General features: G+C 36.6%; 6 protein-coding genes across 10 annotated transcripts; 1 reads left to right on the plus strand and 5 right to left on the minus strand.

Annotated features, from left to right (window-relative positions):
* Nucleotides 1–12960: 12960 nt before the first annotated feature.
* LOC122036041 (protein G1-like7) lies at nucleotides 12961–15899 on the minus strand. The gene has a single exon (XM_042595220.1). The coding sequence runs from the start codon at nucleotides 15725–15727 to the stop codon at nucleotides 15137–15139; it is 591 nt and encodes a 196-aa protein (XP_042451154.1). The 5' UTR covers nucleotides 15728–15899; the 3' UTR covers nucleotides 12961–15136.
* Nucleotides 15900–21327: 5428 nt separating this feature from the next.
* On the plus strand, nucleotides 21328–28122 carry LOC122036039 (protein TONNEAU 1a-like). Its single transcript, XM_042595219.1, has 8 exons — nucleotides 21328–21470; nucleotides 24716–24848; nucleotides 25130–25218; nucleotides 25325–25435; nucleotides 27107–27240; nucleotides 27328–27353; nucleotides 27427–27580; nucleotides 27862–28122. The coding sequence occupies exons 1-8, from the start codon at nucleotides 21384–21386 to the stop codon at nucleotides 27911–27913; spliced, it is 786 nt and encodes a 261-aa protein (XP_042451153.1). The 5' UTR covers nucleotides 21328–21383; the 3' UTR covers nucleotides 27914–28122.
* Nucleotides 28123–28225: 103 nt separating this feature from the next.
* On the minus strand, nucleotides 28226–36187 carry LOC122036037 (aspartokinase 2, chloroplastic-like). Of its 5 annotated transcripts, none has more exons than XM_042595218.1 (17): nucleotides 36041–36187; nucleotides 35412–35846; nucleotides 35212–35294; nucleotides 35083–35123; nucleotides 33898–34052; nucleotides 33119–33268; nucleotides 32925–33020; nucleotides 32641–32757; nucleotides 32188–32307; nucleotides 32002–32094; nucleotides 31795–31911; nucleotides 31200–31316; nucleotides 31019–31081; nucleotides 30175–30919; nucleotides 29597–29936; nucleotides 28571–28652; nucleotides 28226–28505 (listed from the first exon to the last, which is right to left on the minus strand). In XM_042595218.1, exons 2-14 carry the CDS (start codon nucleotides 35811–35813, stop codon nucleotides 30767–30769), a joined length of 1707 nt encoding a protein of 568 aa, XP_042451152.1. In that variant the 5' UTR covers nucleotides 35814–35846; nucleotides 36041–36187; the 3' UTR covers nucleotides 28226–28505; nucleotides 28571–28652; nucleotides 29597–29936; nucleotides 30175–30766. The 5 variants fall into 5 exon arrangements, with proteins under 5 accessions (XP_042451152.1, XP_042451150.1, XP_042451149.1 ...); XM_042595216.1 differs by having other exon boundaries at nucleotides 28226–28502; nucleotides 28599–28652; nucleotides 31783–31911; XM_042595215.1 differs by having other exon boundaries at nucleotides 28226–28502; nucleotides 31783–31911.
* Nucleotides 36188–38374: 2187 nt separating this feature from the next.
* LOC122036046 (OVARIAN TUMOR DOMAIN-containing deubiquitinating enzyme 4-like) lies at nucleotides 38375–39711 on the minus strand. Its single transcript, XM_042595224.1, has 5 exons — nucleotides 39559–39711; nucleotides 39106–39227; nucleotides 38992–39032; nucleotides 38818–38916; nucleotides 38375–38726 (listed from the first exon to the last, which is right to left on the minus strand). Exons 1-5 carry the CDS (start codon nucleotides 39602–39604, stop codon nucleotides 38549–38551), a joined length of 486 nt encoding a protein of 161 aa, XP_042451158.1. The 5' UTR covers nucleotides 39605–39711; the 3' UTR covers nucleotides 38375–38548.
* Nucleotides 39712–40591: 880 nt separating this feature from the next.
* On the minus strand, nucleotides 40592–43254 carry LOC122036045 (succinate dehydrogenase [ubiquinone] iron-sulfur subunit 1, mitochondrial-like). Its single transcript, XM_042595223.1, has 2 exons — nucleotides 42487–43254; nucleotides 40592–40994 (listed from the first exon to the last, which is right to left on the minus strand). The coding sequence occupies exons 1-2, from the start codon at nucleotides 43182–43184 to the stop codon at nucleotides 40826–40828; spliced, it is 867 nt and encodes a 288-aa protein (XP_042451157.1). The 5' UTR covers nucleotides 43185–43254; the 3' UTR covers nucleotides 40592–40825.
* An 8233-nt stretch (nucleotides 43255–51487) lies between these two features.
* On the minus strand, nucleotides 51488–52572 carry LOC122036047. Its single transcript, XM_042595225.1, has 2 exons — nucleotides 51924–52572; nucleotides 51488–51848 (listed from the first exon to the last, which is right to left on the minus strand). The coding sequence occupies exons 1-2, from the start codon at nucleotides 52365–52367 to the stop codon at nucleotides 51786–51788; spliced, it is 507 nt and encodes a 168-aa protein (XP_042451159.1). The 5' UTR covers nucleotides 52368–52572; the 3' UTR covers nucleotides 51488–51785.
* Nucleotides 52573–71573: the final 19001 nt, after the last annotated feature.

The raw sequence follows: 71573 nt of genomic DNA on the forward strand, positions 1-71573 counted from the left end.
GGGCACCAAGCAAGGGTGGCCAGCCCTAAGAGGAAAGAAAAGAAACAAAAAAAACTTTGTAAAAATTTTATAAGCAAAGAAGGAAAGCTCTTATAAAATTTTACAAGCTCTCTTTTAATTTCCTAATGTGGATGTTTTAAAAAAAGGAAAGTTTTCTTTATTTTAAAATAAGTTTTAAAATTTAAAACTTCTCATTTAAAATTTTCTTTTTTAACATGGAGACAAAAAAGGAAAGTTTCAAATTTAAAACTCTCTTTTTAAAAACCATGAGGATGGTTAAAAAAGGAAGGTTTTAAAACTTTTAAACCATGTGACCTAATTCAAATAAGGAAAGTTTTATAATTTAAAATCTCTCTTTTAAAACTTGTAGATATCTACAAAGAGAATATTCTAAAAAATTCAAAACACCCCTCATAATTTGAATTTTGTGGTCGGCCCCCTTTACAAAACTTATGGCCGGCCCCTTTAGAGAAGATAGTGGCCGACCCTTGACTTGGTCACCAAGCCTTGGGCCGACCCCCTCTTGGACACCAAGATGGGCTTTTCATGGGTGGATATGAGGTATTAATGAGGCTACGACAGGGGCCTAGAGGAGAAATTGATTTTGGCCTTCCGACGAACTCGAGTATCCCGTGTTCGCCCCGAACACACAACTCAAGTTCATCAATAATAACTCATTCCACTATAGAGTTATTATTGCACTACCGCACCAATCCCAAATTACATTATGGGCTCCTTCATATCATGAGTGTGTTAGTCTCCCTGTGTTTAAGATATCGAATGTCCACTAATTAATTGAGTTACTGACAACTCATTTTAATTAATGTCTTAGTCCAAGAGTAGTACCACTCAACCTTATTGTCATGTCGGACTAAGTCCACCTGCAGGGTTTAACATGACAATCTTTATGAGCTCCTCTTGGAGACATTATCAACCTAGATTACTAGGACACAGATTCCTTCTATAATCAACAACACATACTATAAATAATATCATTTCCCAACTTATCGGGCTTATTGATTTATCGAGCTAAATCGCACCCTTTGATAAATCAAAGAAATAAATATTAAGTATACGTGCTTGTTATTATATTAGGATTAAGAGCACACACTTCCATAATAACAGAGGTATTGTTCTTTTATTTAGTCAGTATAAAAAGAAACTGCCTCAAATGGTCCTGCTCAATACACTCAGAGTGTACTAGTGTAATTTTATAGTCAAGATAAACTAATATCAAATTACACTACGACTATTCCAATGGTTTATTCTTAACCATCTTAGTCGTGAACTACTGTTTATAATTTATAAGGAATTGATAACATGATCTTCTGTGTGTAACACCATACACCATGTTATCTATAATATAAATTAATCGAACAACTACTCTTACATAAATGTTTACATTTTTGACCAATGTGATTCTTTATTTCAAAATAAATGTTTACAAAAGCTAGGCTTTTAGTATACACTCTAACAACTTTCAATACAATAAATTGATTTATCTAAGTTAAGAATATAAAGACTATTATTCAATGAACCATTATCATAGAATACATTGTTCAAATAAAAGGAACATAACTTGTCATTGAATTGAAATACAAATCCCTTGGCATCCAAACTGGACGCCGAAATGATATTCTTTGACAAACTAGGAACAAAATAACAATTTCCTAAATTCAAAACAAGTCTACTAGGAAAATTTATTGAATAAGTTCCTACAGCTAACGCAGCAACTCTTGCTCCATTAGCTACTCGTAGGTTAACATTCACCATTGGACAATCATCTGCAGTCACTTAAACCCTGCATGTTCGCACAAATGTGAGAACTACTTCCAGAAAGTAGGACCTATGATGAAGAAACTGAAAGATTACATTCTATCATAAAGATACTTGAAGCATTCGCTCCACTGGCATTCTTCTTCATGAAAATGTTAGAGTACATACTAAAAGCATAGCTTTTGTAAACATTTATTTTTGAAATAAAAGAATCACATTGGTCAAATGTCTACATTTATTTGTTAAGTGTAGTTGTTCAATTAATTTATATTGTAGATACATGGTGTGTGGTGTCACACACAGAAGATCGTGTTATCAGTTCTTTATAAATTATAAACAGTTGCTCACGACTAAGATGGAAAGGAACAAACCGTTGGAATAGTCGTAGTGTAATTAGGTATTAGTTTATCTTGACTAATAAATTACACTAATATACTCTAAGTGTATTGAGTAGGACCATTTAAGGTAAGTTCTTTTTATACTGACTTAATAAAAGAATTAGATCTTAGTTATTATGGAAGTGTGTGCTCTTGATCCTAATATAATAACAAGCACATATATTCAGTATTTATTTCTTTGACTTATCAAAGGGTGAGATTTAGCTCGATAAAATCAATAGGCCAGATAAGTTGGGAAATAATATTACTTATAGTATGTGTTGTTGATTATAGAAAGAAACTGTGTCATAGTAATCTAGGTTGAGAATGTCCCCAAGAGGAGCTCATAAAGATTGTCATGTTAAACCCTGCAGGTGGACTTAGTCTGACATGACAATAAGGTTGAGTGGTACTACTCTTGTACTAAGACATTAATTAAAATGAGTTGTCAGTAACTCAATTAATTAGTGGACATTCGATATCTTAAACACAGGGAGACTAACACACTCATGATAAGAAGGAGCCCATAATGTAATTTGGGATTGGTGCAATAATAACTCTCTAGTGGAATGAGTTATTATTGATGAACTTGAGTTGTGTGTTCGGGGCGAACACGGGATACTTAAGCTCGTCGGAAGGCCAAAACTAATTTCTCCTCTAGGTCCCTGTCATAACCTCATTAATGCCTCAAGTCCACTCATGAAAAGCCCTTCTTGGTGTCCAAGAGGGGGCCGACCCATGGCTTAATGACCAAGCCATAGGGGTCGGCCAATTCCTTCTCAAAGGGGTTAGCCCTTTGCATGGTGTTCAAGCAAAGAGGGGTCGACCACAATAATTCATAATAGGAGGGGTGTTTTGAATTTTTTTTAAATCTTCTCTTTGTAAATATCTACAAGTTTTAAAAGAGAGATTTTAAAATTTAAAACTTTCCTTATTTAAATTAGGCCACATTGTTTAAAAGAAAGTTTAAAAGTTTTAAAACTTTCCCTTTTTAACCATCCTCATGGTTTTTAGAAAAAAGGAAGAGAAGTTTTAAATTTGAAACTTTCTATTTTATAACCATGTTAAAAAAAGAAATTTTAGAAGAGAAGTTTTAAATTTTAAATTTTGGTTTTAATTTTTTTAAAACTTTCCTTTTTTAACATCCACATAAGGAAAGAGAGCTTGTAAAATTTTATAAGAGGATTTCTTCTTTTATAAAATTTTATAAATAATTATTTCTCTTGATGTCATGGCTGGCCACCCTTGCTTGGTGTCCAACCAAGGGGCCGGCCATTAAAAGTATCCAATCATCCATGATTCAGTCAATTGAATCAATGATTGATGATTGAATCAATCAAGAGAAAGGAAAAGGAAAAATAAAAGGGGAAAAGGAAAAACAAGAGAAAGATTTTAATTTTTGTAAAAAGTCTTTCCTTATTTGTCTTGAGCAAGTAATATAAAAGAAGGGGAGAGGAGACCTCATGTATTATCAATTCTTAATCTCTTGTTGAGCTCTCTATTGTGGTCGGCCCTCTCTCCCTTCCCTTTCCCCTCTTTTGTTCCTTGGTGGTGGTGGTGGCCGGATTTTAAAGGAGGAAGAAGGCTTTGGGTGGTGTTCATCTTGGAGGATCGTCGCCCACACGACTGTTAGAGTGTATACTAAAAGCCTAGCTTTTGGTATAAACATTAATCTAGAAATAAGAATCGCATTGGTCAAATGTCTACATTTATGATAAATGTAGTTGCTCAATTAATTTATATTGTAGACAACATGGTGTGTGGTGTCACATACAGAAGATCATGTTATCGGTTCCTTATAAATTATAAACAGTAGCTCACGACCAAGATGGAAAGGAACAAACCATTGGAAGGTCGTAGTGTAATTAGGTATTAGTTTATCTTAACTATATGATTACACTAGTACACTTAGAGTGTATTGAGTAGGACCATTTGAGGTCGTTCCTTTTATACTGACTTTATAAAAGAATAAAGACCTTAGTTATTATGGAAGTGTGTGCTCTTAATCCTAATATAATAACAAGCACATATATTTGATATTTATTTCTTTAATTTATCAATGGGTGAGATTTAGTTCGATAAATCAATAAACCCGATAAGTTGGGAAATGATATCACTTATAGTGTGTGTTGTTGATTATAGAAGGAAACTGTGTCCTAGAGATACTAGGTTGATAATATCCTCAAGAGGAGCTCATAAGGATTGTCATGTTAAACCCTGCAGGTGGACTTAGTCCGACATGATAATAAGGTTGAGTGGTACTACTCTTGGACTTAGATATTAATTAAATGAGTTGTCAGTAACTCACTTAATTAGTGGACATTCGATATCTTAAACACAGGGAGACTAACACGCTCATAATAAGAAGGAGCCCAAAATGTAATTTGGGATTGATGCGGTAGTTCAATAATAGTTCTTTAGTGGAATGAATTATTATTGATGAAATTAAGTTGTGTGTTCGGGGCGAACACGGGATGCTTAATTTCATTGGGAGACCAAAACCAATTCCTCCTCTCGGTCCCTATCGTAGCCTCTAGTATATAGAGATTTATACCCACCGCATACCCACCTTCTTACCCATCCAATGGGGCCGGCCAAGCTAGCTTGGAACCCAAGCTAGGGCCGGCCAAGATCAAGTGGATGAGTCATGTAGGTGGTCGGCCAAAGCTTGGGTCCCAAGCTTAGGTGGCCGGCCACTAGAATATTAAAAAGGATTTTTATTAAAATTATTTCTTATGTGGATATCATGATTTTAAAAGAGAGTTTAAAAATTAAAAATTTCCTTTTATAGCTTTCTACAAAAGATTAAGAGAAGAGATTAATCTCTTTCCTTATTTGTAATTTAAAAGGATGGTTTTAATTTTTTGGTAAAACTTTCCTTATTTGTAAATCATCTACATGTTTAAAAGAGAGTTTAAAATTTGAAATCTTTCCTTATTTGTTGATTAAAGGAGGATTTTAAATTTTAAGAAAACTTTCCTTTTTAACCATGTTCATGATTTAAAAGAAAGTTTAAAAATTAATAATTCTCTTTTATTAGTTTCTACAAAAGATTGAGAAAAGATTTGATATCTTTCCTTATTTATAGATTAAAAGAGATTTTAATTTTTAGAGATAACTTTCTTTTTATCCACATGTTTAAAAGAAAGATTTTAATTTATTAAATTTCCTTTTTAAACCAATCATGAAGGGATTAAATTATTGGAGAAATTTTATAAATTTCTAGAGATAAATTAGGAAGTTTTAATTAATTAAAACTCTCCTTGTTTGTAGCTTTGGTGTGGCCGGCCAAATAGAATTGAGAAAGAAAATTGTTTTTAATTAAATAATTTTTCCTTTTCATTGGAAAAAGAATTAAGGAAATTTTTATTAAATTTTCCTTATTCGCCAAGACCAAGGATTATAAAAGAGGGGGTAGAGAAGGCTTCATGGTGAACAACCTCTATTATTTCTCTCCCTCTTTTCCTTGGTGTTGTGGCCGGCCAACCTCTCTTCCTCTCTTCCTCTTGGTGGTGGCCGAACCTTCTCTATTTGCTTGGAGCTCTTGTGGTGGCCGGATACTACTTGGAGAAGAAGAAGAAGAAGGAGAGAAAGCTTGTATCCCTTGGAGCTTGGTTGGTGGAAAAAGATCTTCATCTTTTGGAAGCTTTGTGCTTGGCCGAAACTTGAAGAAGGAGAAGAAGGTGCTGGTGGATTCTCATCTCGGAAGATCGTTGCCCACACAACGTCCGAGGTTAGAAGAGGAATACGGTAGAAGATCAAGAGGTCTTTCTAAAAGGTATAACTAGTATTTTTTTCTTTCCGCATCATACTAGTTATTTTTGGAAATAATACCAAATACAAGAGGCTTACGATTCTAGTATTTCGAATATGTTTTTCGAAGTTGTGTTCTTTTGTTTTATTTTTCCTTGTGATTTGATTGTTCTTTTCGGTTAACCTAAAGTTATTTTAGGAAATTAAATATTAGATTTCTATAAAAGGTTTTGTCTAGTCGGTGGTGGTTGCTCCCATATCCAAGAAGGTCATGTGCCTCGCCACGTCAGTACTGGGAACCAATTATGGAAATTAATATTTAATGAAATTAATAACTTAAGGTGATTTGGGTCGAACGTGTTAAGTTCCGCAGGAGATCCAAGTCAAAACCTAAAAGAACAAATAGATTAAGTTTTGGATCAAACGTGTTAAGTTCCGCAGGCGATCCAAAATTTAATTTAAAAGAACACATGGTAGCTAGGAAAAGGTTCAGACCTTTGTACAAAATTTTTGTACAGTGGAACCTCTAGGCTTTCCGAGTAGCAACCAACAACGACGTCCAAGGCGAGGCGAGGAATACGGCAGAAGATCTCGAGGTTATTAGCATATAAAGAAAAGGTATAACTAGTAATTGTTTTCTGCATCATGCTAGTTATTTTTCTTTGTATGAATTCCAAACACAAGAGACATTAGATTCTAGTTTTTCAAATTTGTAATTCGAGTTATGTTTTTTTATTTTTTTAATTTGTGATTCGATTGTTCTTTTTGGTTAAACCTAATGTTATTTTAGGAAATAAAAAATTGAATTTCTATTAAAGGCTTTGTCGAGGCAGTGATGGATGATCTCATACACAAGAAGGCCTAGTGCCTCACCATGTTTGACCTGGAAGCCGATTTTAGAAATAAATATTTAATTAACTTTATAACATATGTTGATTTGGATCAATAGTGTTAAGTTTTGCTTGCGATCCAAATCTAAACCATTAAGCACAGATAAGTTAAATTTGGAAACAATAATGTTAAGTTCCGTTTGTGATTCCTAATTTAACTTCTAAAAAACAAAATATGTTGTTTAGGAAAGGTTCGACTTGTACAAAATTTTTGTACAGTGGAACCGATACGATCTTCCTAGGATCAACCAACAGAAAATATAGAAATTTTTCTTCTAGTGATCTTTCATGCCACAATAGAAGCACATCTGCACATGTCCTCCTTCTCATCAGATTGGGGTACCTGCATCCTTTTTTTAAGCTTCTTCTGAGCTTGATATTTAGGATTCTTCACTGCATTATCCTTGGGATTAAACTTCCTGGTGCTAGGGCGCTTGTTGGTCTTTCTGACCATCATTGCATGCAGTGAAGGATTTACCTTAATATCCTCCTCAGCAGTTTTCAGCTTTATCATCAGATCAGTCAAACTCTTATCCATATTGTTCATGTTGAAGTTCAACACAAACTGGGAAAATGATGGAGGTAGTGACGACACTGTCGACCCAAAATGCCTCATGCCAATGGAGATATTTTTTCTTATAAATACATCAAATACATGATCTTTTCCATGTGTTTTCAATATGAGACTATGTTGCAACCTTGCAACCCCAACATTGTCGACAATGGAAGCAGAGTATGTGACTTGTGCAGTGGTTGTACAAGAAATTGTCTGGTTAAGAAGGTTCCTGAAGTATCTGAAAATTACTAAGGACAATGGGAGTCTTGTTACAGTGTATTGTGACAACCAAGTTGTAATAGTTTTTTCCTAAGATCCCAAATATCACAGCAAAAGCATGCATATAGAAATTAAGTATAATTTTGTAAGAGATATTATTGTCAAGAAAAAGGTAGTTCTTGAGAACATCCCTACGCGTAATATGCTTGCACATCCTTTTACTAAGACATTGACTAAAGAGTTATTTCAAGGACATGCGAAATCTTTAGGACTTCAAAGAATGCGATATATTATAAAGACATTTAGATATTTAAAAATATCATGATCTATTCAGTGTATATGTTTTTGTTACATTTGAATAAAGTCTTGATAAGCATATTGACAAATTGAGATTGGCACACTCACACAATCATTTCTATTTGTTAAGCATAAATAGAGGTAAGGTCATTATTTAAGGGACAACTTATATAGGTATGGATAGAGACATAACCATAAGTTAAGGTTGCATTGATAATTGTGTCAATATGAGATCATTTATGTAATGATCGGAGTAAATGAATCCACCATTTACTAAATCTACTTAAGACCAGATTAGAATTATATGTTAAATTCAGGATTAAACATTAGGTATATTTAGATCAAAATCTATACAATGTTAAATTTTGAAAAAAAAATATGGTCTTTTTTTAGTAAAAAGAATAACATCATAGCATGTGATTTATATCACATGTGTTATGTCAACGAGAAGGGTAGTAGGAGAATGGATCTCTGCTTCTCTACTATGTGAGACCCTTGAGATTATAAGTTAATCTCAATCTTACCCTAAGTGACTATTTTAACTATCTACTTGAAGTTCTAATCAGTGTCTACTACTTTATCATGTATCCTATTTACCATGGTTGATTCAGTCTATGGATCATAACTAAGAAAATGACTGATTAGAATGAATAGATTCTAGCTAAAATAGAAGATTAAGATTAATTTACATCTTTAGCATTTATTCAATAGTATCAGTTATATTTTTTGTTCAGTATATAAAATATAATTGTGAATAATTGTATAGATTGAAAATGTTGAACATGCTCTCGACATGATACTCACTATGAGGGATTAGAGATATTCATACTGATGTAAATGATTTAATCAGGCCTAAAGGTAAGTTATTGATGTATCTAGCTAATTCATTCTATAGAGTAGTTATATAAGTTGTAACAATCTTCCTAGTAATAATTGCTTAGTGCGCTTACTGTCGCACGAACCATTTTCCCTAAAAGTATGGATTGGATGTTCTTGTTTGGTCTTTGTGACTAATTAATTTTTTTCTCTGGTCTTCGTGACTTGATCATCTTATAGTCTATGGATCATCTTATAGTCTATGTGACTAACATGATTTTTGTGACTATATAACTTTTATGGATTGATTTGGACAAGTGGAAGATGTTTGACAATTTGAAACGTTGCAGAATTTGCAACATTAGACATGGAGGAGATGATTGGTTCATCACCCTCCATTTATTGCAATGAAAGGCCATTAAAGCATCGATTACAAACCAATGCAATCTTTCTATTTATCTATGCGTCAAAGAGCAATCAAAGAGGGGGCAAAGATAGAGGTGAGCATAGCAATCAAAAAAGGATCCAGTGAGATTGGGATTTGGCTCATGAAATTAGATGAATTATTCGGTTCATCTGTGATTACTCTTCCGATGGTAAGCATGAAGTTAAAGATTTGTTGTCGATATCCATTCGAAGTGTTTATATTCGATGTTGACATACTAAATAGATGCTACATGTCATGCATAATGTATAAGATTTTGTTGTAAAATTTACCAATTTTCATGATAGAAAAACGACGAAATTTGTTTGTCACTTATTTTCATCAAAAATAATTTTCATTATTGATTTGTGATAAATTTTATGACAAAGTTTTATTTGTTGCAAATTTTATAATAAATTTTTATTTTTTAGGTAAAATTTTGTGAAGAAATATTTTTCATGGCAAAGAAAAATTGTGATAAATTTTTTTAATAAAATTTGTCATATATCTGTGTTTTTTTAGTGGAGTTTATATATATAAAGAAATAAATTTATTATTTACTTATTCCTCCTAAGGGGGCGTTTGGTTCTTTCCTAGGAATAGGAATTGGAATGGGAATCATTGTATTGTGGAATAGGAATGGGTATGAGCATGGATATCACTCTTAAAAGCAATGTTTGGTTAGTTGTATATCTTCTATCGGAATAAATCAAAGTTTCCTTTTTTACCCTTAAAGGAAAATAAGAGAAAAAATTAGATGTGAGAGAAAGATGAATGTGAGAGAAAAATATGATGAAAGAGAATGATGAGAGAGAAAGTATTATGAGAGAGAAAGTGTGATAAGAAAGAATGAAGAGAGAGAAAGTGTGATGAGAGAAAATGAAAAAAAAGAGTGTGATTGGAGAGAGCATGATGAGAGAAAATATGATGTGAGAGAAAGTATGATAGGAGAGGATGAAGAGAGAGAAAATATAGTGAGGAAAAAATGAGGAGAGAGTGTGTCATGAGAGAGATTGAGGAGAGAGAAAGTATGGTGAGAGAAAAAGAGAACAGTGAATATGATGGGAGAGATTGAGGAGAGAGAAAGTATGATGAGAGATAAAGTGTGTTGAGGAAAAAAGGAATGTGATAAGAGAGATTGAGGAGAGAGAAAGTATTATGAGAGAGAAAGTGTGTTTAGGAAAAAAGGAGTAAGTGTGATAAGAGAGATTGAGGAGAGAGAAAGTATGATGAGAGAGATAGTGTGTTGAGGAAAAAAGGAGGAAGTGTGATAAGAGAGATTGAGGAGAGCGAAAATATGATGAGAGAGAAAGTGTGATGAGGAAAAAAAGAAGGAAGAGAATGCGATGGAAGAGATTGAGGAGAGAGAAAGTGTAATGAGAAAATAAGAGAAAAGAGAGTGTGATAGGAGAGATTAAGGAGAGAGAAAGTGTGTGATAAAATGATGAGAGAGAAACTATGATGAGAGAGAAAATATAATGAGAGAAAATAAGGAGAGATAAGTGATATGAAAGAATAAATAAATAAATATATTTTGATATTAATGGAGAAAATTTTAGTTTTAAGTCAAGGGTATTTTTGGAATAAGGGAATATTTTGATTGATGAAAATAGGGTAATGGCTCATTGAAGGGGGGGTACATGGGAATGAGTTATTACCCAATTTCAAGGATTCATTCCCTTATTTGTATTCCTATTCCTATAATACAAACATTAACAATGGAAATCAATGATTCTCATTCACATTCCCCACTCCTATTACCCTAAACCAAACGCCCCCTAATAAAATCAATAATTTTTTTAAGAGCTTATTAGAAGTTCATGGCAAATACTCATCTAATTGTATAGTTAAGCTATAATAAAAAAATACACTTAATTTACTTTACTATATGGCTAAGATTAATGGTGAGTAGAATTTTATTCAGTTGAAATACTCAATCAAATCAAATTCGGTCCACTCCGAAGTTGTTTTTTTTAATATCGATCATTTTTATTAAATCAAATTAATTTTGGTTATTAATTTTAAATTTTGATTAAATCTGTTAAACCATTTTTATTAAAAAATAAAAAATTAATATTTATTAATTTTTTATTAAATTGATTGTTTTTATTAAAAAACTTTAATATATGTTTTTACTTATTTTTTTTAAAATTAATTAATTTGATTATAGATAGAGTTAATTGATTTTTTTCCATTCGATTTGTTTGTTTGATTTTAATCAAACAAATCTCGACTTATAGAAAATAATAATTAGTTCAATTTTAATAAATTTAATGCCATCAAGATTTTAAAGATTCCTCTCCTTTGTTAGGAGTTTTTTCAAACCAAATTTATATATATATATATATATATATATATATATATATATAATATAAAGTTAAAACTAGAATGTGGATGAAAAAAAATCAGGTTAATTGCAGGTTTCTTTATATTAAATTTTATTTTTTTTTAAATGAAAATTCAAAATAGAAAATTCTTAAGCCACAAAAATTGAAAGATTCCGTTTAAGATTTACTCCCCGCTCTGTAAATATAACTACTAATCATAACAAACTCTTAATTAAGCATTCTAACGAACTAGTTCTTAAGACACAAAAAAAAACCTTATAAATGAACGAATGAGTTTGATTTTGTCCGGTTTTTCTAATTCATTATCATCTAGCCGATTGCCGCCTATTAGAAGATGAAGAACATAAAAACTATAACACTTAAAATGGAAGGAAACTATTTCTTATTATCTTTTCTTCATATATGAATTGTTAAATACATAGAATATTTATAAGGAATACTCAATATGTATCTACATAAATATATGAATCAATAATAAATGACATACATACATCATCCTAGGAGTCATTCATGAATCCTTCAAAAGGCCCCCAATATTCATACATATAATATTAAATATTTAATTAATCTGATTTATATTTTCAACACGGCGGGGACAAATTAAATTATTTTTTTACTTTGCTTAATTATTGGAAAATATTTTTCAAGCTATTTCTAGAAAGAAAAATGAAAATAAAAACATGATTTTAATTTTATCTATAAAAAAATTTTCCTTAAGTGTAAAATTAATGAGTGGCATATAAAATAAAGCATGATAAATGAAAAAAAAAAATCGTCTAATCGAGATGAACTCTCTTGCTTCATTTAAAGGGGAAGACAAATATTTGAAAGAATTTTTTTTTATTCGTCCTTCCTAACAAATCATCAATGGATATAATTATCATGAGAAACTTATGAAAAGGGAAAAATATATTTTATAATAACGTACCAGTAGAACTGACAAAATATATTTTTTATATTGAGAAAAAAATAAAACGAATAAATAATAATTTTACCTTGCTACGATTGATATTGTCAAAGTTAAAAGAGTTGTTGATGAAAAGAAAAAGAAAAGTTATTGTTGCCGAAGTTGCCAGGGTTGCCGCATATAGACGATAATATTAAACCTCGATGTAGAAGAAATAGGATAGAGAATAAATTGATATTTACTAAAGCAAATAAACTTATTTATACAAGTTGTCTAAAAGATTAAATATGATGTATAATTTATAAACATAGCAATAAATATAATAGATTTGGAAGTATTATTGTTTTTTGCTATTTGATTCATGTGATTGTAGTGTTGATCTTGATTATAATAAATTGGAGATTATTATAATATAATTGTCAAATATAATAAATTTCAATTGATTAAAATCAATTGGAGATTATTTTTCATTATTGTCATTATCTCGATCTTTAGACTCTTCGATGACAACTACGATATAATTAAATTTTGGATCCAAAGATCTCAAATTTTTTCAACAATTCGATCATCTTTCATATCATCTCCATATCTTGTCAATTGATTAATGACCACCAATATTCTTGAGAAATAATCCAAAATGGATTCAGAATCCTTCATACATAGAGATTCAAACTCTCCTCTCAATGTTTGAAGGCGTACCTTCTTCACTTTATCAACACCTTTAAATGAAGCTTGAAGAGTTTCCCATGCTTGCTTGGAAGTAGTTGTCGCAACAACTTTTTTGAACATCTTTTCATCCAAATTGTAACAGATGAGGGTGAGCATCTTTTGGTCCCTTTTCTTGACGGATACCTCATTTTCATCAACGACATTCTCCACGAGATCCCAAGTTTCATATGCTCCAAGCAAAGCCTTTATTCTTATGCACCAATTATCATAATTTCCCTTGGTGAGAGATGGAACAACAAATGGAGTTCCATTCGATATTTTTCCTTCAAACTTTGTCTCCAAACAGAAATGGTGTACTCTGATACCACTTTGTTAGAAGATGAAGAGCATAAAAACTATAACACTCAAGATGGGAGTAAACTACTTCTTATTATCTTTTCTTCACGTCTAAATTGTTAAATACATAGAGTATTTATAAGGAATACCCAAGATATATCTACACAAATACATGAATCAATAATAAATGTCATACATGCATCATCCTAGGAGTCATTCATGCATCCTCCAAACGACCTCCAATATTCATATACATAATATTAAATATTTAATTAATCTTGTTTATATTTTCAACGTCGCGACAAATTAAATCATTTTTTTAGTTTACTTAATTATTGGAAAATATTTTTCAAGCTATTTCTAGAAAGCAAAATAAAAACAAAAACATGTTTTAAATTTTATCTATTAAAAAAATTTCTTTAAGTGTCAAATTAATGAGTGCCATATAAAATAAAGCATGATAAATGAAAAAAATTCTTCTAAAACAGATGAACTCCCTTGCTTCATTAAAGGGGAAGAAAAATATTTGAAAGTTTTTTTTTTTTGTACTCGTCCTTCCTAACAAATCATCCTTAAAAATATTAATTAAGACACTATTATAATTATTCAAACCAAATCAAATTTGGAAAAAAAAAAATAACAAAAAAGACATGATTCGGCACTTATTAAGACTAGCAAGAAACTCTAGCATCCAAGCCATATGCGCATAAAATTAAAACATCATCATCACATGCCTAGCTCTAAACCAGTCCAAAATTGATCACGATTAGTAATAATCTACCAAAATTAACTCCATGCCCAAACCCAGCAAGTTTTGAAGATCATTATTTGTCTTGGAAGAAATTAAAAGAGACAGAGAGGATCTCTAGGCACACTATTAATTTGTCGTCAAGAAGCTAAGTGAAAAATGGAAAGCTGTATCATTACATCTATGTATGATTCAGTACTACCTCACTTCTCTCTTTGCTAAACGTGTTGCTGTTCCATTAATAATTCTATACGTACGAACCAAGACTATACTAGAGTCAACAATTACAATTAATCTAGTACTGGAACTGAGTAGTGATGAATGGAAAGCTGTAACATTAAAATCCAGTCTGAAAAAGAAAAAGGAATGCAGAGGCAGCTAGCAGTTTAATGATGATATATGCATGTTGATGGAGGAGGTCGAGAATTCAATTGGTGTATATACTACTGAAGTATAATTAATGTGCAAACATGTTATTAGATCCATCACATTTCAGATTCTTGCAAAACATATATAAATAGGGAGAGAGACAAGATATAGAAACATTAGGGTATAATATAACTATCATGAGAGAGAGCATTGCAAATTGGCAAGAGAAGAGATCAGTAATGAAAGAGAAGGCAGCAGCTAGCGTTATCCAGAGTCTCAACCAGAGACCTAAACCTAAGACTGATACTTCATGCGCTGTTTCTTCGCATCAGATCAGTGTCAGATTGATCCAGTCACATCAGAGAACAAACCTGTCAATTATTATAACTTTTTTTTCCTCCAAAAAATATAGTCGATACGTAAACTAATAATGTGAAATGAGATGGAGGAAAAAATTTGTGTTTTTAAAGACGATAATTAAAAGAAATGATAATGTTCTAAAATTAAACCGCAAGAGTTGGCATAAAAATAAAATCTCTCGATTAGTTAATTATTTGTTTTTCCTCGAGAATATAAATCGTCAAAGTAATGCAGGCTTACGAGAGAGATCAGACAGAAGAGAGATAGATCTTTAATTATTAGAGCTAGTAGCTAGCTGCCACCAGGAGCGGAGCCACCGGAGCTGTCGCCGCTGATGGCGGCGGAGGAGGAGGCCGACTCACCTCCGGGGGCGTCGGTTGCGGCAGCTCCCTTTCGGCGTCTCTTCTTGTGGTAGGGGATGCCCCGGGCCTTGGCCTGGGCGTCGCGAACGTCGCGGAGGTAGATGCGGACGGCGCGGGCGGCGAAGGGGTTGGTGTCGGCCGTGCCGGAGCCGGACTCCTCGTACGCGGCGCGGAGGCGGCCGACGAGGGCGTCGAGGGAGCCCCAGGCCTGGCGGAGCGGGCACCCGCAGGTCGAGGTGGGGTCCATTGCTAAGTTACCGGCATCCACAGCGGCGGCGCCGTAGAAGGGGCAGCGAGGGACGTGGACCTTGGTCTTGCCGTACTGGTCGAGGTGGCGCAGGAACTCGATGACGTGGGCGGCGCTGCAGCGCGAGAGCACCAGCGGCGGCTTGTGGTTCCGGAGGTACTGCAGGAACGTGTTCCAATCCCGCCGCTTCTGCGACTCGTACCTGCTCGGCCGCGACGAAGACGAAGACGAAGACGCCCCTCCCGGCCCTGCCGCGGCCCCCGACGAGTCCATGCGCCTCCCGGAAGTTGCTACAAAAACGCCGGGATCGAGGAGGAGGAGGAGGAGGGGAGCTGGCTATTCCGTTAGCGCCGGCCGGAGGGAACTATGAGATGAGAGGGCGATAATGTCACATGGTGGCCCAAATTAGAGCATGGGAGGGTTATTGTTCTGTCGACTATCTGGCGGGGGCACATGCTCTCGTGCAAAAAACCACTCTTATTTTTCAGAGTAGATTTGATGATCGACTATAAATTGATCTCATAATTTATTTATTTTCATATAATTTTATGATAGATTGTAAAGTGCATCTTATAATCTATCTACTATCACTTTTCTAAGATTAAGTTGAGGTCTAGCGGCTAGCACATGAGGTGTTATCATCATGAGGTCTGAAGCTATGTGTTAGTCATTATTCTAAAAGCTATTGATCCTGAGACGAATTGACGAGGGACGCTGGGACGAACATATTTATTTATTTTTTTAATGTCACCTAAGGCCAAACTCATCACTTCCTTAAGGCCAATTTTTTTTTTTTTTTCTCCAACCAAAAAAAAAACAATACATTTTATTTTGGAATTTGAGAGCAATTATTTCCGATTATTTAATCTCCACTGCATGTACTTATAGTCTTAGATAACTTAATGAAGGTTATCCGTTCTTAGGTTTAACTATTCTTAGGGATCTATTTGCTTACTATAAATTGGGGTATTTTAAAATGCAAACTAGTCCGACTACAGTGTAATTAAATACTCATATGCAAGTCTACTGATGTGTGGAATGTATACAAATATATACAATCTACTAAAATTTGTATATCTTTGATCATACTTTAAGATTCTCTTAAGACTGATGTCAGGTCGTGATTACTTCACTAGATCAAGGGGGATGGAATGCCAATTGTTGTTTCAAGTTATTTTCTTTAATTTTTTTTTCTCTTAAACTATTAAAGGACAGTTAGATATAGCATTTTTTTACTACTTATTAAGAGATATCAAATGGAAACTCAGAAACTTTAAGTTTATATTGGTTAATGTTATAGAAAAAATGATTGATCATCCCAAAAAAGTGATTGAGATGCAATCAGTCTTAAGAAAGTACTACTGAGATTGTTATCTAGAATTAGTTCTTTTAACTTTATGATAAATCTAGTGAAGAACTAATGCATGAAAGGCACTATTGAGTTGCCTGTTAATTTGAAACAATTAGGAGTAAATTTTGAAAATTAAGCTTCTTTTGGAATAAATCACCTATTTATTTGCTTGTTTAAGGTTCTAATGAGTTCACAAGAGACACTAAAAAAATATATATAAAGCATAATTAATACATATCTCAGGGAATGTCAAGGGTAAAACCTGTGCTTAAGTACTTAAGTTAGTAATATAATTGGTATCCTCTTTCCAAAGGCTTAATTAATTATAGTTGGACCCTTATCTCTCTATGTTTAAAATTTTGAAATCCTGATCCCTAATGTATAAAGGATTTAAGTGATTAAGTAGATAATTAATCTCAGTCTACCTCATCGGACAATGTTTATATATCAAATTGACACCACATTAGGCACAAAATTAATTATTTATCTAAATAATAATTAATATGTTTCTCAAGAAAATTTTAATGTGGTATCTTATTCAAGAGTCAAGTCATATTATGGATGAAACAATCAATCTTTTTTAAAGATTTATAGTAATTTCCTCTTGTTTGCAAAGGTAATAAACCAGATCAAATTAAATTGATTTACAGTAGTACTCAACCAAAACCAAGATATAATGTAATTGGAAGATCCCAAATGGGGCAATAGAAGGTTCTTACTAGTCTCACTCCTTTGTATGTTTACCTTTCAATGTATGAGAGTGAGAAATTTATTGAATTTATTGTGAAGCCACTAAATATCGATATGTCACAAGTAGATGTAATATACAATTAGCTTCCGCTTGAGAAAATAATAATGTGTTATTAGCATCTATTGTGGTATATTAAAAATTGATTTTGAGCATTATCATGTGACGCCGGATATAATAGTAATTATTCTAAAGGTTAGTTTTCATAGAAGAATTTTAAAAAGACAAGAAATCGTCAAACACAGAGACATTAGCTAAATAAAAGTTTAAATAGTCTCAAAACACTGACGATATTGTAAAAGCCAGAAATAACCTTAAAACAATGACAAAAATTATTCTAAGCCTCTGAAAAAATTTAAACAATGTTTTTTTGTATTTGAAACTGGGTCGTTACGGGTTACACCGATCATCAATTGTAGATTTCTAAATAAGATTCAATTTAATATATTAAAGGTCTCATGATTCAATCTGTGCCAAGAGTTATGACCTCTTGAAGCTCGGATCCATGTATCATCGTGCTACCCTGTTAGGGGTGTTAATTAGAGTGAGTTAATTTAAATAATTTTTTAATCTCAACCCGAACCAAAACCCTAAATCTGAACATGAATTCAACTCAAAATCCCTAAACCTGAATCCGAACCTAACCAACCAGACCAACTCGAACCCGAGCCGAATAATCCAATCGAAAGAACCGACTCAATCTGACTATTTGTTAGGTATTTTTCTTATAATTCTTTACTTTTATCTATACTCTATCATTATCATACTAATATTAATATTATTATACATAAAAATATCTTAATTTTTAAAGTAAAAATTTATTTAATCATAAAAAATCTACTAAATCCTAAATTCAAGTTAATCGGAACCTGACCCGAATCTGCCAAAAAAAATTTAAACCCGAAATCCTCCAATTTGAATCCGACCCGAATTCAAGAATTTCTAATCTGAACATGATTTTTTTAAGTCGACTCAGATCAGATCGTAGGATCGAATTCATTTTTGACATCCCTATACCCCCTTCAATAAATTCATGATCATGTGCCAGACGTTTCCTCGGGACGGTCTAGTTGTTAGTGCATAAGGTGTTGCTACCATGGGGTCTGGGGTTCGAATCTTGACAAAACCGAGGTAAATGTCTCCGCCTAATAGTCATCCTTGATTTACTTCCTCCGTGTTAATCCTGAGACGAGTTGATGGAGATGTTAGGATGAGCATATTCGTCTTTTGCTTTGCCACCATGATTACGTGCCAGACAAAGAGATATGTGTGATGTATATATTTGTCAGTAGAATGAATAGGCAGGACGAAAGAGGATTACCCTACTACCTTAGGTCTCTATCATCATCAAACCAAGGGTTCGATCAATTGTTCACAACAATCACTCTTTCTGCTCTAGTCACAACACTTTTCACCCTTGAGAGTCATCGCTTCGGAAAAATCTCCAAGCCCTAGAACATGTTTACATGTTATCTGATAGTTAATCATAATTATCCTTAAACATTGATTAATTAACTAATTGCTCCTATAATTAACATCATAAATATCAGTTGATAGCATTAATATATATACTCCGGATCATGCTAATAGCTCAGATGTTTTGGTGAATTAAGTACCTAATTCATTGTTGGAGCTCGATGATAGATCAATATTAACTGCAGTGTGATGATAAAAAGGTGATAACTTTCGTCCCATGAATTCTTCCACGGTCCGCCCTAAAACATGTGGAAGGATGGTAAATGAGTTACTTTCATGTGATACATATCGGAGTACCAACTCAGTTAGGCTCTCGGGGCGATGATGAGCAGCTCCTAGCTACGCATGCATGTACCTGAGTTCTGTTCCCTACGTCACGCATGCGTGTTTCAGAGAAATACTGAGGGCTGAGCCATGTTAAGGAGAGGGCCAACTTGTTCAGGTACCTCCTGTCCCTCAAGCCCGACCTCAGTATACGCATGCCTCCAAAACCCTCTCTGCCAATCCCTCTTTGCCACCTACCTTGTGCATTGATGGCAAACCCTAGCTGGGCAATTGCCACAGAGACAATGGCAAACTAACACGACTGCTCGACTAATTAATTTCATTGTCCAGGCAGAGCAGAGAAACTGCAGTGGCCAGCAGCTCTCGTACACATAAATTACTTGTATGCATGCGCGCAGTATTAAATCAGCAAAGGATCCATCTTGTCACGCTCATACATGTACATGTATGGATTCTCATCGTCCCTCCCTGCACCTGCTGCCATGCATGCCGATGGGCCATCCCCTTGCTCTCGCCGCACACTGCCCCGGCCCCAATCTGTCATCGTCTCCCTTCCTACTGTAATTCTAGCCGTAGACTTGATGATTAACGGACTGAGACCACCAACTGCCAGGCTCGGCAGGACATCAGAATGAATGAAAGCACTGTTGGATACATGTGAATGTGAGACTTTAATTAGTTCCACATTGAAAATTTTAAAATACATCAGATGGTTTATATTGTCATGAGCTTGTGGTCGATTGATTCGAGACTTGGATGCTGCATATAACACACGTGTCTTGGTCATAAAGATACTTTTAGTTTGAGATTTAGTCTGGCTGCTAGATTGCTGAATAGGCGCCATAGATCCTTCAATTCTTTTATATTTGGAATTAATTCCACATGTCGGTCTTCTTGGTTCTCTCTAGTCTCTCAAGTAAAGAACGTGGTCCAATTCAAAGGAATAAGACAAAAAATAATTAATGTGATCGATCACATCAACATAGCATCAAGCTATTGGCGAAAGGTCAACCTAAGTTTTTTTTTTCCTTTTATAATAAATAAATAAATAAATATATATTTTCTAGGGTTATTAATTTGCCTTGGATCCCTTCACTTTAGTTTTGCCTTGGATCTCATAAATGAGTCTCAAATTAATTGTATGAAATTTAATTACTTCTTAACTCATTTTAGAATATTATTATATATATAAATATCTTAGCCAGGGCGAATTAAACTTTAAAATTTTACATTTCGAGTATAAATAATTTTGACCCGGTCCAATCAAATTGCAATAAATATGGTACAAAAGTGCAGTCACTTTTCCTCATGCAAACAGTTAGATCGTGTTCAATATGAATGCACAGTGATACTGTTGCAGAGGCAGAGCGGATGTCAGATTAACTGGAGCAAGCATGAGCTTTCATTTCAAAGGAAGAAGACAGGAATATCTGTCTTCTAATGCATCCACAATCTAAAGTTGGAGGTCACTGTGTGTGGATTTTGAAATATCTCCAGTCTTCTCATGCTGCATAGTGGTTGATAAATATATTCTCTTAGTTTGACCCTAAATATGATATACTTGATTTGATTCAGTGCCAATTTCAGTAGCTGCACTGTGCTTCCACTCGCCTTCTCCAATCCAAACCCTCATGATCGAATGATTATTCTAATCGAGGGGAAACAGAAGTAGTATTAATCATGCCTTATCAAGCAGCGGTATGGACTGAAATCCACACGGAAAGTAGTAAAAAAAACAAGTATGTCTAAAGTTAATTGGGCTGATAGGCAGAAGACAAGAATTATACTATTGACACACAAATAGCATAATTGAACGATGTGACAAGATGGAATATATAAGCTAATTAAATATATTTAAAAATAATAATACAGTTACCTTCAGAAATTGAATGGTCTGCTACAACTTGAACCATCTCGATCCATTAACAGCCTAATGGGCCGGATAAGTATCTCATGGGCCGAGCCAATACCAAATGCACATTTATTCTTGCATTTTTTTTTAAAAAAATTACGACTGAGAAAGGGGGAGTCCCTCGACCCTTGGGAGAGAGGAAGAGGAGGGCGACGAGATGGACGACTACTCGAGGGAAATGATGGAACTCAAGACGCTCGTCACCCGTACCCTTGAGAAGAAAGGCGTCCTCGCCAGGATTAGGGTAAATCTCTGCTCTTGACTCTGTTGTCTCTTTCCCTGTCGTCATTTCAGATCTTGTCAAAGAAGTTTTTCTCGCTGGAGTTGGGAGGTATTAGGTCTCTGATATTTTCTCAAATTTTGGTTCTCTTTGATGCCCGATGAGGTTTATCTAGTGTTTGAAGCTAAGGATTGTGTGTTATAGAGCACTGTTTCAATGGGGATTGATCGAGCTATTTTTTCCGTCCTTTTGTCTCTTTTAGTGGGTTATTTCTTAGGGGTGGCATAGCGGTGTCAAAGATTTTTTATTTCTGTTATCTGATTAGAGGTTTTTATCAGATCTTTGAGTGTTGGGACATGGATCTGCAGATAATTGGTCTCTAGAGCTTTTTTTCTTAGAAACCCTGAAGTTGAGAGTCAGATTCTTCTGACTTGCATTTTACATCTTTGTTTTTTTTTCAATGAACATGCTGTTTTAAATCTATGTGCATTTAACTTTGATGCTGGAGGATCCATAAATTATTATCATTAATTTTTTTGATAATTTTCACTTTTTTGGTATTTCAGGTGTTTTAGATATTTTTGGTAATTTTTATCTTTCATATTTTTTTGGATTTGTTCATTTAGAAATTTTAGGATTATGAGTATGTTAATAGTATATATTTTTTTTAGAATTTTCTTCCTTTCTTTACAAGATAGGAATTATAATCTATATATTAGGATTTTTTTTATTTGGTTCCTAGGGTCTAGAGTCTATATAAATATATGTTTAGCTGTTTGAGGAATTAATCCTCTATTCTGAATAAAGCTTTTTTTTTTGGTAAAACCTAGAGAACAGTGGTTTTCTCTTTGTTTTCAGCGCTTTCTCTTCTTGCCTTCTCCTTCAATCTCGCTTCTCATTAGCTCATAGGATAATCGTTATCCTGTCCGGCTTCAGTTGATGTCAGAGCTGAGCGTTAGATCCAATGGAGGGTTGTTATGGTGGTGCTCGAGTCGTGCCAGGTAGGTTCCTGTTGAGGAAGTCTTGCACCATGGTCGTAGCACCCAAGATGAGCTTGGGGATTTAAAGAGGCAAGTTGTAAATTTAACCAAGCGTGTGAAAATTGATGATATATAGAGGCAAGTCGTAGATTTAACTCAGCATTTAGTGGTGCGAAATCTTGAAGATCGGGAGGTATGTGGTTGAGAGGATCGACATGGAGACCTCGGATTTCGAGTTAATTTACCCGGATTTTTTGGTACGTCACCAGCATAAGGCTTTGTTGATTGGATTAACGAATTAGAGAGGATTTTTTATTATGAGAAGATTCTCGATCAAGTGAAGGTAAAATTGGTGGCCTTCAAACTCAGCGGTTTAGCATCGGCATGGCAGAAGCATTTGCGATGCTCATATGACTGGTAAAGCAAGGCTAAGATCAGAGATTAGGAGAAGATGAAGAAGAGGATGAAAAGTCACCTTCTTCCCTTTGGTTACACTCAAACTTTGTTCAGGAACAATTAGGTTTCACCATGGTAGACGATAGCTTCGACTCCCAGGATGATCTAGATGGATTCAAAGATGACTTTGAGGAGGAATTTGACCTAGAAGAAATTGAGGAGGAATCTCAATCTCAAATTGGAGACGAGATCGAGGTGATTGGCGAGATGGCATATGGCGATTATGGAGCGGATGAAGTACTTGATGAAGATCATTTATTCGTTTCGGATTCATGTTCTGAGTGCAGCAAGGTAATTCAGAATCTTTTATCAAATTATCTCAAGCAACTGATTGTACACCATCTGAAAAAGACCCAGAAGACAACATCGAAGAGATTAGCGAGTCAATGTACGACAATGACGAAGTTGACAAGGTAGTCATTTCCATCCACACTTTCTTCCTAGCTGTCGGATTTTCACTCGTCACTACTGGTGCAAGGACCCTCTTGGATAAACCTCCTACCGATGGAGAAGTGGTTGAAATCGATGGGTGTAATGAACATTAGGATGCCTATGCCTTCGTATACACGAAAACTAAAAACGGTTCGAAGAAGATTGTCGATAAAGTGCTTGCCTATAGGGGACGTACTCGCTTTTGATGTATTGGATCTTAATGAACACCAGAAGGAGCCTTTGAATCTCTAGATCAACATAAAGGAATACATGTCAGATGTGGCAGACCAGAGGAGCAATTATCTGAAGATGTATAAGAATCCTAATGCTCTTGTTGATCTAGCCAAGTTGGAGCCGTGTCTGGTGGTGGTTTTTTATGGAGTTTTTAAAGGACTAGTAGAAGCGTAGTAGCTGCTAGTAGATTATACGGATTTGATGCCAGATGATCTTCTTCTGGGCTACCACTTGAAACTTCTCTAAATTCGAGGGCGAGTTTTTTCAACAGGAGGATCCGCAAATTATTATTATTATTTTTGATAATTTTTACCTTTTTATATTTAAGGTATTTTTGGCAATTATTATCTTTTGTATTTTTTTTATATTTGAGTCCGTTTAGAAATTTTAGGATTGCCTATTCCTTTTCTTTTTGAATTCTCTTCCTTTCTTTACAAGATAGGAATTGTAGTCTATATATTAAGATTCTTTTTTCCTTTATTTGAGTCTTAACGTCTAGAGTTTATATAAATATGTGTTTGGTTGTTTGAGGAATTATTCCTCTATTATGAATAAAGCTTCTTTTTTTTTTGGTAAAATCTAGAGAATGGTGGTTTTCTATTTGTTTTCCTCTTTTTCTCTTTTTGTCTTATTCTCCAATCTCTCTTCTCGTTAGCCCGCAGGATAATTGATATCCTACCGGCGTCAAACTTATATTGGATAGTTTAGGCACATGTAAAGAATACAAATTGTTCTGTGTTAAGGGGCTTTACTCAGCCATTACCAGGGTGTTGGAAGCCGCTCCTTTTTAAAGCTCTTTGGTGTGCCTTTCAAGTCTGTCGTCATCCATAGTGAATGCTGAATAAGTCCTTGGTGATAATCTGCCCTACAGATAGGTGTTGTCTTGAGTCATTTCCTTGTGTTATTCTACCTCCGATTATGTTTTTTTTTATGACAAGGTTATATCAGTCAAGTGTTATGCTGTTGACGATGCCATCCATTTTTTAATTCTGTGGATTAATTATTGTATGAAAATTAGGACACTTAAGGAAATTTTCTTTGGTGATGCTTAACCAGAAATTTTAATGAGTTTTAGCTGTTAATTGGTAATTTTTGTTGGTCTTTAATTATTCTGCATAATGATACACTTTGGTTGTTGGTCCTGTGGCTTCTTCTGGTTCATGTTAGGCCGAGCTCAGAGCTAGTGTATTTGAAGCCATAGAAGAAGAAGATCAAACTCTTGAAAAAGAAGACAATGTTCCTCCTGCACTATTAGGAAGCTGCAATGATCGGGCAAAGCAACTTCATACCTCTCCTTCAGGTTTCATTTTCTACAAGTGAATAGATATATGGTAGCTCCTTTGGAGGGTGTTCTTTTTCTGTGCTTTCGAGTTCTTTAATGGAATGTCTTGACGATTAAATAAATTTCACTTTTAGTTTGAAATTGACATGGGGTATACAGGAAGGTGAATAATGAAGGCCAAGTTTTGTAGTAATTATTATTATTATCAGTGCATTGGTTGGTAAAAATTAATTACAAGGATCTTGATATGGTACATTGCCCATTTCCTTTCAGCAATATTGAGTTTGTGTTGCTTTCAGGAAGGTTATTAACGGCTTTAGTTTCCGAATACTTGGAATGGGCCCAGTTAGGTCACACCCTCAAAGTTTATCTACCTGAGTGTAATTTGGTAAGCGTGCTTGATTTCCTTTTTACATTTTACTTTTGCATGAGAATCATATTCTAAAACAGCAAGACTATATAGCTTTCATCTTGATGCTTATCTTTTATGGCAGCCAAAAGACTTCTGGCAACATGAATTGAAGGAATTTAATACCAGAACAAACAAAAACGGTGAAAGTGGTCCATTGCTGTTAGATGTTCTTGAAGGATATCTAAAATATGAGGTTCAGTGCCTTGGTTCCCTCATATGATCAACTTTCTGTTCTCTTGTTTTTTTGCTTTTTAGAAAAATATAAATTTTTATATATCCTGAAAGTCATAATTGCAGAACCATTTAGTATTATGATTTAATCAGTATTATGCATACCCCTTTTCGAAAGAAGCAATATATTACCACTAGTCCTACCTTCATTTTACTCTCTTTTGTTGCTTTTATTTTTAGCTGCATTTGAAACTATTTGAATGGCTATTACTAGAGGAGTATTAGCTAATATATACAGTTGAAAATTCCTACCTGGAGAAAAAATGTTGAATAACCAAACTGGGTAATTTCAAATATTTGGTTTTAGGTAGCATTTCTTTTTCTAAAAAAATGCTAATAAGCTATTAATTCAATCCAATTTTGTTCCTGCACTATTCAGCTTTTCCACAACAAATCTAGCAAAGTTAAAGCAGACTTGTGTTTTATTTAAAAATCAGGTAATCACCAGCATAAGTAATCTCAAACTAAAATTTATTTCTAACTTAGTTATTCTCCGGATATGCAATTTGATGTCCATTACTTTGTCAGATTACTGCTTGGAAAATCTATAATAGTATACTTGCTTTTAAAGCAGGAAGACTTTAACTATGATATATTGAATCGCGGACTGGGCAATGCATTCTCCATAACTAGACTGTATTATCTTGAAGCATTTTTTGTTGCATTTACATTCACCATATGAATCAAAGTGGAATGTCTTTTTATATATATAAAGAATGTTAGCTTAGAGTATAAATTTATGAAATATTGGTATTATGTACTTATTACAGTATTTGCAATTCCTTTCGTAGTTTCTGCTTTGTTTACATTTTAGCAATAAAAAATTCATCCATATAACCAAAAATATGTTGAAATGAATATCAATGAGTACTCTGCTTTCTCACCTTGCTGTTTTCCCTTTACTATTCGTTTACATTCTTCAAATTTGTTGCTCAACACTATTACTCATGATTAGCTCCCAACCTTTGCCCAGAGAAGTCAGCATTTAGGTTTAAAATCTAGATTCCTGTTCTCTACTTGAACGAGATGGAGTTCTCACCGCACCTTATGTCCTCATCTTAAATCCATAGTCGATGTTTCTTTTCTCAACACAAATTGTTTTATATAGGTTAAATAAGTTGAATCCATTAAAATTAGAATATAAGTAACAGGATTGACCATTAACTAAAAGTAATTTCAAAGATCTCAATATTACAACATTAATGTCCGGAAAATGGTGCATTTGTTGAATCCCAAGTTTTACGAAAATACTATCTGATTTTGAATTTCTATAGAATTGCATGCAAAAGTTTGAAGCATTGCTAAGTTTAGGGGTTTCAGAGCAAACTCTTTTTTCCTTTCAATCCTACTACTATACTTGAGGTACCCTATAACTGGTACATATATGACAACGGTTCAGACTCCGTATAAGGAATTTACATTTGTAGCTATATATATGCTTCACTATCATGAACCAAATTCGCAAATTCCCAAGGGTTGAAGGCTTGCATTTAAAAGTATTGTTTCTTTGAAACACTGGTACTCTAGTGTGCGTCCATTCTTTCTGCCATTTTCTTACGTCTAATGTAGATTAAATAAATGGTCGATAGATTCTTTAAGTTGTTTTGAGTATGTTTCGACGAATGTTGCACAGAATTTGACTCAGAATAGATTGGCTGGTGGGAGGTTACTAGATCCAGATAATGATTCATCATCTAATTTTGAAGTCAGGAATGTGCGTAGGTCTTCATCATCTGCTGTATCCGGAGGATTGCCTGCATTGAGCAGGTTTAGTTACTGATTTTATTTTTCTGTTAGTTTCTCATCTGGCAGTTTCCTAATTATTTTTCCCCCATACGGATCACACAATGCCAGACCTTTACCCCGCAACTCATCTTCAGGTAAAAACAACAAATCTTCTTGTTTTATGCTATAATTAAGTGGTGGCTCACTTCAACTCATTTGCGTTTTCAGATCGAAGGCCCAGTTCCTCGATTCCCATGTCCAGGAAGGCTGATTATGCATGGAAATATGATGTTGATGAAGTATCAGAAGATGTAATTCGTGCAGCAAATGCTTTAGAAAACATCCAACTTGATAGAAAAGCTCGAAATTTGACAACTTGGAGGTATATGCCGACCAATTCCTTTCATAAGTTAATGTTATATCATGCCCATGCTGAACTTACCGCACTATGAAAATTCAAAAACAAATTGACTTTCTTTTGTCGTCAACATTATCAGTCATCTAGGAGCTTTCCTTTTACTGATCCTACTGACAGTCAGTGCATTTGCTACCCTAATAATCACTTGCTAGATTCGGTTGTGCCTTGATTCACTAGTTTTGTTGAGAAACATGTCATGGTTTAAAATGCATCAGATTTCAATAGCTAATGGTTAAAAAATGCAGGCATTCAAGTGACGATATGATCGATGGCGATGGAAATGTTGATCGTCGCTGACTTAATTGTCAATGGTGCTAACGTACTTGCTGCTCGTTTTGTTGTCCTGTAGGAATAGGATAAGAACAAGAACCTGTGCAGTTTGTAAGTGTTGTTTATCCTTTTCTATTTAGATTTGTTTTTTCTTCTTTTAGATTCATGTAATTTAATTCTGTTTTTATGCAACCTAATGCTGGTCTTGTAGTTTGTATCTAGTTCTGTTATTGTGACGTGCGTTTTCCATATCAGAAGTCCACGTCCAAGTAGTAAATATTTGATAAGGAAATCATAATTTAATCGACCACAGCAAAACAAATGTCAAGGTTTGGCAGAGAGAGGAAAAGATTCTCCGTTGATCAGATCTGATTTTTTTATTTCTTTAATTATTTCCTTTTTTGAGAGTAAAATAATAAGAACAAAATACACATTTCATTTAGATATTATCGCTCAGAGCTAAAAGCACCGAAACAATGGCGGAGTCCAAAGGAATGCGACGGTTTGCTCTTGTTGGAGCTTTTTCCTTCATGTGCTCTCCTCTTCTTGTTCTCTTCCACAACTCCTCTCACTGTCGCTTGTTTCTTCTTCAAGTCCACCACATAGTCCAGCAACCCTGCTAGAATGAGTAATGACAATTTATTAGTTCCATGCAATTAAATTAATCACTTAATTAATTCCTACTGTTCATTTTGGAGAGAAGCTTGGAGACCCTCTGTCTGCAGTGACTGCATTCCATATTGGCACTGATCACAATCACTTGCACCTAAATACGAATCCAATCAAATATATCAGAGTAACATTGATAGAATTGAATGTAAAGATATTGATAAAATGCTATTATTTTCTACCCCTTTAGTTCATTTAATCCTGTAAGATGGTAGTTTGTCATGCTCAGTTTGATCATTAAATTGACACACTCAACTTGTTCAGTTTACTCGATCCCCCTGACTATACTAATTCATTGATAGGCCCACCTTGCTTGATCGGGCCATAGCATGGTTTGACTAGCCCGTGATATAAGAGGTTTGCTTGGTCTAACTTAATCGGTGTCTAGCTTAGCCACTTTACTAATCCTTATTTGCTACTTTATCCATTATTTATTTTTCATGTTTTAGTTTTAAAATGATAATCTATGTTTTTTTTTAAAAAAAAACTATATTCCAGAAGGACTCCACACATTTTAAAATGGGGTAAATAACTGAGACTTATGATAACTCGAAACAAAACTATTCATCTTTTTCCAAAGTATAGAATAGGTGAAAGAGAATAAGTCATTTGTCAGGTTGAATCATTGAAACTCAAATATCAATTCCAACACTGATTGAAAAGCTAAGAGGGAATGAACCATTCCAGTTCCATTCTGTATCACTTTGTCAAACTCACCCCTAAGTTTGACTTGAATGCTGAAGTCAACGAGTGATATATATTATACTACTGTTAATTACTTGATAGAGCAAGTACTAGTCATGAAAAGAGAACCATTTGTGGAAATCTTCACAGAGAAAAAGCAAACGTTGACAGTCAGAAACCACCAGATACACCACACAACAATCACAACAGAAATCGAAGAAAAAAAAAACACGGAAACCAATCTCCAAATTTGCTACATGCTGAGTTAAACACTGATTCTCGAGCTAATGATTTCTCAGTGAACAAGAAAAATAAAACTAGAGAGAAAAAGAAGAAGATGATGTTGAATGTTGATACCTGAGGAAGACTCAAGTTTTCTGCAGACCTCAAGGAGCTTCGTGTTCTTCTCCCTTCCCTCTCCATGGCCTTAACCTGCTGCTCTCATTTCTACCAACCTCCTTCCTAATATTTTTTTTTCTCCTTCTCCTTCTTCTCCTTCTCCTTTCAGCAATTAAGTCTGAAACCAGCAGATGCAGCCACCTTTTCCTCTCATTTTTTTTTGTCTGTTTTGTTTGCAATTAAGTTCGCCACCAAAGCCTTTAAATTATGTCAATGTTGGAGTGACCTCACAACGCTAAGCCGATACGCCACTAGAAAAGTCCTCGCGTCTACACAACACTCCACATGACCAACCTTACTGCGAGACAAAAAAAACAATTGTATTACTGCAAACTTTTTCTCAGTGGATTCATACATAATGACTAACAGCCAGAGTAATAATTGCTAAATGTAAACTAACAATTTTCTTGTGTGGAAAGGAGACATGCGCTGAAATTTCATCACTAGTTTATGTTTCAGTCCGACCCCCCCAACAATCCCCACCCCACAGCCTGATCTCATCGTAAAGAATAAAACCTTCATTCTGTTCTGCTTACCAGGAAAACAGATAATTGCATGTGTTGTAGTTTTCATGAGCATCTCACATGATACTGGTTCAGAATAAGGTAGATGAAGGCTTGCGTCAACGCATGGAGGATGAGAAAATTCTCAAGTCTGACACCTTACTGGAGCTGTACACATGGCCAACTCAAATTTCTGTGTATTTTCTGCTGTTGACCAAAGAATAATGGAACAATTTAATTGGAAATTAATAATAAAGAATTGCTGTCAAAAGTCTATCATTTAAATAGAGGACAAGTTGTGATGCCCATGACTGTCGGAATAGCAGCATTCATTGTAGGAAAAAACCAGTCACGTACCCGTATCATTCATGCTTGGACCAATATAATATAATACTGGTGGCCTCATGTTGTAACAAACAGTAAGTAGCATGTTAAATTAAGAGTAAGTACCATTAGGCATTTAGATTTAATTAACACTGTCATTAACGATGAAGACATCCACTAGACACTAAGATTTAAGTTTTAGACATTAAAATTTTAATTTAGGACGACTAGCATTATCAATTACATCATCCAAAAATGAATCCAATGAGGAATGAAACATATCTATCCATTTAGTAGGTGGCTACAGTAGAGAAATGGATGGTACTGGTGCTCCATTGTCGCTAAATCCAGCTTCCTCAAGCTCTGGGAGAGAATCACTCTCAAAGAACGCTGCATGTAGAGCAGGCACGCACTGCTTGGCTTCACTGTCTTGAACTATTAAGGAAATGTTCACCTGTAGTAAAAGGTAAATATGAGAGAAATGGACCAAACTAGAAACAAATATAGATGGAATTTCCATGTCGAATTTACAAAATGAAGAAGCTAAATGTACCTTCGATGCTCCCTGAGATATCATCTGGACATTCACTCCATTCTTGCGAAGAACATTGAATGCCTAATGTGTTGCCAGACATATTTTAGTGAATGCTGAGTATCGAGTACTTTTGCTTTATAATTTTTCATACTTCTGGCAGAGTAAAAGATAATTGATTGTGTTAGTCAAAAGAGAATACCTTTTCTAGTATCAATGATGAGCGTTGTACATTTCCAATAAGAGAAATGATTGATCGATGCTGAAGGAGATGAACCACTGCAATTTTCTCTAGTTCTTCAACCACATGATCGAGTTCCTGCATTATGAATTGGAGAATCATCGTAGTAGATGATTTTTTTTTTTTTTAAAAAAAAGGTTGCCTAGGTTTGAATGGGGGAGAAAAGTAGATAATGATGGCACTACAATCAGTACAATCCTATTATCTTTAATTACTTTACAAATTCTACGAACAAACAAAAACATTTTTGGAACATTAAGTGGGAGATCTGAGAAGAACAATTGCATGCATCATTTGTTTTCACTTCAAAGCTCAAAGAAATGGGCACTGAATTAAGCATGCTGCATGCAACAAGAGAAGGCCAAAAGATGCCTATCGGAGTGTGCTCCATATTACATTTTATGCGCCTAGGTGAACTAGCATAGCCTCAAGTTTCAATCTGGAGCCTTGCTGCCTTACAGCCTACATGCCCCTTCTCAGAATACTAAGCTAAAGTAGTTCATTTGATCAAACAGTGCAAAAGAAGAATTGTATTTGTTCATACTTCTGTACTTGCCTGCTGAATTAATTCCCTACTCCAGAGTTTTGAGGGATCCAGTGTCACAGAAATGCTAACTTCGCTGGTTGCTACACAATCGACAGAGATCCCTAGATCTTCAAATATGGAGAAAACCTGCACTCCAGAGCACAAAGTTGCTTTAGTGAACCATAGGAAAAACATAAAGCATACACAGAATATTTATGCAAAACTACAAACATATACCTTGGCTAAGAAACCATACTGACCAAGCATTCGAGTGCTCACTATATCCAACATGGTAATATTTGATTTCAAAACAATGCTGGTTAGGACAGCCTGCACTAGACCCAAGAAGATGGTTTCACTAAAAGCATAATTAGAGTTAGCCACAGCTTTATAAACTAAATAAGATAAAGGGATTGTTCTCACCTTACTCATATCTCTCTCCTTTGTAATGACAGTACCAGGAGCTTGAGGATTGTAGGAATTTTTTACTCTCACTGGTATATCACCTTCTCTAGCAGGTCTCATAGATTGGGGATGCAAAACCTGTATATTAAAAAAAATGAAATTTGCAATATGAACAGGTCAGGAAAGAAACAAGAACATCATAAACTGAAGAATGTAAAATGAGTAGAACATTTAAATCACCATGAGGATATGTGTCCCATAAATGAAAGCCACAAGATTCTACTTGATTTGTTTTTAAAGAAGAAAGGAAATTTGATATAAGAATAGGATATATTCATTAACAAAGATGAAAGGTCCTTTGCGGCAGCAGAACTTGAACTTTTTTAATATTAGATAAACATAAGTAATGAGAAAGAAGAACAAAAAATTCAGTAAGAAAAAATCATTTATGAATCACAGAAGCAGGCATACCTGAGCACCAAAATAGGCAAGCTCAGCTGCCTCTTCAAATGTCAAATGCGGAACAGGCCTTGCTTTGGGATATATATTAGGATCACAAGTCAAGACACCATCAACATCCTTCCAGACCTGTAGAAAACAAAACTAGAGCATATAATGGATGATACTTAATAGCTAGAAAATGAATTCCCGTAATTCGAGGCAATTATAATTATTTAATGTTGATCGAGACTCGAGAGTGCAGGAAAGAATAGGTTAATCTGAAATAAGACCCTTCAAAGAAAACAAGATTTAACCTGAATTTCACGTAATCCCAAAGCTTTGCCAATAGTCGTAGCAGTCAAGTCACTTCCTCCTCGGCCTAAAGTTGTAACAGCACAAGTTTTCCAACCCTGAATCAAGGAAGCAAAAGCAAAAGCAAAGACCTTTCAGATACAATTTAATTTGTATAATACTGTCGCAATTGTACAAAGGTAGCCTAAGAGTTTACCTTCCCAAGAAAGCCAGTAACAATAGGAATTGCTGAATCCTTAATCCAATCACCATGTAACTTCTTGGCAACAGCAGGATAAGTTGCTTCCAAGATGTCTGCATTTGTAAAGTCATCTGTGGTTATGAAACCAATATCAAACGCATCGTACTGCAAAAACATTTAAGGCAAAACAATTAGTTAATTCCAATATACCACTTTAGGAATCATTTGAAAAAAAGAACATCAAATTTCAACGACACAAGTATATGCTACCTGATCATCCAAACTTAGCCTAACATCAGTTCATAGAAATCCCTCCAACGAGTTACATTTAGTCAAAATATGAATGACGAATCTCATTCAGGACTCCATCGATATTTAACACCGTTAATAAATGAATAAATTCCATTCTGATATTTTACTGCATATGAATTTGTTCGAGGCCAACAAACCTAATAGTTCTACCTAGTCTCAAAATCTTGATAATTGTATTTTGGTGGTGCAGATTTACATTCAAATTTGGTACAAGATGCATCAAATATAAGAGAATATCCTATACAAAATAACTGTCATAAGAGTGAAAAGGCGAGAATAGTTAAAAAGGAAAAATGAGAACAACAACATGAACATCCTCGTGTGCAAGTCAAGTAAAAGAACAAGCCAAATAGAAGAACTAACATACAAGCAGATTGTGTCAGCTAAATATTTTTAGTTGGCAAACATTAGAGTATATTCATAATCATCCAATTTGAGACAGTTTAATTTTCATGCAATGAAAGGGGGGGGTGGAGGAATACCTGTCGTGCTTTTACACCAATTTTGTTTAGATATGCTGCAAAGATTCGTGTAGACATGCATTCTCCAAATGAAACCAGATAGTCTCTTGTACGAAGTGTTAGCTCTTTCATCATTGCAATACCTTTCAGAAGTTGTTCTAACTCATCCAACAAAACTGCAAAATGTTGTTTACATTATTTGACAAAAATTAGAATTCTGATTATGATTCACAATAACTATCCATGGGCTGCATCTCGAGTTTCTTTGGAGAAAAAAAATGCAGGATGACTAAATATGCACTAGCTTCTGAATGGTTAAGCAATTTATAGATTGTCTAACAACGGAATCAATCACCACTCTATATGCTAGAATTGTTTAAGCAAGTGGCCACTAGCCATTCGCCTAGATACTCTTACTATTGACATTCCACCAAGATAAGATAAGATGAAGTTCCAGAGAAAACCAATCTAAATAGTAACGATGTGTTGAACACATATCATAGTCACATTTAATTAACAACTCTGCACATATAGTTTTGAAATTTTCTGCTTATTAGTCTGAGGTTTGTTGTTCTTTAGTCATTAGACAAATGTTATGCATTGTTCATGCTAATTCCCTTTCATCAATAATATATTATGGTAAAGAGGGCTACCTAGGCTTCCTTGAGGAGGAAAACTAATTTTTCCCTCAACAACATACATAGCCTTATATAGTCTATCTAGCAACTAGCCCACATTCACCAGCTTCAATTTTGTATATCATAAGTAAGATGGAACTTTCATAGCAGGCAACCTTTTGAAACCATCTCTACATGTTTTCATATGAAGAATCATGCAACCTAGCTACTATTCGTCAAATTCAAAAACTAAAAGTCAAAATTAGTTCAATCTAGAGATTGCTTTATAATAACAGAAATCTTATATACACCCAATCTTACTAATTATTATTGTCCAAAGAGTAATATCCACTTTCCATGTGAAAACCAAATCGCCCATCTCATAAACCTAGCTCTTGTTTCCCAAATAAATGCAACCTTAAATGATGTTATGGCTTATAGAAAACAAATTTAAAGGTAGTATAGACATTTTATGAAACAGAAAATACCAATCGTCACCAACCTAATATTTTGTGCATTAATACATAAATATATAAACAAATACTGAACAAAAAAAATCAAATAACATGGTGGAAGAAAACAAGTTCACCAGATATGATAGACTTGTCAAGCCCGAGTTCAAGAACTGTCCTGAGAATATCAATAAAAGAAAAACAGATATATTATACTCCGAATACAATATAAGCGGGATAAACCAGGACATAACAAAGTTACATACTTGAGGTGAAGCTCTTTTATCAATCCTAACTCAGAAATTTCTGATACATTAGAAACACCACAGCAAACTGCTTGCTCACCAGCCTAAGTTAATTAAGCATTGAACATTCCAGATATCAGCAAAAAAAGTGTCCTGTTCTTTTTCCAATTATAGAAAAGTCTGAGCACATAGATGAAAAGGAAGCTTCAAAGAGCACGAACCAGCAAAAGTTTATTAGTCGTCTTTCCCATGGCAGAGAGAACGATCACCGGCCTTTCCTCAGAAAAGCTTATAATGAGGTCAGCTACCTCTTTTATCCTCTCCGCCGAAGCGACTGATGACCCGCCAAATTTCATCACAACACTCAGTGGCGTTGCTTCACCGTCCAAACTCTGCTTCCATGCCTCACCCTCCTTGGAGGAAGACGTTACTCCTTTCTGACAGCTGACCGTCAAAATTCTTCTATCATAACTACACTTCCTCTTTACACAGACCCATCTCATAGAAGGTTCAGTTCCGAGCTTAATATAACAAAATCTCGATGATACTCCAATAGAGGTCGTCGAATTCCTCTTATTTCCGGTAATAGGAGATTGAAGGGCAAATTGGATAGACGCTGCCATGATTCCAGACAAAGGGAGCACTCTCTATAATTTCTGCAACACAAACAGGTCAATCCCCAACTGATTTCGACGCAAAGAAGAGGAAAAGGACGAACTTGAAGAAAGTTTCGAACCGGAGCAGAAAGATCAACACGAAAACCAACAAAGGTTTAGAATAATGCGCAACCAGAATCAGATATTGGCCGACTGCACGATTAGAAGCAAGAAGGCAAAGAATGAGACCGTACCACGATTGGTATTTGGAAAAGGTAGGGATTAGGGTTGCCGCTGCTTCACCTCTCAAGGGCGGCGGAGTTCCTCGAGCAAGACAGACACACCACACGAACACGAGGAAGAAATGCGTGATAGGATGGGTGGGACAGTTTTTTTTTTAAAAAATTATTACTTTGAAAATATTATTATTGACATTTCAATTAGCCACGATCATTTCAACTATTTACCCTGTTTAGCTCCTAAGTTTCTGTCATGCATATTTTAAATTTTTTTAAAAAAAATAATACTCGATTTTCATAATTTAAATTTTAAATTTTGAATTTAATAAGTAAAAAATAAATTTAAATTCAGAAACTTCGACTCGAGTCTGGTTCTCATTAAAATAAAAATTCAATCACAGAATCAAAGTCGGAAAAATTAATTTTACTTCCCGTGATATTTAGCATTCACCACAATTCTAATCTATATAATCATCCTAATTAGTAATTTAATAAAATAAATTTATGCTTTAGAATTCTACTGTAAACGTAAAAGAATAAAGAAATCAAAGCATCATTCGATCCCGGGGCTATAGTGTCATTGTAAGACATTCAGATTATCATCCAATTATCCACGATTCGATCTCCAGCTATAACATATTTGTACGAATTTTTTCTCCAAATAGGACGTGCTACCAAAGGATACTGGACTATTCACCACGTACACTTTCTAATATACCTTGGTGGTCGATGGGACTGTTCGATCCCCAACTTTATCTCCTTCGTACGTTAGTAATCTCGATTAGCTCCGGTGAGCTCGGCTCGGCAACAATACAAAGAGAGCATGACAAAATAAGGTAAAACAAAATTATTTTTTTGTGTCAATAAAATTCTAGAAAATATAATAAGAGAAAGAAAATACTAGGATTGATCTTGTTGCTGGAAGAAAATAACAGCTGATACTACGTTTTTTTGTTTGATGGAGAAGAGAGAGGAAGAGAAAAAAGAGCTCTTGTACTTGCGAAGATGAGAGAAAAAAATTACAAATTTACTGCAGTTGGAGAAGAGAAATAGAAGAAGAAAATAAGGAGGAGGAGGAAGAAACAAAAAAAATAAAATAGGGGATGAGTCAAGGCATGACAGTGGCGTACGTCATGATGAGGGATATTGCATGTGTAGAGAGAAAAACAAAGAAACGAGAAGATTTTTTCAAAAATATTTAATTCATTTTAAATTTACTGAACTCATTTAAATTTTAAACTTAGTTCGGTCATAATTTGTCCAACATAATCCTAATCTTCAAGCTTTCCCATTGGACTTAGTTCTAACCCGATCTAATTTTAATTTATCACTCTTACTTCGTATTTTACGATTTAATTCATCCGTTTATTATTATTATTATTATATATTTTTTAAAAATTCAATACTTAACATTTCAAATCATGATATTTTCTCGTGGTACCAATTGATAACTTGAGTAGAGGGTTTTTTAAATATGTGGTCAATTTTAATTTTTCGACTACGAGTTGGTGAATCGGCCAGTCAAAGTGACGATTAGGATTTAACTACCCCATATTAAGAGAAATTCATCAGTTGAGATTTATTCCTTAGATGTCTGGAAAATTTAAAAGATATATTGCCACTACGACACCATGGGCATGGATCCTTTGATCCTGGATCTCTAAATTAATCTTGGACTCATGCTCATTCATGGTTAAATAGATGAGATCCAGCTCACCCCATCCATAAACTTGTAGGACCTTTTTTGATCCAAAAGATCTGAACTAGAGAATCTGACCTCCTACGCTATTACCCTAGGTATTACTATCCATTGTTAAAATATACTTAAATGGTTAATACATTTTAGGGAGAAAATTATACTTTTAGACTCGTAATTTGTACTTTTATTCAATTTTGATCCCGTTATTTATAAATTCACATGCTTATTTTTAGTACTTAACTTAGGTTGTTTTCCAATTTCAATCATTTTTTTAAAATTTGAATTGATGACTAATAATTACTTAGATGGTGACGAACTGACATGAAAAATGAATTTGGATATTTTTATTTTTAGTGAACAAATAATTACATGATAAACTTTTTAACTCTAGACATTAAAATAAATAAAGAACATAAAATTTAAATCACGTCACCTAAAAAAAATAAAATCGATAAAACAACAGGATCAAAATTGGAAAAAAAAATCAGGGATTAAAAATGATTTGAGACGAATTTTTTTTTTCGTAAATTTTGTCGCAAAAAATTTACGACGAAAATTTTTAGAAAATTTGTCCCTAAAATCCTCATTTTTTTTATTTTTTATTTAGTGTTTGGACATTTTTATTTTTAGTGGACAAATTAACTGCAAGGTAAAATTTTTAAATCCATTGAGACATTAAAATAAATAAAAAAAATATATAAAGTCAGGGATTAAAAATGTAATTTTCTCCCTTTTATGCTCCTGCAATACCCCTCGACGTTAACAATCACAGTGCCTGAAATATAATAAATTTTCATTGCTTGAATTGATCCTTTTACATCAGTTCAATGACTCAACCATTTTGATTTTGTTTTTGCAAGAGGCATCTGCAGTGCATCATAGTGCCCATACCCATGATACAGCACTCGAATCGGATTCTCTTTGCTATATTCCTGACCATACTCAGCTATGATTTTTAGGCCATCAGGGCTGTTGCTCGACATGTAAACCGTGATCGGCATCCTGCAAAAACTCGTCTTTATGATCATCTACAGAAGTTGTAAATTCAGCAAGCAATTCATATGATATGATGGTCAATTGGATTGTTACTGACTGAAGAACATGAGAACACATGAGCAGCTCTGGTTCACCTCCCCAAATGTGAGGCTTCCTGATCTGCCTCACATATGTGTCAAAGTCTCCCTCAAGAAACCTGCACTCGCAAAGAAAAAACAAGATTGATGAGCTACAAAATTTAAGATTTTGAGGAGATTTAATTTCTACTAACCATTCCGTGTCTGTCCTCCTCTTGATGAATTCATCAGCCACCTGGTAAAATGAACAGGTTTAATTTCATGAAGAAAAAAGGAAAATAAAAATAAAAAATTGGAAGTTTTATTACTTTTGATCTCAGCTCATCTGCAAGTTCTTTCTGGAGGTTTTCGCTTGGAGATGGCTTCCCTTCTCTGAGGCAGGCACCATGGGCTATTGATCTGAACAAGCACCTTCCATCACCAGGTATTCCTGCAACGATAATTAATGCAGCATTATATATAAATGCTTGTTAATTTTCTGGAAGCTAGCTAATCACTTCGACAGATTAACATAAATTTCTCTGTCTCTCTCTCTCTCTGATGATCTAAATAAGATATCTTGAAACAAACCCAAGCCACTTCCCATTCTCACCGTTATGAAAAGCAGATCAAAAGGCACTGAAACAGAAATAACACAAAAGCAGCTAAAGTTGCACCGAACTTTAATTTGGGCAGAAGAAAAGAATAGGAGTGCATGCTTGGCTTGCAAGCAGAGGACTAATAAGCTAGAGCTTTCTCGTCGATTGGAAAGAATGACATACGAATGGATCGCAGATGGCTACGGGAGGTGCGCTCCGATCCCGACATGGATTGAGGAGCACGGAAGGCAGGCGTGCATTCATGCAGCAGGCAATGCTCTGAAGGAGAGCTGAGAGAGAGTCAAGTCGAGTTAGCTGACGATCAGGGGAGGGGGAAAGGGGAGGGAATCCACGGAATGATTCGTGGCAGAGAGGAAAGGGTGGAGCAAAGGAGGGGAATCGAATTCCATGCATGGGATTCTTCATTCTTGGCTACTTTAATATCTCTTTTACTCATTTTTTTTGGTTTTTTTGGCGGCTTTTTATTCTGGTATCGGAGAGCTTGAAAGCTCTCTGGCGATGGAGAAGTGGAGGAAGATTGATCGATGAGAGCAGCGATCGTCATGATGATATACATATATTCATGTTCTTTAGAGAAGGAGAGCAACTTGGCCAGCTGGAGATGCATGGCATGGATCGAGCTCCCTCTAATGGTGACATTAACGATGGACAAAATGTGAAACGTAATAACTTATCCAAGTTAGACGATCGAATCGAGTTAGATCGTTTGAGTCACCTTTTCTATATATCCATGTCAAATTCAAAATATATATAAAGAATGAAATTAGATTAGAAGATATAAAGTTTTATTAAATAAAAGAAAATAACTTTTATTTGCAGAAGCCGGTGGAGCAACAAGACAAGCAGAAACAATGAACGCATGGCGAACCAGTTTGCAACACTACGTGTTTGCTCTTGCATTCATGTGGAGGCATAGTTAATTGCACTTGTATGTATAAGTCAACAAATGCACCACAAATCGACAATTTAGTTTTTTTTTTTAAGTAGAATGCTCTGATATGTGAAAAATGGTAAAAAAAAAAATTAAAAAGGATTGTAGAAAAAGAAAAGAAGAAAATTGGATTGGGTTCATCATGATCAAGAAAATTTTCTTGCATCGTCATGAATATTTGAATGAGTCCATCACTTCCTGAGCATGGAGTTTTGAATTGCTCACATTGTGCATCGCACAAGCATTATTCTTCAACCATTGAATAACAACAAAAATTAAACAAAATTTGTCCTCAATATTACTGCTCGTCAACATTAATAACGTTTAAATATTAAGTATTGAATGAAATACAGCCTGCCTGCGCCTCAAATAAAGTACCTTCATGGTATGGCATGAGTAACAAAATCAAAACAATCAGCAAACCACCCAAATATTAAATATGAGCGTTCCTCCTTTATTTTCAATCACGATTTAAGTAGAAGACGTCTTCAGAAACATTTACTGAAGCTGAAGCTTCTTAATGGATTCAATTTGTTTTGCAGGATTCAATCCCTTGGGACAAGCATGAGCACAGTTCATGATAGTGTGGCATCGATACAGCTTAAACTCGTCATTAACTGCATCCAGACGCTCCTTTGTGTACTGATCTCGACTGTCCTGTATCCACCTGCAAAAGTACAATATGTTGTTTTCAACTCCATACATGAGCATTACTGATGTATTCAAACAAAACAAAATAATCATCAAAGAAGAATGAACAAAAATCAACATTAACCAGTTATTCAATGTTATAACTTCACAGGCCCTTCGTTCATGAATTAGCACAAAGCTGCATTCAGAATAGAGGCACCAAAAGACGATTTGCCGTATTCATCTTCAAGAAATAAGAAAAGTTCAAGGCATTATCGGATGCACTCAAGCATAGCCAACAGTATTGACCAACATTAACATTCTTCATAGTGGTCACAATTTTATTTTTTTTTGAAAAAAACAAGTTCTATCATCAAACGTTTGTGAATTTTAAACATTTCAAAATAGACAAATTCAAAAAAGTAAGATTGTGTTAGAAGAAACTCAACTACAATCTGATTATCTGCAATTTTAGTACCCAATATAACCACAATCAAACCATCAATTAGTCCACTTTCTAGATTATCTATAATTTTAACGGAATGAAATGGTTATATGTTTAATACCTCCATGACAAACAATAGACATATAGTAGAAAGATATGCACTCATATCCCTTGATGTATATTGTCAACGTGATTATATCATTAATCTAAATACTCCAGGTTATTAAAATATATTACAGAGAATTGAATAAGTGGACTACCATATGGTTACAATTGATATAAAAATTTATGAAAACAAGTCTTACAATAAGAAGTTCAGGTTATATTTGTTAAAGAACATGAAAAAATCAAGCTATAATTAGCAATTTACCATATAAAGAAACACTAAAAGATTCATTACTTGCGGACAAAAGAAAAGGATCACCATCAGGAAACAAGATCATCCACCCAATAAGTTTCATTGTCTAGTTTCACGGACGCATAAGACTGAAAGCTCAGTCATTAACAAATAAGAAAAAATAATCAAAAACTATTTAAGTAAAGATTTAGTAATCCATTGATAATGTGTTTCCTGAATTAAACTAACTCTAAAACAGCAGCATGGCCATCAAAATCCATATATTTCAAATATTATTCATACAACAAGAGTCTACCAAACATACAAAAAATATTAAAATTCATTGTTTTTTGTAGAAAGTAAACATTATTCTATTATACAAAGAAAACTACGATACAATTCTAGATCCTGCATTGTGTTCATTCCATTCTGCTTCACATTCCAAAGTCTCAGTAGATGATACAAAAGGTTATGAATTCCTAGGTATCACATTCTAGCTTTAATGTAAAGGACTTCCTCAAGATAACACAATCAAACTTTAAGCACTCAAATAAAGACTCAATCTTGTAAAGATGAAAATCACACCATGCCAACAACGAAAATTTGTCTACACCATCATGAAAGCATAGATAAAACTCAGGCAATAAGCATAATATGAAGAAGGAAACTATTCTCCTTAAAAAAATGAAGATTTTTGATAACTTGAATAATCAATAAGCTGTCACTTTTATTCAAAAAAATCATTACCTGTTGGCATGCAAGAGAGCAGCCGGACCTAGATAGGTCTCAGGGTTCCACCAGTAGCTAGGGCAGGATGTGCTACAACAGGCGCAAAGGATACACTCGTACATACCATCAAGCTTCGAGCGGTCCTTCTTGCTCTGCGGAATCTCCTTCCCAGGGTTCGGCGACGGATCCTTCCTCTTGAGCCATGGCTCCACGCTCTTGTACTGGCTGTAGAAGTTGGTCATGTCCACCACCAGATCCTTGATCACGTACATGTGCGGCAGCGGGGTGATGGTGGCGGAGGCCGAGGAGGATGGGATCTTGGTGAGGCAGGCTAACCCGTTGTCGCCGTCGATGTTCATCGCGCACGACCCGCAGATGCCCTCGCGGCAGGAGCGGCGGAAGGTGAGGGAAGGATCGATCTCGTTCTTGATCTTAATCAGGGCGTCGAGGACCATGGGTCCGCACTCGCCGAGATCGATCTCATAGTTCTGGAGCTGCGGCTTCTCGGGATGATCGGGATTCCAACGGTAGATGGAGAAGGTCTTGGTGCGCTTGGGCTTGGACGCGGCAGCAGCGTCAGACTGGGAGGAGTGGGTCTGCGCCTGGAGGAGACGCGAAGCCGCGGGGGCCACGGCGGAGGTCGCCGGACCATGGGTGGGGAGAAGGCTACGCACCGCGGCGGAGCCTCGGCGGAGAAGAACCCTTGCGGTAGCCATTCAATGGGTCGAGGAAAAATCAAGGGCACAGATGAGAAACAATCAAGGTGTCTTTTTCAGTATCCTTCAGATAATTAAGTAGTGCGAAGTACCACGATAAGATTATGATTCAAATATTTATAATTTGAATTTTAATTATAATATATTTGTAAATTTTTTTTTTTTGTCTAAATAAAAAGCGTAATCAAAAAATATTAGATTTCTGAATTGATCATCGTATATATTTTTCGATTTATCTTGATGATCATCATGTGTACTTTCCGATTTCTCCTGATGATCGATAAAAAACTTTTATAAAACTAAACCGATCACAAAATCACTAATGACGGGCACTCAAAAATTTCAATATATCATAATTATACTTCTTATTTAGAATAAAAATTCTTAGAATGCATTTATATATCATATTTATATTTTTCATTTAGAATAAAAATTCTTATAAATGCATTCTAGTTTGGGATCAATATGTAGAACTCTAAATGATAATTTAACTCTCTTTTATTCCACCATAGCCCCAGGTTCAGCGTCTACATGCTCCAACTTAAGAGAGAGACATAGTGTTAATTCAGATCAAATGGAATCAGATTAAATCGAAATAAGAATATTATAAAAAAAAAATTCAATCCGAATTCGAATCGAACACAATTTGAAAAACTTATATCCGAAATCAGATCATACGGCCAATTTGATTAATCCGACCAATTTGATTGTGTTTTTATTATTTTTCAAATTTTCACTTTAATCTTTAATCTTAATACTTTATCAGTATCATATTAACCTATGTTATTATGTAAATAAAATATTTTAATTTTTAAAATAAAATTTAATTTAGTATCATACTAACCTATGTTATTGCGTAAATAAAATATTTTAATTTTTAAAATAAAATTTAATTTAATAAAAAAAAACTTATAAATCTAAATTTAGATCAACTGGGTCAAATCAAATCCGATTCGATCCTAACGCAATTAAAAAGACCTCAACCCGAATTCAAAAATTCTCAATCCTAACTTGATATTTTTTAGGTCGATTCGAGTTGACAGGTTGGATTTATTTTTGACACCCTTACTCCAATCCGTTAATCAAATATCTAAGGTTTAAATCATAACTCCAAATGTTAATCTGTCTTTAGTGGAATGACAAATTCGTTGACTGCTCTAGATGGACAATCACGAGCACTTCTCAATTTATCATCGTGGTCGATGAAAAACCGTGAGAGACACCCAAGAGCGTCGCCTACGTGTGTCGTCCAGGGCAAAAAACCTCTCTCTATATAATAGAGGTTTGATATGTCGCGAACCTTACGCAACACACCCTGTGCGTACCTAAAATTTTTTCTGTTTAAATTTTTTTTCTTAATATTATAACTTAACCCCTAAAAATAAAACCCTAAATGACATAATAACAAACTTAAAAAAGCAAAAAAAAAAAAAACTACACAAGAATAAATAAATAAATAAATAAATAAATATATATATATATATATATATATATAGGTATGATATACTGCCCACCCAGCTTGGGCGATTGAGTGCCTGAGATAATACGCGGGGTGCTCGAAATATTTTTTTAAGCACCCCTATACTCTGAGTTGTCTAAGTTGGGGGCTCACACTGGGTGCGCAACATATCACTTTTCATACACACATACACAAAAGAATGTTATCCTGCACACCTTTATGCGAATAACTGTGAGCGATATCCGACGTGAGCCATCTGACGCGATCAAAATCTAATTTTTTTTAATTCACTCTCTCATTTGCATGTAACAACTTTTTTCTCTTTTCTCTTAAATTAAAATAAAATTCTCTCTCCTTTGATTGCATGCAATAATCACTATAGTGCTTAATTTTAAAAAAATAGTACCAAGGTTTTGCTGGTTTTTAAAAATCATCACTCAATATCACCTTGATGCTAGAAAATTAGCACCAATGTGGTGCCGATTTTTTACAAAGATAATGTTGGTTTTTACAAACTAGCACCAAGGTGGTGTTAGGTGCTGATTTTAGGGTTTATGATTTAGAGTTTAAAGTTTAGGGTATTAATTTTGACAACCCAATACTATCTTTGTAAAATTAGAGCACCATCTTGGTACTGATTTGTAAAAGTTAGCCCCACCTTGTGTTGATTTTCAAAATCCCTAAATTTTATGGAGAGGTATGTTTTACTAGTGTCTATTTGGAAAAAAAATATATTTAAAAATGTACATATATCTCAGATCCCAAGATTGACACAAAATCCAAAACTAGCAAAATGGTTCAATTGAACTTTGACCTAAAGTCCTGGTTTATCTTCCTCTTGATGTATCTACACATACCAAACTATAATGCATCCCTAGCATTAGTTTTATATGACATCTATACATTAAAAATTAATTTTCATGCAATATGAACTCAATTCATATTTTCATGCATAAAATTTAACTCAATTGTGTCAATTCCTTGGGTTTGAGATTCAACTCCATCTCCAAACTCTTTGGCACATTCGATGATCCGTCTCTAATCCCAAGCACGGTTCACTTGAGATTTATTGAGCATGGGTCTCTAAAAGGCTCTTTGAGCTCTCCTAAAGCTTTTAACCTTAGCTATTTCCCTAGGTGACTCATCTACTATGGCTATACCAACATGGTATACCTTAGAAGATTTCTTTTTTTTTTTCTACTTTACCTTGGGCACCTCATCCTTGTCATAATCATATGAAACCCTTGCATATTTCTTTCCATTAGTCTTGGATGACTCTTCCTTACCCTTTGTCACTTCTTCCTTACCAGTGTCATGTGTCACCCTAGCACTTGGTCTCCTTTTTAGCCTTGGAGGGACCCAATTTATTGTTTTTAGGTCTTTGACCATCCAGACACATATTAAGTCCTCTAGGTCCAATAATGAACCTATCTAAGACTTTTTCCATTTCCTCAAGCCTTGCCTTCAAGGTTTGATTTTTCAGTTATAGGGTTCTATCCTTAGAATTAATATATACACCTTGGACATTCCTAGACCTATCCTTCCTAGTCATATGTCTCTCTTTCTTAGGCTTAATGCCTAGGTTTTCAACCACCTTTATCTCCTTAGGCAAGGTGAGTTTTTCTTGCTAGGTCTATTATTTGAAAATGATTTCTTAGAGTTATCACCTACATTAACCCTATTCTATCATTATATCTAAAACCATGGTTTTACATGGGTAAATAAAAATTATTCCTACCATGCATGGAAGAATTTAAATTTGAATTCAAATTTAAACTAGGGTATACCTTCTTTACCCTTGAAGCTTCCCCTTGATATGAGTCTCTCTTCTTCTCCCATTTCTTTAGGTACACCAACTTCTTGATCTCTCCTCTCCTTAGGCACTTCGTGTGGTAGTGATCATGCTCACTACACCTGAAGCATATTATGTACTTCTTCTCGTTGACTCCATCCCTACAACCCACATTAGTTCTTAAAGTAACTTTAACGGATTTAGCATTTACCTCCTTTATATTCTTGAGCAATAGACGCCTACTCTTGTAGTATCCCACCTCACCACATTCAAAGCACTTGATGTGTGATTTCCTGCTCTTCTCAGTAGTTGAGGTTGAGGGCTAAACTTTCACGACTTCTTCCTCACTTGTCTTGGACTCTTCTTCCTCACTTGAAGATGTGGACAGTGCCACTTCTTCCTCTTCTTCGGATGTTAATCTCGTCTCCACATCTGATTGGTTCTTCTCATTTTCTTGGATTAATGAGCCCTTTTCCTTGGGCTCTTCTACTTCTCATTCTTGTGTAGGGTTTTCATGAAGAGCAATTACTCTACTCCATAGCTCATGAACACACTTGTACTCATCTACATGTGACACAATATTAGGAGGTAATAAATTTAACACAATTCTAGTTACCTCTTTATCCATTTTTGATTGCTCCCTTTGCTCCTTGGTCCAATACCGAGGTCGGAGACGCTTTCTCTTCTTGTTCGTTGGAACTTCAAAAGGAACTTTAAACGTGGTCCAATGGCCCCAATCCATTTGAAACTATGTCTCCAACAACTTCCTCCAATACTCAAAATTATCTCGATTGTATGGAGGTGGGATTGGAATATCCCATCATAGTGGTCCTTCTAACTGCATCTTTTTCCTCTAGCACTTGATCCTTCTGGCGATTAGTCCTTCAAAAGCACTGCTTGCTATGATATCAATTGTTGAGACCTTTGACATTGGCTAGAGAGGGGTGAATAGACCATCCACCCAAATTGTCGCTCCTATGTATTTGTTAGCGTAGCGTAAATATAAACAAATATGAGTACGAAAGCTAAACCCTAATAGACAAGAAAGAACACCAAACCTCACACATTCATGTAACGTGATTCGGAGATAATTTTCTCCTACTCAATGACATGTCTGTAAGGTAGACGATCCCTATAATCTTTCAATGTATAAATTTCCGAAAAACCTCCAACTAGCACAATCTCCTTGTGGGTGGAGAAATCTCACCACAATCTTGCTCAAGAACACTTGAACACACCTTAGATTTCTAGAGCATTTGGGAGACTTATAATAGACTTTAACTAAGCCTATTTCATCACCAAAGTCAGTCATCCCGAGCTCTAATAAATAAAGCTCGAGGAGAACAACAAAGTTGTTCCTGTCGTTACCAATCTACTGGTCACATCACCAATTGACTAGTCCTTTGTGGAATTCAACCATTACAATCTAACTGCTCGATTCTAGTCGACCGGTGTCAGGACCAGTCCACTGGTTCACTTTGGTTAAGAGAACAGAATCATTCTATTCCCTCCCAGTCCAACCACCAATCGACTGGTATTTATACCAGTCAACTGGTAAACCCTAAACCTAGGATTTATCGAAGTACATTTTCTTATGCACTCGTACTCGCTAGCACAACCTTGACATTGCCTTCTAGCCTCCTCCATCAGCCTTGCGTCCCTCAGATGTTTCCCCATCCTTCATGCTTTGCCTTCAAGAGTATCTGTCGACCTTGTCCTTGTTATCGGGTCTTCCATTGCCAAGAGGCTCCTTACCTCCGGGATTCATCCTTTGCCAATAGCTCCTCGCTCCGGGGCTTCAACCTTGCCAAGTCACACTTGGACTTACGTTGCCTTTGTTGTACCTGCATCCTGCATACTCACAAGCGCATATCAAAAACAACAACAAACCTAACTTAAATCTTTGTTCAAACATCAAAACCTAGGATCACACCGATTACTTCAACAAAAACAAGCAATAAGGTGCTGGCAACACCACTTTGGTGCTGGTTTAGTGGTGACAGTACCACCTTTGTACTGGTTTTCCAACATTAAGGTAGTCCTAGGTATTGGTTTTAAATACCAACAACATCTGGGTACTAGTTTTTAAAAGCCAACACCTAAGTGATGTTGTTTTTTAAAAACTAGCACCACAATGATTGTTGTATACAATCAAATGATAGAGAAGAGAGTTATTGTATGCAGATAAGAGAGAGATTAAAAAAATTTAGGTTTTGACTACGTTATGTGCCCACATTGGATGTCGCCTATGGTCGCTCACATATATAGTATACATATATTTATCCTAAACACCTTACCCTACACACCCAATGTGTACCTAAAAATCTGTGATAGTATTTAGGTATGCATCCTTATTGTGTAAACAATGAGCATATTTTCAAGATATGTTATAACAATTATGGTGTGTTGATTGAAAGTAATGGCTTTTCTAGTTGGAAATTGTGAAGCTAGATCTAAAAAGTCTATTATATGAAAGTCTCTAGAAGTCATTCATGGTTTGAAAGATTTTAAGGCTCTTATACCAATATTTATATATAAAGGTGTTTTGTTGAGCGCTCCTTGTGTGCACCCACGCTGGGTGCTTGAGTGCAGCGGGGCATCCGGATCACTTCTAGTATATGTATACATACAGATATTATGCTGCGCACCACGAAGTGTGTGCCTGTGTGCGACTATGCGGTGTGCAATATTTTTCATTTTTTGTTTTTTTTTCAAGTTTAGGGTTTATTTAGAGTGTTGACTTGCATTTTAACAAAAATTAGTATATATTCCAATTTCATTCCCCTGAGCAATTATTTAATATCAATAATTTCTTCTATATCAAACTACCACCAATTTTCTGATTTTGAAATATATTTGTTGCCATTAAAATAGTTGCATAAAAATTATTTACCATCCTTTTTAGAATTTGTCATTTATATAAAGAAGAAACGTTTCCGAGTGTTCCTTAAAAATATGACTTTGTTTCCATTGATGTGAGGAACTAAATTAGAAGAAATATGATGGAATAACACTTCAAAATTCATGTTTTAGTATTGTTTGCATTCTGTGATCTTTCTTGCATCAACACTAGAAAGGCAAACTCTCTTTGACATCGCCATTAACAACATCTCTTTTGCTGTCCTGCATTCACAGAATTCCTTCTCGGCTCCAGCGTTTTTCAGTTTCATGTCGACAGCCATACTAATCGATCTCAGAAATAGAAATCTTTACATTCTGAAGAAAACAATTTAAGGCAAATAGGCATATTTGCTGAACTTACCGTAGGAGTAGATCACAATGAAGTCATCCTCTTCTACTGATTGTTCTTGTTGTTCGTCCAGGATCTGAAACGTCAATAAATTTTTAAGCTAAATTGCAAGGATTATTATCAGACCGATGAAATGACAAAGATTGCCGATAGGTGTGCCAATGTCTTCCATTGGGATGGAGACTCCCATCTCTTGCATGAAGCTCTGGTAGGTGTGCCACTGCTAACTTCCGTTGCATGCAAAGAAATTAAGCACGCAGAGGTAAGTTCGAATTATATTCTTCGATGAATCAAGATATGGAAGAAGGGAGAAGAAGAGTATTTTGATATTTAAAATTAAACAGTTTGACCACTCTGTTTCAGCACAACTTCAAGTTCTTTTCAGCCTGATGAAGTTGCTGGTGTTAAATATGTCGATAGAGATCAGTTGAGAGAATTGTTGAAAAGCTGATGCTGATGATCGGAAACTGCTCCCCTGGTTCAGATTGGTTGTGTAATAACCTCAGGGGCCTCTGCAATACTTAGTCTGGATATTGCCATCCTTTCTGCCCTATTCAGCTCTGTTACTGATACTCAAAGGAACATGCTTGTAGATGACCGAAGATACGTATGACATGCATCTGTATATTTGATAAAAAGTATTATGCAAGAAGAAAAATCAATTTTTAGGAGGTGGTGGAGTTAATGGAATGTAGTCCAGTTATTGGAGGAATGCTACAAACTCTAATTTCTGTCAAGTTCTTCAGCAGCATGATAGCCAAAGCCAGAACTCCACGTGCAGTTTCTGCAAGCTGGAACTAGCAAACAACAATTTGATGAGATGTCACAAGCACAACATTATACCTCGAAAAGCTCTTGTTTTTTTACCTCCTCTATGACACTGATTCACCTGCCTGCTTGATTGATCTGCTTCACTCGGACCAACAGATGATATTTCTCTCCTCCTACTGTGTTCCTCGTTTGAAACAATCTGAAAGGTTATCTATTCTGCCACCATGTTATCTCTGTAGAGGCTTTGTCTGTGCATGCAACAATTTATGTCTTAATTTCTAAAGGCTCACGATATTGAAAAACACAAGTCTTCAAAGTTTCATTTGGTAGCTTCCAGCAAATGCCATGGCTGGCAACAACTTGCCTGCTGGTGGTTCTCTTTCAATGTGCATGTGTTCTTAACGACTGATCTCTTTTCTTGTAGATTTGCTCATCCGAAATGCCCAAGTCAATGAAGAAGATGAATATTTAATTTGTCTGGGTGGTTGCTGTATTGAACTGGATTTCTGAAGTGGTTGAAAATTTTAATACGATGGATGCACATTAAACCTGTGGTTCTTCACGACTTGGTGAAACTAATTCTTCTCGCCAAACTTTTAATAAGTGAATCACAAATTCAAACAGGTGAAAAATAAAACACTTCTACAGAGGCAAGGGATTCTCAATATTTATCTCTCTTATTAGCTTTGTATAACTTGTTTAGGCATTTGAAGTTTTATATAGAAAAAATTATAGGAATCAAAACAGAATATTTAATATACTTCATAATCATAATTCATCTACCACCAGTTATTTTTGCCAGTGTCTGCACTAAGTTTGTAGTCCAACTTGGAGGCTATCACTCTGACACACCTGTCAGAGCAGCAGTAAAGCAACAGCTATGCATACTATGAACGAGAAGAACACAACGCCATGCTTGAAATCAGTTGCCATTTCTACTATTTGTTCTCTCCATTTTTCCTGCTCAATTCGATCCATCGAAAAACTCACCGCCAATACAGTTTGTTTCTTTGAAAACGGCGATCAATCAATTGTACTAACCAAATAGAATTATTGACTCCGATAACAGTAATCGATATGCATGCTTAAAGATCCCACAATGTACAGAACATGGACTGGAAAAAAATACTCACAATAAGGCAAATAACGAGGGAGAACAGAGGAGGGAGCTCGCTTGCTGCATTACATAATCATATGATCCTAAAGATGCATTTTTTTTTTGTCACTGCTTCGATCCGTCTTGCCATTACTTCTGCAGGTGATTGCGGTAGCTACACGGCCAAAATTGAAACATTCTTCATTCTGAAATGGAAGAGACAGCGGATTCTCTCAAATTGCAGCTTTTTTAGCAGCGTCTCGATCGATTTCGTATTGGGAGTTGTCAGATTGATTCTGCGCAATAAAAAACGAATTTTGAGTTGCAATTGGGGGAATCGGAGTTGTTGTGAATTAGGGCGAGCAGACGACCTCGGCAGAATTCGAGAGGGGGGTGCAATCGGGAGGGTCCTCGAAGAGGGAGAGGGGGAATCGCTTGTCGACGACGCCGACATCGAAGTGGATGATCCCGGAGGTGTTGTCGTCGAGGCGGATGGCGAGGACAGGGAACCAGAGGAAGAGATCCTGGGCGGAGATGCCGGAGAGGGCGGCGATCTGGCCGTGGGAGATGGTGCCGACGACGCTAGCATTGTAGCGAACTTCGCTCTCGAAGGTGGCGGTGCAGGGGGCGTCGAGGCGGGCCTGGAAGAGGCCGTCGGCGTCGATGGAGAAGTCGCTGACGCCCTTGGGCAGGAGGCCGATGGGGAGGCCGTGTGAGCGGAGCACATCGTAGGCGCTGTCGCCGGCGGCGAAGTGGAAGGTAAGGGAAAGGAGGGGGAGGAGGAGGGAGAGGAAAAGGGAAGGAAGGGAGATCATGCTGTTGGCTTTCTTGGTTTTATAAAGGTCGCTTTTTTAGATTTCTCCGAGGAAAGAAGGGGAAGGAGAAGGGGAGAGAGAGAGAGAGAGAGAGAGAGAGAGAGAGAGGAGATTGTGGTGTTGAAGCAAGGAAGGGAAGGTTATGAATGCTCGAGAGATTGTGAAGGAAGAAATAATGGAATGGAATGGATCATGGATGGAGAATGAATTATGGTAAGCTTTTTTATCGTGCCCTAACTTTGAAACTATTTTTACAAATAAATACTCCTTACTTTTAACATTTCTTAAATTACGCTTCTTCCTTACACGATTTGCTCAAAATACCCCTCATCAGCCCAATAATTCAAATATTAGAAAATCTATCGAACCGACCTAAAAAGTCTTGGGAAAACTCCTTTTTTTTTTTTTAGAAACAAACGTCTGACATGAAGATAATTATTTTTTGCTATAATTTGATACAATAGTATTATTGAAATAATTAATATTTCACCATAAATATTACTTATTTATGGTAATGTTTCAACGTAAATATTTTTTTTTAAGTTTTAAAAGTCTTGGTATTATGGAATATTAGCTGCAGCACGTATCCGTGCGATTTGGTGTGGTGTCAGTCCACTTACCTTATCTTCTTGTGTTTATCGTGCCCTCCCACTATCGGCGGCCTTCGACCACCTGTCTCAAATTTTACTATAACCAGAGGGGAAGATAAATCTAGAGGGTTCCGACCACGGTTGGGACTGGATTGCAGCCGGAATCTTCCACGATCACGAGACGCGCACAAGAAGACGAGGGCATCAGATCGATCCAACCCCTGCTGGATCGATCCACCACATGCTAAAAACAGATAGGCGGGACTAAATCAATCCATTGATTGATTCAGCCACGTTTGATCGATCAATGGATTGATCCATCGCAACGTTCCACACCGATGCGTGCCGTAAGATAATATTTTCGTGTAGTATATATATATAGCACATTTAGCCTGTGGTTCCTTACATGCGGTTTGGTACGGTGCATCCCTCGTGGAAATGCCACGTTTTTTATAAAAAAAATGCTACTTCTCGTCTTCTTCGTTGACTCACCACAAGCTCCAAACCATCGATTGCTGCTTGCTCGTCAGCCTTCCGTTGGACGCCACGTTGGCGCCCACCCACCACCGGTGGCCTTCGGCCGGCAACCCAAACCAAAACTACACCCTATGGGGAATCTGAACCCTAGGGGTTTTAGCGCAATTCTGGCCGCAATCCAGTCGTGATCCATTCGGAATCTGATCGCCACCGGATTTAGGCCAGATCGTGGCTAGAATCTGACCGGATCACAACCAGAATCAGCAATGTTGCGTCCACTAAAGTCGCGACCGATTCTGACTACGAAACGGTCGGATTCCGACCGCGAACCGGTGGGAATTCGGTCACGATCGGATTCCAACCGCGATCCGATCGGAATCCTATCACGATCGGATTTCGACATGATCTCGGCCAAAATCAGCGGCGTTGCTTCCACTAGCGTCGCAGTTGATTCTGGCCATGAAACGGTTGGATTCTGGCCAACATCTGGCCAGATTCTGGCCAACATCTGGCCAGATTCTGGCCTCGATTCGACCGGCATCCGGCTGTGATATGGTCGCGATCCGGCCGAGGGTGATCCGTCGATGTCCAGTGAAGATTAGCGACGACTGACGGGAGGTGCGACAGAGAATAGCGATCAACGTCGTAGACCGTTTTCTCTTTGATGTGGCATGCCATGTCAGCCAAATCACATGCAACCGATAATATTTTCGTGTATATATATATAGATAAAAAAAAAATTTAACTCCTTAGGAATAATGTGCCCCATGAATTTTGAACCTTGTTGTAAAAAATCCATCTCACCTCTTAGTTATAGTAATGTTTCAGCATAAATATATTTTTTGAAGTTTTAGAAGTCTTCATACGCTTTTTATCGGATGTGAGAAGATGAGCAAATGAACGGAAAATATCTTTTGATTTTTTTAAAAAAATATATGGCAATTTATCAAAAGGCGTACTAGGTTTAATGTATTTATCAAAAGGCGCATCATGATTTTGTATTTACCAAAAGGCGCAGTTTACTAAAATCAATTCTCAGATTACCCCTCTGACTAACCTGGCAACTGCCTTTTTCAAACACAATTTTCCAAGCATCCAAGCTGAAATTAGAATTGAAAAATAATTTGTGGTTCGGATGCACGTCTTCTCACCGTCTCTCTCCCTCAATCCCTTTGCGTAGTGTTATAAACTTGAAAGAAATATGAACCCTGCACTTGCCATTACTGCTCGTGCTGGTTAGCGGGATTGCAATAGACCAGTTAGGTTTATGGCATAATGGCGTAAGAGTTGCTAGAGGAGACCAAGGACAAATTAAGTTAAGAACGTCAACCGAGAATGACAAATTTCTTGTAAGAGGGAAATTAGTAGAAGCACACATTTAAAGATTTAGACATATATGTATTAATTTTTTTACTGTAAATTAGGGTAGTGATGGTAAATAAAAATGACAGTATTGGTGGGAAGGGTGGCGGCAAAAAGTGTTGTTATGATTTATTTTGGTTGTGTGAGGAATAATATTCAACAACACCTGAATTATGATGTAATTGAAGACTTAATCGATTTAAGTCATGTTAGTTTCTGACGTTGATAGTTAAGTTTGGCTAAAAATTATTTATTTATGGTTTAGGGTTTAGTCAGTGATGATCCTAGTTTACAAGAAGTATCTGCTTCAAAAGAGGCCTGATATCTATGTTATAGATATCAGGCCCAACGTGGGCCTGATATCGATAACGTGTTATGTGGTTAAAACTTTGCTTTTACATCAGACCCTTCCTAGTTTGAGCAAAATTACAATTTAACTATAGCAATAGATTTTGTAGTTGCAAATTTACTAAAATAGTTTGTAATTTATTTATCAGGGATGATCATATAACTGAAGAAATTCTCTCTGAGATATGGAATACTCTCGATGCAAATTCTAGCATTGGACATGCAGCTAATGTAGGAGAAGTATCCAGAAAAAATATTCCATTATCTTCGCAGTATAGTTGTGTGTCTAACACAAATAGAAATACAAGCAGTAATTTCACATTTGATCTAAATGAAGAAGCTAGTATTCAATAAGATGAGGTTCTGAACCAGTGTGCAACACTTGTTGATTACTATGAGCCTACTTGGAGTGAGGAGGAAGGGTATTATAACCGAAATGGAGACGAAATGCAATGCAATACAGATGTACAAGAATTCTTTGCTGATGATATGCAGATTGAACAATATAAAATATCTCGAGAGCAGTACAGTGACTTAGAGGAGGAGTTCCCAATAGCTGATGATCCATATATTCTAAATTCTCGATTGCTCCAAAGGTCAATTGAAGAGGCAACAGATCAACATGAATTTTTTGTAGGACAGATATTTTTGTCTCGACAAGAGTTCAAGAATGAACTTGTGAAGCATGCCATGGTTAAACATATGAGATATAACCCAATTGACACTCGAAAAAATAAAGTAAAAGCTGTCTGCTTCAATCAACCGTGTAAGTGGAGAGTAGTTGCCCGGGGGATGTAGAGTTCATTGTTACGAAATATATAAAGGAACACCAATGTGGCACAATTAGGGAAAGTGCTGATCATCAAGCAAGCTTTTCATCCTTTGTAGCTTCTTTTGTTGAAGAGCAATTTCTTGTTAATGAACAATACAAGCCAAGTATGATTATAGCAGATATAAAAGCTAGGTTCGGAGTAACCATATCCTACAGAAAAGCATACATAGCTCGAGAGAAAGCGATGAAGAAAGTTGTTGGAGATTATGACCAAGCATATAGAGATCTTCCACTATATCTGCGTGAGTTAAGAGTCAGGGATCCTGAAACCTATGTGGCACTACACAGGAATGAGGATAATCAGTTCCAACGCTATTTTTGGGGTTTTGGAGCTTGTAGAAGAGTATTCAGGTCTTATCTTCGTAAATTAATTGGAATTGATGCCACACACCTAAGAGGCAAATATCCGGGTGTGTTGTTGATGGCTACATCAATAGATGCTAATGACAATGTTCTTCCAGTAGCCTTTGGAATCGCTGAAGTTGAATGTGGGTCTGCATGAGAGTGGTTTCTGGATCATACGAAGAGATTCTTTAATGTTGATCCAGAGTCAATGAGTATAGTATCGGATAGATATCGTGGCATTATAGCAGCAGTTAGGAAAGTCTACCCTACTGCCCATCATGCTTTTTGTTGCCACCACATGTCTCGCAATATGATAACAGATACTGGTAGTAGCTCAGGTTTAGGGTTGCTTTGGGTAGCAGCTCGAGCAAACACAACACTACAATATGATCTCATAATACAGTCCATGCTTGAAAAACATCCAGATGCTCATAAGTGGCTTCAGAACATTGACCCTAAAAGATGGGCTAATGCACACTTTAGTGGCAGAAGGTACACAATGCTAACCACCAATTGTGTAGAGAGTTTAAATGCTTTGTTCAAGGAGACGCGTGAACTTCCGATAAACAGGTTAATTGATAATACCAGAAGAAAGGTAGTTCAATGGTTCTTTAACCGTAAGGAGGAAGCGTTGAAATGGTATGTTGCGTTGACACCTCATGCTACCAAAGAAATGGAATCAAGGAGGGAGAAAGCTAGACGATATAAAGTCCACCCCTACTCTCAATCCGAAATGGAAGTAGAGATATATGGTGCTTCATACATTGTTGATTTGGAGAGAAAATATTATAACTGTGGAGAGTTTCAAATTTTAGGATTGCCTTGCTCACATGCAATTGCCGTCATAATTCACCGGAACATGGATACACTCTCATATTGTGAGCATTATTTTCATTCACAGAATTGGAAAACGACAAACATTGATCGTATTTACCCCTGTCAAAGTAAGGAATTTTGACCTAGGGGAGTCAACAACATTATAGTGTTATGCCCCCGTAGCCTTGTGCAGCCTGGTAGGCGAAAGAAGGCAAGGATCGAGTAGAAACATAATGGGAAGGTAAAAATCAAATGCAGCAGGTGCAAACAACTGGGCCATAATCGGAGGACCTGTAGAATACCGCTAGCCCCTGGTTCTTGACTGAATTGTAAATTGGAGGAGTTGAGCCATATGTTTTGTATGAAGTACATATATAGGATTGTAAGAAAAACAGTTGTGGAAAGTGATGTTTCTGTTATATAGGTTTATGAAGTATTTATTTTGTGCTACAGTATTATTGTAGGTATGAGAAGTGTAAACCATCACCTGCAAGGCAGAAATAATACTTCACACCATATCTCCATTGTGTAAAGACTCCAAATCTGCTGGGAACGTGATATAAACTGGGGCCTGATCAAACATTCTAAAAGGGGCCTGATCAAACATTCAACACGTTCTATCTCCGCCTAATATAAACTCTAAACATTCTAACAGGGGCCTGATAAAAAAATTAAATAATATCAATTTTAAAAGTCCCCTTTCATAGGGTTGAAAAGAAACGATGTGCACTGTTCCGTGCCAACTGGCACGGAGCAATACCTTCTTAGAAATGGGGTATATACGTTTTGACACCAGATATACATTCTCCCCAGTAAGAACTTCACAGGGAACGTGATTTCAGGTAAATCCAAGTAGGGAAGGGTCATCAGTGGGTTTCGATCAAAACCCACTAATGGACCTAGACACCTCTGATTCGACCCATTTCAGAGCTAGTGGTATTATGGAGTTGTAAGGACTCCAAATCTGCTGGCTAATCCTTTTTAAAGCTCTATAGGTGTTGGGAAAAAAATAAAATATAATCAGCCTCCGTTGAGCCTGATATGGCTGAATATCAGGCCCAACGTGGGCCTGATATGAGTGCATATCAGGTCCAACGTGGGCCTGGTATCGTATCGTTTCATAAAGCTTGATTCTATCTCCCCCTAATATAAACTCCAAATATTCTAACAGGGGCCTGATCAAAAAAATTAAATAATATCAATTTTAAAAGTCCCCTTCCATAGGGTTGAAAAGAAAAGCTGTGCATTGTTCCGTGCCAACTGGCACAGAGCAATACCTTCTTAGAAATGGGGTATAAATATGTTTTGACACCAGATATACCATCTCTCCAGTAAGAACTTCACAGGGAACGTGATTTGAGGTAAATCCAAGTAGCGTGATTTGAGGTAAATCCAAGTAGGGGAGGGCCATCAGTGAGATTTGGTCAAAACCCACTGATGGACCTAGACACCTCTGAGTCAACCCATTTCAGTTCGAGTGGTATTATGGAATTGCAAGGATTCTAAATCTGTTGGCTAATCCTTATTTAAAGCTCTATAGGTATTGGGAAAAAAATAAAATATAATCAGCCTCCGTTGGGCCTGATATGCTTGAATATCAGATCGTGGGCCTGATATGAGTGCATATCAGGCCCAACATAGGCCTGATATCGTATCATTTTATAAAGCTTGATTCTATCTCCCCCTAATATAAACTCTAAATATTCTAATAGGGGCCTGATCAAAAAAATTAATTAAGATCAATTTTAAAAGTCCCCTTCCATAGGGGTTGAAAAGATAAGTTGTGCACTGTTCCGTGACAACTGGCACGGAGCTATACCTTCTTAGACATGGGGTATAAATACATTTTAACACCAGATATACCTTATCCCCAGTAAGAACTGTTGGAGCAATCCCAATGGTCCGTGCGACCATGTGTTTTGGTGTTTGGGCAAAGGGTTTAAGTTAGGTTCACCCTTGTATTTGATATGTGTATTTGAGTTGTGCAGGTTTACAGGATACACATGTGACTCAGGTTGATGACTTTGGGTCCGGTGAAGGATGGAGCATTCGAGGGACCGTGGACAAGGCAGCGAGGACAAGGGCCGAGGAAAGCGACTTCGAGGCATACGCGAAGGATGGCATTGGGGACGAGCCGCGGGCTTGAATGCATCCGAGGGACGAGAGCCAAAGGAAGTAGGTTTGAAGGCAAGAGGTCAAAGCTGTAAATGAAGCGTCAAATGAGTCATAAGGGTGAGGGTACGAGTGCATGAGAGATTGTACTCAGAGTAAAATCTTAGTTTTAGGGTTTTACTGTAGCAGCACTGTAGCGCTACTGTAGCAGTCGACTAGCAGCGAACATAATGTCTCTGTTCGCTCGGTTAGTGTGGAATCGAGCCGTTGGAATGTAACGGTCGAATTTCCACAGAGGGCAGTCGACTGCAGATTTTAGCAGTCGACTGGTAGGCGGGGTTTTCCAACCCGTGGCCTATATAACCAAGCCTTGGGAGCTTAATTGAAGTTGACGAAATTAGTGGTGGGTAACCTCTAATTAGTAGTCAACTAGTGCCCTAGCAATCCAAGTGCTCTTGATCGAGTTGTGGCGAGGTTTCTCCACCGACAAGGAGGATTGTGCTGGCCGGAGTTTCCGGGGATTAATCCACTGATGGATTGAGGGATCGTCCACCTTACGGACAGCCGTGGAGTAGGAGCAAATTATCTCTGAACCACGTAAACGAGATTGTTAGCGGTTTGCATTCCTTCTTATTCTTGTCTTTAGTTTAGCTTGTTGGTTTTGTATTTCCGCTGCGCAAGCTAACAAGTGTAGGAAGCAAGGATTTGGGGGTGCCGTCTATCCAACCCCCCTTCAAGCTGGCCACCAATCCCCCAACAAGTGGTATCAGAGCCAGGTTAGCTCTTGTTGGACTAATCGCCAAGAGAGCGGCTAGAGGAAGAAGATGGAGTCGGAGGGACCTCTCGGATGGGACATCCGAATCCCACCTCCATACGAGGGCGAGGACTTCGACTATTGGAGGAAGCGCATGGAGATGTGGTTCCAAATGAATTGGAACCAATGGATTGCGTTGGAGGAACCGTTTAAAGCTCCAACAGACAAGAAGGGAAAGTGTCTGCGACGTCGATATTGGACCAAGGAGCAAAGGGAGCAATCGGAGATGGACAAGGAGGTAGCTAGAATTTTAATTAATTTATTACCACCTAATGTGATATTGAATGTAGGTGAATACGAGAATGCAAGTGACCTTTGGAAAAAGGTAATTGCGCTTCATGAGAGTCCTACACAAATCTAAGAAGAGGAGGAACCCAAGGAGAAGGACTCATTGGTCTAAGAAGAGAAGGACCAATCGAATGTTGACGCGAGCTCAACATTCGAGGAGGAGAAGGAAGATAAGGAGGTATCATCCACATCTTCAAGGGAGGAAGAAGTGGAACCACCCACATCTTCTAGTGAAGAGGAAGAAGAGCAATCCAAGGAAGAGAAGATCTTGGAAGCTCAACCCTCCACCTCAACTACCAAGAAGAGCACAAAGGATCACATTAAATGCTTTGAGTGTGGTAAGATGGGGTACTACAAGAGTAGGTGTCCTTCGCTCAAGAAGGTAAAGGAGGTAAACCCTAAACTCACTAAAATTAATTTAGAAACTAATGTGAGTTGTAGGAAGAAGAAGGAGAAGAAGCACATTAGGTGCTTTACATGTGGTGAGTGGGGTCACTACCACACAAAGTGCCCAAGGAGAGGAGAGCTCAAGAAATTGGCGCACTTGAAGATATGGGAAAAGAAGAGGAGCAGAAGTCAAGGGGGAGCTCCAAAGGTAAAGGGTAAGATAAACCCTAGTTTAAATTTGAAGTCAAATTTAAATTCCTCCATGTATGCTAGGAAAAATAATGTTAATCATTATATGCCCATGCATAATTTTGGATTTAAATATCATGATAGGAGTAGGGTAATTGTAGATCATAACCCTAGGAGAACAATTCATGATAAATCTAGAAATGGTAGACCTAAGGAGACCCAAGACATTAATCCTAAGAAGGGGAGACATATGCCTAGAAAGGGTAGGTCTAGGAATGTCAAATTTGGACAAATTAACTCTAGGATTAGAAACCTAGAGAAGGAGAATCAAGCTTTAAGGGGAAAGCTTGATAAGTTAGAACAATTCCTTAAGAGATTCAATGTTGGATCTAAGGAATTAAGGATGATGTTGGGTAGCCAAAGATCCAACAATGATAGATCGGGCTTGAGATACCGATCTAGTCCCTCCAAGGCCAATGAGAGTTCATATGCTAGGGTGGCAAATGATCATGGCAAGGGAGAGGTCTCCAAGGCTAAGGGAAAGTCTTATGCTAGGGTTGCGTATGACTATAGCAAGGAGAAGTCAATAAATGGCAAGGGAAAGTCATTTAATGGTAAGAAGAAATTAACCACGGACAAGGTGTCCAAGGTTAAGAAAGTTACGTTTGTAGGCCAAGTGTCACCGGGGGTGGACCGATGTGACCTAGCCATTGTGGATGAGTCACCTAGGGAGGTGACTAAGGCTAAGAGCTCTAGGGGGAGCTCTAAGAGTCAATTTGGGACCCATCGCCAATGGATCTCAGGTGGATTTTACTTGGGAGTTTAGGTTGGGTCATGGATTGTGTCAAGTGGTTTGGAGACAGACTTGAGTCTCAAACCTAGGGATTTGGCACAATTGGATTGTGTTTCATGCAAGAAATATGACATTGGGGTCATATAGCATGATAATTGGTTTTAGATGTATAGATGTCATATAAATCAATGCTAGGGATGCATTGTGGGTTGACATTGGCAAATACATCAAGAGGAAGCCAAAACTAGGACTTTAGGTCAAGGTTCTATTGAACCATTTAAGCTAGTTTGGGATTTTGTGTCAATCTTGGGATTGGTGATAGATACATTTTTGAATGTATTTTTCTCAAGTAGACATGGGTAAAACAGACCTCTCCACAAAATTTGGAGATTTTTGGAGGTCTGTGAAATTATTGGTGCATTTCTGAAATTGGATCAGAAATGCTGAAAAAGACTGAAAAAGGGTGTCAGTCAACTGCTAGTTTTAGCAGTCGACTGCTAAAAGTTGCAGTTGACTGGCAGCGAATAGAAGCATTCTGTTCGCTCAGCTAGTAACGACCAGTCGACTGGTACTTCCTCCAGTCGACTGATACCAGTCTGAAAGTGTTTTCAGCACTGGATTTTGACCTGGTCAACTCGTATAGATGTATGGGATCCATGGGGGATAAATACATGAGTTTAGGGTCAATTGGATGACAAATTTTCAACAATTGGGATATTGTTGGACAACTTTTTGGATGTTAGGCTAAGGGGGAGAAGTAAGGTTTAGTTGGAAAAACCTGAAAATACCTTTGCAATGGTAAAATTCCTAGCTCAGGAGCATAGGTGTAGGGGAGCCTTGTGATAGGTTCTTAAATAGCCCTGTGGTAAAATTCCTAACTCAATGGGGAGCTTAGGTGTAGGGGGGGCCTTGTGATAGGTTCAAATGCATGTTGCATTGTTTTTGATTCGACGGTGTAAGTCCAAGTGTGTAGCCTTGACAGCGTAAGTTCATTCGGCGGTGTAAGTCCAAGTGTGTAGCCTTGGCAACGTAAGTCCATTGTTTCGTTATTAGCATTGTTATTTGCTATTTGTTTTCCCTAACTTAAACGTATTGCCAAACATCAAAAAGGGGGAGATTGTTGAAGCAATTCCAATGGTCTGTGCGACCATGTGTTTTGGTGTTTGGGCAAAGGGTTTAAGTTAGGTTCACCCTTGTATTTGATATGTGTATTTGAGTTGTGCAAGTTTGCAGGATACACATGTGACTCGGGTTGATGACTTTGGGTCCGGTAAAGGATGGAGCATTCGAGGGACCGTGGACAAGGCAGCGAGGATAAGGGCCGAGGGAAGCGACTTCGAGGCATACACGAAGGATGGCATTGGGGACGAGCCGCGGGCTTGAATGCATCTGAGGGACGAGAGCCAAAGGAAGTAGGCTTGAAGGTAAGAGGTGAAAGCTGTAAATGAAGCGTCAAATGAGTCATAAGGGTGAGGGTACGAGTGCATGAGAGATTGTACTCGGAGTAAAATCCTAGTTTTAGGGGTTTACTGTAGCAGTACTGTAGCAGTCGACTGCATGTTTTAGCAATCGACTGGTGCAGTCGACTGGCAGCGAACAGAATGTCTCTGTTCGCTCGGTTAGTGTGGAATCGAGCCGTTGGGATGTAACGGTCGAATTTTCACAGAGGGCAGTCGACTGCATGTTTTAGCAGTCGACTGGTAGGCGGGGTTTTCCAACCCGTGGCCTATATAACCAAGCCTTGGGAGCTTGGTTGAAGTTGACGAAATTAGTGGTGGGTAACCTCTAATTAGTAGTCAACTAGTGCCCTAGCAATCCAAGTGCTCTTGATCGAGTTGTGACGAGGTTTCTCCACCGACAAGGAGGATTGTGCTAGCCGGAGTTTCCGGGGATTAATCCACCGACGGATTGAGGGATCGTCCACCTTACGGACAGCCATGGAGTAGGAGCAAGTTATCTCCGAACTACGTAAACGAGCTTGTTAGCGATTTGCATTCTTTCTTATTCTTGTCTTTAGTTTAGCTTGTTGGTTTTGTATTTCTGCTGCGCAAGCTAACAAGTGTAGGAAGCAAGGATTTGGGGGTGTCATCTATCCACCCCCCCTTCAATCCAGCCACCAATCCCCCAACAAGAACTTCACAGGGAATGTGATTTCAGATAAATCCAAGTAGGGGAAGACCATCAGTGAGTTTTGGTCAAAACCCACTGATGGAGCTAGACACCTCTGATTCGACCCATTTCAGTTCGAGTGATATTCTGGATTTCCAAGGACTGCAAGTCTGCTGGAAAATCCTTATTTAAAGCTTTATAGGTGCTGGGAAAAAAATAAAATATAATAAACTTTCGTTGGGCCTGATATGGCTGAATATCAGGCTCAACGTGGGCCAGATATGCACTATCAGGCCCAATGTGGGCCTGGTATCGTATCGTTTCATAAAGTTTGATTCTATCTCCCCTTAATATAAACTCCAAATATTCTAACAGAGGCCTGATCAAAAAACTTAAATAATATCAATTTTAAAAGTCCCCTACCATAGGGTTGAAAAGAAAAGTTGTGCACTATTCGTGCCAACTGGCACAGAGCAATACCTTCTTAGAAATGGGGTATAAATATGTTTTGACACCAGATATACCTTCTCCCCAGTAAGAACTTCACAGGGAACGTGATTTGAGATAAATCCAAGTAGGGGAGGGTCATCAGTGGGATTTGGTCAAAACCCACTGATGGACCTAGACACCTCTGAGTCGACTCATTTCAGTTCGAGTGGTATTATGGAGTTGCAAGGACTCCAAATCTGCTGGCTAATCCTTATTTAAAGCTCTATATGTGTTGGGAAAAAAATAAAATATAATCAACCTCTGTTGGGCCTGATATGCTTGAATATCAAGCCCAACGTGGGCCTGGTATCGTATCGTTTCATAAAGCTTGATTCTATCTCCCCCTAATATAAACTCCAAACATTCTAACAGGGGTCTGATCAAAAAAATCAAATAAGATCAATTTTAAAAGTCCCCTTCCATAGGGTTGAAAAGAAAAGCTGTGCACTGTTCCGTGCCAACTGACACAGAGCTATACCTTCTTAGACATGGGATATAAATACATTTTGACACTAGAAATACCTTATCCCTAGTAAGAACTTCATAGGGAACGTGATTTCAGTTAAATCCAAGTTGGGGAGGGCCATTAGTGGATTTTGGTCAAAACCCACTAATGGACCTAGACACCTCTGAGTCGACCCATTTCAGTTCAAGTGGTATTATGGAGTTGTAAGGACTCCAAATCTGCTGGCTAATCCTTATTTAAAGCTCTATAGGTGTTGGGAAAAAATAAAATATAATCAGCCTCCGTTTGGCCTGATATGCTTGAATATCAGGCCCAACGTGGGCCTGATATGAGTGCATATCAGGCCCAACGTGGGCCTGATATGAGTGCATATCAGGCCCAACATGGGCCTAGTATCGTATCGTTTCATAAAGCTTGATTCTATCTCCCCCTAATATAAACTCCAAACATTCTAACAGGGACCTGATCAAAAAAATTAAATAAGATCAATTTTAAAAGTCCCCTTCCATAGGGTTGAAAAGAAAAGATGTGCACTGTTACGTGCCAACTGGCACGGAGCAATACCTTCTTAGAAATGGGGTATAAATACGTTTTCCCCAGCACCTATAGAGCTTTAAATAAGGATTTTCCAACAAATTTGGAGTCTTTACAACTCCATAATACCACTAGCTCTGAAATGGGTCGAATCAGAGATGTCTAGGTCAATCAGTGGGTTTTGACCAAAACCCACTGATGACCCTCCTCTACTTGGATTTACCTAAAATCAAGTCCCCTGTGAAGGTCTTGGTGGGGAGATGGTATATATGGTGTCAAACAGAATTTATACACCATGAATTAAAAGGTGTGGCTCCGTGCCAGTTGCCACATATTCCACATATGGTCATGCTATAGACTTAAACCCTGTGGTAGCACCTTCTAATTAATTTTTTTTTATTTTTTCATAAGGAGCATGGTAGCACATTTTGAGTTTATAGAAAGAGGGAGATAGTATAAATTTATAAGAAAGGATATCATACCAGACCCACTTTGGGCCTGATATGCTCTCATATCAGGCCCACGTTGGGCCTGATATTCAGGCATATCAGGCATATCGGAGGCTTATTATATTTTTTTCCCATCACCTATAGAGCTTTAAATAAGGATTTTCCAGTAGATTTGGAGTCTTTACAACTCCATAATACCACTAGCTCTGTAATGGGTCGAATCAGAGATGTCTAGGTCCATCAGTGGGTTTTGACCAAAACCCACTGATGGCCCTCCCCTATTTGGATTTACCTGAAATCATGTCTCCTGTGAAGGTCTTGGTGGGGAGATGGTATATATGGTGTCAAACAGAATTTATACACCATGAATTAGAAGGTATGGCTCTATGCCAGTTGCCACATATTCCACTTATAGTCATGCTATAGACTTAAACCCTATGATATCACCTTCTAATTAATTTTTTTTTTATTTTTTCATAAGGAGCATGGTAGCACATTTTGAGTTTATAGAAAGGGGGAGATAGTATAAATTTATAAGAAAAGATATCATACCATGCCCACAGGATATTGTGACTTATATTTGACTAATCACTATGCAATATAATTAATATTCCAGTGCCAGTTTATCCTCTGTTAGAATGTTTTGATTAGTCCCCTGTTAGAATTATTTAATTTTTTTTATCAGGCCCCTGTTAGAATGTTTTGAGTTTATATTAGGGGGAGATACAACCTTTATGAAACGATACGATACCAGGCCCACGTTGGGCTTGATATGCACTCATATCAGGCCCACGTTGGGCCTGATATTCAAGCATATCAGGCCCAACGGAGACTTATTATATATTTTTTTTCTCAGCACCTATAGAGCTTTAAATAAGGATTTACCAGAAGATTTGGAGTCCTTGCAACTCCATAATACCACTCGAATTGAAATGGGTCGAATCAGAGGTGTCTAGGTCCATCAGTGGGTTTTGATCAAAACCCTCTGATAGCCCTCCCCTACTTGGATTTACTTGAAATCACGTTCCCTGTGAAGTTCTTACTGGGGAGAAGGTATATCTGGTGTCAAAACGTATTTATACCCCATTTCTAAGAAGGTATTGGTTCGTGGCAGTTGGCACGAAATAGTGCACATCTTTTCTTTTCAACCCTATGGAAGGGGACTTTTAAAATTTATCTTATTTAATTTTTTGATCTGGTCCCTGTTAGAATGTTTGGAGTTTATATTAGGGGGAGATAGAATCAAGCTTTATGAAACGATACGATACCAGGCCCACGTTGGGCCTGATATGCACTCATATCAGACCCACGTTGGGCCTGATATTCAGGCATATCAGACCCAACGGAGGCTTATTATATTTTATTTTTTTCCCAACACCTATAGAGCTTTAAATAATGATTTTCCAGTAGATTTGGAGTCTTTACAACTCCATAATACCACTAGCTCTGAAATGGGTCGAATCAGAGGTGTCTAGGTCCATCAGTGGGTTTTGACCGAAACCCACTGATGACCCTCCCCTACTTGGATTTACCTGAAATCACGTTCCCTGTGAAGTTCTTACTGGGGAGAAGGTATATCTGGTGTCAAAACGTATTTATACCTCATTTCTAAGAAGGTATTGCTCCGTGCCAATTGGCACGGAACCTAGTGACTTTGTGCTCTTGAAACCGACTGTTGGTCCGAGCCTATTTGATTTTTTAAACAATCCCAACCGTTAACATGTTTTTAATTTTGAGAAGATAGAAATGGTGTGCAGTATAACTTATATGCATTATGCCTCTTTCCACTGATAAGCACCAGCATCACATTTTGTATATTGTGACTTATATTTGACTAATCAGTATACAATATTACTAATATTCCAGTGACAGTTTATAATCTTCTCATATACTACATACCACTGTATTATACAACAAAGACTACATACAAAGATATTAAACTACCTACACTACGTAATAAATTCATTTACATTCTATACAAGTTTTTGCCTTACAAGACTATGGATATTTAATCCAATGTTTTAAAATACTTATCCCTCAAAATTGATATCATTACATCAATTCTAATCTTTTTCATGTCTCCTTGTTTGAAGTCCATCTTCATATCATGTAGGAGACATCGAATGTATTGCATCACAAAGAAGCCACAGTCAACGCTGTAAATAACAACAACATTTTTATGGTCAATATTTTTTTATCAATAATTTATATTCACACTCTGTGCTCAATTTACCTTGCTTGTTGTTGTGGACATTCTATTGTGCGAGAGACCCATTTATTGAACGGATAATATCTTTCCAAGTTTGGATGAATAGCAGCAACGTGCTCACGACTATATAATTTAAATCTGATACCTGAAGATTGAAGAGGAAATTTTCATTTTCCATTAACTAGCATTTATATTAAAATACAACCATACACATTATTATTAGATGCTCACCGTCGCTTCAAATTCATATTTGTATTTACTTCCACTTGCTAGAGAATTGTACTGATTGAACGTCATTGATTTGGTGTCCACCAACAGCAAGTGGAAGTGTGCATTATCACTGCACAAAGGTATAAAAATATACCTTACCTCTTCATCTCCTATATCTGTCTTTATCAGGTGTTGGAAGGCAAACTTACTTGACGATTTCATTAATGACTACAAATATATAAAGTCATACATACATAAGCAAATAATAAAAATAATTCTAATTTTTACTATACTTAAATTAATTCCTTACTGTGAAGAATGTTGAACAATATATTGACTTATTGTATGTGCTTCTAGACGGGAATGCCCCCTAAAAAGAATTTTACAATACGTGTCGATTACATCCCCTCTTGTCAACATCTCTCCATTCACACCAGATAAAAGGGAATACAAATTTAAACAAAAGGGTGGTTCCCCCCAAACTATATCATTTGTAAACCTACAAAGTAAACAAATCAGAGATTATTTTTACAAATTTAATTTTGATAACCTTAGCTCAACTATGCAATTAGAGAAGCATATAATAATCTTGACTAATCAACTATGTAATTTACATACTTTATTTTCTCCAAGGCTTTTAACAAGTACGCCGCCTCTTCGTCTTGTTTTTTTTTTCTTGGAAGACTTAAATTGCTTCTTCACATACTATGCACACAAACAAAAAAGGCAATTAGATAAACCATTAAATCTAACAAATTACAATGAAATTTGCAGATATTGTCTTACAACAATGGCTTGTTTCCTCATTTTGTCATATTTGGCAAACATATCTACATCATTCTCTGCCTCTTCATCAGATTTGTCTTCCATCAATTGTACAATATTAATTTCTTCTTCCATTTCATCCAAATCAATTTTTCCTTTCCCCTTGCCTACAACATAACTCTTGATCAGCTTGAACTACTTAAGATGGAGTCGCTCAGAACAAAGGAAGTCAACTCAAATTGACTCGCCTAGAATGACTAGGCTTGGTTGGGCCTTTGGGTTTATAACATGTGGTGCTAGCGTGAAGGAGTCGTATAAGCGTAGCCAAGGACGACCATATAATGACTATCCTAAGCTCTAGTTCAACCCATGCTCAATTGCATTTCTTCAATACTACAATTAAAGAAGAAAGTTGGCTAGATTTAGGATTACCATTAAAGTTCACTTCTTATTTAACGCACCCCTTCCATTCCATTTCTAATTCTTGAATCCATCCTTGAACCTAGCCTAGTGACATCGGTAACATACAAATATCACTAGTCCCCCTGCATATTAAGGTGCACAAGAATAAACTAGAGTGCTTAAGCAGTCGAATGTTGAGATGAACGCCTAATATTTACGTGCAATTGAAAATCCAAATTGAGGTATACAGAGACTTTGATGTGATAGATTAGGTTGAGAGAGCATAGATGACATAAAAAATATCCTTAAGTCTCTCTCCATTCTCTTCCATCATATTTTTTTTTCTCATCATATTTTCTCTCTCGTCATCCTCTCTCATTATGCTCTCTCCCATCTAAGAGTGTAAACGAATCGAGCCGGTTCACAAGTTTTTCGAGCTGGCTCAAAAACTATTTGATTCATATTCGAATTTATCAAATTCGAGCCGAACTCAAACATGTTCGAATTTGTTTTCGAGCAGAACTCAAGCCTAAATTATATTGTTCGATAGTTCACGAGCCGCTCGCGAACCTTAATATAAGTTAAATATATATTAAATAAATAAATTTCGAGCCTTTCGAGTACTTATTTTCGAGCAATAATTTAAATAGTTCGCGAGCATGTTCGAATCTTTCGAGCCGAACTCGAACTAAAAATCTTAATTTTTTTGAGCTTCGAATCAAGCTCGAACTCGAATATACCTATTTTGAGTAAAATTTGAGCCTTAGATTTTTCTACATATTTAACTCGATTCAGTTTGTTTACACCCCTACTCCCATCATATTTCTTTCTTCATTTTCTTTGATCATATTTTCCCTCTCTTCATTCTTTCCCATCACATTTCTCTCTAATCATATTTTCTCTCTCATCTTATTTTTCTTTCACATTCAACTTTCTCTCACATCTAATTTGTTTCTGTTGTTATTTTTTAAGGGTAATTTTTTTATTTATTCTGATAGAAAATATTCAACTAACCGGACATTATTTTTAAGAGTGATATTCATGGTCATACCCATTTTCATTCAACAATACTATGATTCTCATTTTCATTCCAATTCCAAGGAAAGAAACGCCACCTAAAACTTCATGGAAAAACATATATGCTTCTATCTTATCCTCTGTGGTGCTTATATAACTAGTGAAAAATCTCTCCATGCAGGCTGCTCAGAAGGAATATAATTTCGATGACGATGCATTATCTTTTCAAATCACATGGAACAACAACGCAATAGTAATGTTATCTAAGGGCAGTTTAGATTGGGATGTTGCACCACCATTCTGACCAACAGAACCAACATACTCTTTGTTCCTCCGTTCTCGAATGCATGACCTACTTTCCAGAGGTGATGTGATGGTTGAAAAAAGTATATCCATTTGACCATTTAGTGTATGCCGACACTGATGTTACCAAATGACTAATGTTCTCATCATAAGCTGATTTACTTCTAACAGGCTTAGCTTGGAGAGGAGAGGCTTTGATGAAGCCTTCTCAAGGCCACAGGAAGGCATGGTTTTGGCTCGAAAGGCATATTCTTGAGGATTGATTATATTGGATGAGATGGTTGTGTAAAGGAATGTTCTGATGCCCGAGGATCCTAATGCAATACTTATTGAAATCCGATTTCCAAACAACCAAAGTATCCATTTGGCCATATAGATGTCACTTGGTTTCTGAGCTACAAATTGATTCAAACAACCCAAGCTTCTTTGCTGACTGCAATTTGAGGTCACCCGAGATTGATCCGGCCGCGCCATGTGAAGACTGTGATGTATGCATGTTTATCTCATTCTTTAGAATATGATGGAACTACTGACCGCTTGCTTTATTCTCAATTTGCTAAGGCTAAATCATGAAATTCCATCAACTATCATCCATATCATAATGCTCAGGCCAAAGTAGGTCAACTCAAATTGACTCGCCCTAAGAGTGACTCGACTTGGTTGGGCCTTTGGGTTTAGAACATGTGGTGCTAGCGTGAAGGAGTCGTATAAGCCTAGCCAAGGATGATCATATAATGACTGTCCTAGGCTCTAATTCAGCCATGCTCAACCTGGCGTAATGGTATCTCTGGCGTAATGGTCAGGGGTCAATTCTCAGGAACTGACGACCTGGGGTTTACCCCGCCATGCGCCTATGGCCTGTGTACCTGCATGAACCTCCCTCCATATCCGTGGGGCCGG

Source organism: Zingiber officinale, unplaced genomic scaffold (assembly GCF_018446385.1).
Source record: "Zingiber officinale cultivar Zhangliang unplaced genomic scaffold, Zo_v1.1 ctg131, whole genome shotgun sequence".
In the NCBI taxonomy this organism is placed as follows: domain Eukaryota; kingdom Viridiplantae; phylum Streptophyta; class Magnoliopsida; order Zingiberales; family Zingiberaceae; genus Zingiber; species Zingiber officinale.

Bases quoted from the DNA above. Each gene is read 5' to 3' on its own strand.
- LOC122036041 (XM_042595220.1), bottom strand. From the start codon at position 15,727: ATGGACTCGTCGGGGGCCGCGGCAGGGCCGGGAGGGGCGTCTTCGTCT.
- LOC122036039 (XM_042595219.1), top strand. From the start codon at position 21,384: ATGGACGACTACTCGAGGGAAATGATGGAACTCAAGACGCTCGTCACC. The intron at 24,849-25,129 runs GTTTCATTTTCT...TGTTGCTTTCAG, and splicing joins ACTTCATACCTCTCCTTCAG to GAAGGTTATTAACGGCTTTA. The intron at 27,241-27,327 runs GTTTAGTTACTG...ACACAATGCCAG, and splicing joins GGATTGCCTGCATTGAGCAG to ACCTTTACCCCGCAACTCAT.
- LOC122036037 (XM_042595216.1), bottom strand. From the start codon at position 35,813: ATGGCAGCGTCTATCCAATTTGCCCTTCAATCTCCTATTACCGGAAAT. The intron at 33,269-33,897 runs GTATTCCTCCAC...ATGTTTTTGCAG, and splicing joins TTGGTGTAAAAGCACGACAG to TACGATGCGTTTGATATTGG. The intron at 33,021-33,118 runs GTAAACTCTTAG...TCCTTGATTCAG, and splicing joins TTACTGGCTTTCTTGGGAAG to GGTTGGAAAACTTGTGCTGT.
- LOC122036046 (XM_042595224.1), bottom strand. From the start codon at position 39,604: ATGTCGGGATCGGAGCGCACCTCCCGTAGCCATCTGCGATCCATTC. The intron at 39,228-39,558 runs GTATGTCATTCT...TTATCGTTGCAG, and splicing joins TAGCCATCTGCGATCCATTC to GAATACCTGGTGATGGAAGG. The intron at 38,727-38,817 runs GTCAGTAACAAT...GAGTTTTTGCAG, and splicing joins ATGTGTTCTCATGTTCTTCA to GATGCCGATCACGGTTTACA.
- LOC122036045 (XM_042595223.1), bottom strand. From the start codon at position 43,184: ATGGCTACCGCAAGGGTTCTTCTCCGCCGAGGCTCCGCCGCGGTGCGT. The intron at 40,995-42,486 runs GTAATGATTTTT...GTACTTTTGCAG, and splicing joins GCTCTCTTGCATGCCAACAG to GTGGATACAGGACAGTCGAG.
- LOC122036047 (XM_042595225.1), bottom strand. From the start codon at position 52,367: ATGATCTCCCTTCCTTCCCTTTTCCTCTCCCTCCTCCTCCCCCTCCTT. The intron at 51,849-51,923 runs GTCGTCTGCTCG...TTTATTGCGCAG, and splicing joins CCCTCTCGAATTCTGCCGAG to AATCAATCTGACAACTCCCA.